The 55,131-nt window shown below is 34.6% G+C and overlaps 1 long non-coding RNA gene across 1 annotated transcript; it reads right to left on the minus strand.

The window, feature by feature from the left end:
* Positions 1–18,873: 18,873 nt before the first annotated feature.
* On the minus strand, positions 18,874–47,686 carry LOC141716882 (uncharacterized). The gene is made up of 3 exons (XR_012573404.1): positions 47,604–47,686; positions 19,868–20,217; positions 18,874–19,027 (listed from the first exon to the last, which is right to left on the minus strand). It is a non-coding gene; the product is annotated as an uncharacterized LOC141716882 (long non-coding RNA).
* Positions 47,687–55,131: the final 7,445 nt, after the last annotated feature.

Here is a 55,131-nt window from a genome sequence, read left to right on the forward strand (position 1 = left end):
ATCCTGGAGTTGATCTTGAAAAGCTTAGGCAATTGGAAGAAAAGTTCAAGAATTCTATAAGACAGAAAATGCTAATGCTGCTGTTATCTCTCAAGAACCTTATGAAGATGTTCCTTCCAACAGACCAACTAAAGGGGTAGTTATAAGGGAGGTGAGCCAAGCAGATGCTAAAAGACCTCTCAGGTCTCAAGAAATCTTATATGCTGATAGGAGTCATAAGGAGAAAAAGAAGATATGAGAGAAGTCCAAACCACCAAAGCCTAAAGCCAAAGCTGTTGCTAAGAAGAAATCAGTATCTAAGGCATCTAAATCACAAATATTGATAGATCCATTCTATAAAGTTGTTCAATCCTTTGATACTGAAGAAAGAGTTGAAGAAGAAGAAAAAGTCAGTCAAGCTCATAAAAGAAGAAAGATTCATAGAGCTGACTAGGCATAAAAACTGAAGTTAACCTCTGACACTGCTCAAGTTAATGAAGAAGCAAATACTTGTGTTCAACCAGTTACAATCTCTAATACTGCTCAAGTTGTTGATACTTCAAACCCAATTCAAGTTGAAACAATAAATCCCGATTATGAGAACTTAAATGTTGTTAAGACAGTGCTTTCTTTAGAAGAAAAGAAGAAGTTTCTACGGGGAATCAAGAAGCCTGCACCTAAAACAGATTCCTCTAAAACATTAAAGAAGATTTACAGTGGGAGTTCTCATGCTAGAAGACCTGGAATCACAAGTGGTCTTGTTAGATATATTTGAGATGTCATGTCTAATGTGTTTTATGTTTAGTTTTCAGATCTTAACAAACAGGAAATATCAGTACTTACTGAAATCAGCACTTACTGGAAGTCAGAACTTAAGGATATCAATACTTAAATTATCAGGAGATAATTATCAGAAGATGGATATCAGAACTTAAGTGCGGGAGGACGAACAATTAAGGAAAGGTTGATTGAAAGGAAAGAAGATCAAGACTAAATAAAGAAGAGATATGCATGGAGAAGATTTCTATGGAAAATAGAAGACTTGCAAAAGAAGATATCTAATTGATATATTTTAGGATACAGAATCATATTCAATATCAATTAGAGATTATCTTATAACTGTGTAGTATATAAACACAGACATAGGGTTTACACTATATGTGTTATCATAATCGAAGTTATTATTTATTGTAACCCTAGCAGCTCTTGTGATAAGTTGTTCATCACTGAGAGAGGACAGTTCCATATTGTAACATAGTTTATTGTGTTGAATAAAATTTGTTTTCTGTTGCTTGTGTTCTGATATTCGATTTGATTGTGATAAACATTGTATTCAACCCCCTTCTACAGTGTGTGTGACCTAACAAGTGGTATCAGAGCAGATCTGTTAACACACAAACAATTTAAGATCCAAAAATAATCATGTCTGAAGAAGAACAAACTCCAACCAAGCCCACTAAAACTGAAGAACCTCCAAAGACTCAAATCCACAGTCGATATGAGACTATTAGAGTTCCCATACTGAAACCATCTGAATATCCCATATGGAAGGTGAGGATGTCTCTGTTTCTGGAAGCTACTGATCCAGAATACCTTGACAGAATCAATAAAGGACCACACAAGCCAACCAAACTCTCTGTTGTAGTTGCAGGTGAACCAGCAAATTCTGTACCAAAGGAGAAGAGTGATTACACTGCTGAAGATATTTCATCAATTGCTAAGGATGTTAAGGTACGACACTTGCTGCATAGTGCCATTGATAATGTAATGTTAAACAGGGTAATTAACTGCAAGACTGCAAAGGAGATATGGGATGCCTTGGAGACAAGATGCCAAGAAACTGATTCAATTAAGAAGAACAGGAAGACTATACTCACTCAAGAGTATGAGCACTTTGACTCAAAGCCTGATGAGTCATTAACTGGTTTATATGACAGATTTGTCAAACTGTTGAATGATTTGTCACTAGTTGACAAGGACTATGATCTTGAGGATTCAAATCTTAAATTTCTGTTAGCTCTTCCTGAATGTTGGGATTTGAAGGCCACCACTATAAGAGACAACTATAATCTTGAAGAAACAACTCTTGATGAAATTTATGGGATGCTCAAGACTCATAAACTTGAGATGGAACAAAGAAGCCAGAGGAATGGAAGAAAGTCAAGGACAGTTGCTCTTAAGGCTGAAGAGGAATCCCCCAAAGCAACTGCCTCAAGGAAAGGCAAGGGAAAAGCTCTCATCATAAAGTCTGATACTGAATCATCAAGTTCTGATACTGATGATGACTCAGAAACTGAAAGCTTACCTAAGATGGATCCTGATGAAGAGATGATGAAGTTGTGTGCTCCTATGGTGAAAGGAATCACAAGGATTGCATACAGGAAATTCAGAAAGGGAAAGAAGTTTTCCAGGAAAGGTGCAAGTTCTGATAAGAAGAGTTTCAGAAAATCTGAAGGCAAAGGAGGAAAGTCTGACAGAGGAGATTACACAAATGTCAAATGCTACAACTATGGTGAGAAAGGCCACATATCTGCTGAGTGCAAGAAAGTGAGGAGTGACAAAGGCAAGGCTCTTGTCACAAAGAAGAAAAGCTGAACAGACACTTCAGTTTCTGAAAGTGAGGTGAACTATGCCTTGATGGTAAATGTTGATAGCAGTTCTAATGCTGCTGAGTTAAAGGGCAACAGGAAAAATATCCTAGTTCTGGACAGTGGATGTTCAGGACATATGACTGGAAATAAAGCCCTGCTATCAGACTTTGTGGAGAAAGCTGGCCCAAGTGTTTCTTATGGAGATGGCAACATGGGAAAAACTTTGGGATATGGAAATATCAATCTGGGGAATGTCATCATTGAAAAGGTAGATCTAGTCTCAGGACTTAAACACAATTTGCTGAGTGTTAGTCAAATCTGTGACAGAGGTTATCATGTGGATTTCTTTGAAGAACACTGTGAAGTTGTAAGAAAATCTACATGCAAAGTTGTTCTGAAAGGATACAGGCATGGTAACATTTATGAAGCCAAGCTTTCAACAAGTACTGATGGTTCTGCAATCTGTCTGTTAAGTAGAGCATTAATTAAAGAAAGCTGGAATTGGCACAAGAAACTCTCTCATTTAAATTTCAACAATATAAATGAACTAGTCAAGAAAGATCTTGTGAGAGGTTTGCCAAAATCAGTATTTGCTCCTGATGGCCTTTGTGAATCCTGTCAAAAGGCAAAATAAAGAAAATCTTCATTCAAGAGCAAGACTGAATCTTCAATTCTTGAGCCTTATCCCCTACTACATGTTGATCTATTTGGTCCAGTGAATGTCATGTCTATTGCAAAGAAGAAATATGTTATGGTCATAGTGGATGAGTTCACCAGATACACATGGGTGTATTTCTTGCACACAAAAAGTGAAACTGCATCTATTTTGATTGATCATGTCAAGCAACTGGATAAATTGGTCAAAGATTATGTGAAGATTATAAGAAGTGATAATGGCACTGAGTTCAAGAATTTGATCATGAAAGAGTTCTGCAAAAACCATGGAATAAAGCAGGAATTTTCTGCTCCTGGAACTCCATAACAAAATGGAGTTGTTGAAAGAAAGAATAGAACTCTTATTGAAGCTGCACGAACTATGCTTGATGAAGCAAAGTTGTCAACCTACTTTTGGGCTGAAGCTGTGCAAACTGCTTGTTTTACTCAGAATGCAACACTCATTAACAAGCATGGAAAAACACCATATGAGATGGTGAAGAAAAAGAAGCCAAATCTGAAGTATTTTCATGTATTTGGATGCAAGTGTTTTGTTCTTAAGACTCATCCTGAACAGCTATCCAAATTTGATCTAAAAGCTGATGAAGGAATTTTTATTGGATATCTACTTTCCACAAAAGCCTTCAGAGTCAACAATTTAAGAACAAGGGTTGTCATGGAATCTATCAATGTCTCTTTTGATGATAAGAAGATTGCAGGACTTGAAGATTTCAATGATCATGATCAGCTGAGATTTGAGAATGAAGTTTTAAATTCTGATACTGTAAATCCTGACAGTCTAAATCCTGATAGTCTAAATTCTGATACTGCAAACTCTGATGGATTAAACTCTGATGTTATTGAAACTGTGGTGACTACGCCAAAGAAAGATGCACCTGTGCAGGGGGAGCATACTGAAGATACAACCATATCTCAAGAAGCATCAGAACCTACAACAGGCTCTTCAAGTTCTGATGGGCCAAGTTCTGATAATTTTGGAAACTCAAATTTTGAAAGATCCAACTCAGAGAGCATAATTTCAGGGGGAGCATCAGAAAATATTGATGAAGACAGCATGGATCATGGGGGAGCATCCAGTTCTAGAGAAAATCTTCCATCTTCCAGGAAGTGGAATAAAGCACATACACCTGACTTAATTATTGGAAATCCTGATGCAGGTGTCAGAACTAGAACAACTACATCAAATGAATGTCTTTATCACTCTTTTCTCTCTCAGACTGAACTAAAGAAAGTGGAAGAAGCTCTTCAAGATGCTGATTGGGTGCAAGCAATGCAGGAAGAGTTAAATGAATTTGAAAGGAATAAAGTCTGGACCCTAGTGTCAAGACCAAAGAACAGATCCGTTGTTGGTACAAAGTGGGTTTTCAGAAACAAAACTGATAGTGATGGCATAATTATAAGGAATAAAGCAAGGCTGGTTGCAAAAGGATATTCTCAACAGGAGGGAATTGATTATGATGAAACGTTTGCACCAGTTGCTAGATCGGAAGCCATAAGGATATTTTTGGCTTATGCTGCTCACAAAAAGTTTACAGTCTTTCAAATGGATGTGAAAAGTGCTTTTCTTAATGGAGAATTGGAAGAGGAAGTATATGTTGAACAACCTTCAGGTTTTGTAGATGTAAAATTTCATAATCATGTCCACAGACTTGACAAAGCACTTTATGGCCTTAAGCAAGCTCCAAGAGCATGGTATGAGACACTAGCTCAGTTTCCTCTGGAAAGTGGATTTAACAGAGGGACTATTGACAAAACATTGTTTTATCTCAACCATGGAAATGACTTACTTTTGGTACAGATATATGTTGATGATATCATTTTTGGTTCTACAAATGAAAGACTTTGTAAAAGGTTTGCCAAGCTGATGTAGTCAAGATATCAAATGAGTATGATGGGAGAACTCAGCTATTTTCTGGGCCTTCAAGTCACGCAGAATGAAGAAGGAACTTTTATTTGTCAATCTAAGTACATCAGAAATTTGTTGAAGAAATTTGGAATGCAAGATTGTTCAAGTGCATCCACTCCTATGGCCACTACAACAAAATTGGATAAGGATACTGGTACATCAGTAGATATTACTGATTACAGAGGTATGATTGGTTCATTACTCTATCTAACTACAAGTAGACCTGATATCATGTATGCTACCTGTCTTTGTGCAAGATTTCAAGCAGATCCAAGAGAACCTCACTTAACAGCTGTGAAAAGAATTTTCAAGTACCTTAAGGGTACAGCTGACCTGGGATTGTGGTATCCTAGAGAATCAGACTTTAAGCTAATAGGTTACTCAGATGCAGATTTTACAGGATGCAAAATTGACAGGAAAAACATAAGAGGAAGCTGCCAATTTCTTGGAGGCAGATTAGTTTCTTGGTTTAGCAGGAAACAGAAGTCAATTTCCACATCAACTGCAGAAGCAGAATACATTGCTGCAGGAAGCTGTTGTGCACAGATTCTTTGGATGAAGAATCAGTTACTGGATTATGGGTTAACATATTCTAAAATCCCTATTTACTGTGATAATCAAAGTGCTATTGCTATGACAAGTAATCCAGTTCAACACTCAATGATAAAGCACATCAGCATTAGGTACCACTTTATAAGGGAACATGTGGATGAAGGTACAGTGGAATTGCATTTTATTTCAACAGATCAACAACTAGCAGATATCTTCACAAAACCACTATGTGATGCAACCTTTACAAGATTGGTAAATGAACTTGGAATGGTTTTAGGTTCTTTCTCTAAATCTGCTTAGTTTATGTTCTGATACATCAAACTTTATGATCAGTATTTACAGATATTACTATCTTTGTATATTTTGTGCTTAAATTAAAATTTGCTTAAGTGCTGATTGTTGTCTGATGTGAATTTCTAAACTCTGATAGTGATATGCATGTTTCTGTGGCTATTCAATCCAATGAGGATAACTGTGCTAGATGTTGACCTAGTAATCTTTAATATACTGATATCCCATGTCTGAAGTAATTGTTTATGTGGAAATCTCTTAACACAAGCAAATTCTGATATTGAGCTTAGTTAAAGTTTACTTTGTGTATCTTATTATTAAGTCAAAAACTAGAATAGTGCTTCTTATCTGTTAAGTTTTGATGTTGGTAAATCTGATGGATGTACTAAGTGCTGATAAGCCTCACTTAACAGAAGAAAAAGAAAAAAATAAAAATCAGGTACTCCTTTGAGATCTAGAGTAAAAATGTGGAAGGGAAGACCCAAGTGCATTGCTGGTATTAAGTTATATGCATTAGAAAAGCAAAATAAAATTTTCTTGGTGACTTTTCACATTCTCTAATTACTGGAAAAATACTCTGATAATAGCATAAATTCTGATAAGCAGTCGTGACTCACTTACACTGAGAAGCCACTGTAAAATGGAATTTCAAAAGATGCATAAAATGAGCACAAAACAGTTGAGGTGGACTCATGCATGAACTCATTCTATAGTAGACTTCAGAATACTGACAGATTTTGAGCAAAGTTCTTAGTTATGCCTTATTTCTAAGATGTACTGAAGTAAATCAGACTTTAATCTTTATCTGATATATAGCTTACTGCACACACATACACTCCATATGAATGATGACAATTACTGTGGTGATAAATGTTATTTTAGATGAATAGTTTCAGTGTCAGTTGCATAAATTCTGAGGACAAGTTCTGATGGAAGTTCTGATGATTAAGTTCTGGTGAAACCATATCAGTACTTGTGTGAAGAATTACAGGAATAAAACATTCACTTTTCAAGTTAAGGAGCCATGTTCTGATGACTGTTAGGTTCTGATATAAGTCTAAGTTCTGATATTAAATCCTGATTCTTTACTTGACTTATTTGTGGTTAAATCTGAAACAGGTATATTTAAAATCAGAATATGTTTGGGTGAGATATAAACAATCAAAATAATTTGGGTTAGTGGTACTCGTATATGCACAGTAATTGTTACTTGTTTCGTGTGCTCATTAACTCCTGTTTTAAGCTTCTAATGGCTATCATAATTACTCATCGGTGTAGGGAGATGAGGCTTTACTTCTTTTTGTTTCACATTTCCTGCATCCCTTGGTCTTCCCTTGTCTATATAACTGACCGATAATCCTTCAGTAAAAACAATCATATGATGAGGCACATGTTCAACCTACAGAACCTGTTGTTTCTGCAGCTGAGAAAGTCTCTTCTCAGAAAGATACAGAGACTGCGAGTTCTAGGTCCCTGAAAAGGCCTAGAATAATTAATTCCGATGATGCCGCTCCTACAGTTTTTTCAAAAGAAAAAAGATTTAAAACATTAGCAAAAAGGCCTGCAGATTCTGGTAAAGGAATGGAAGCAGCAACTAAGGAAGGGGGTCAGGAATCTCTGATCTCACAAGACCCCGTTGAAGCTCACAATTCTCCAAGTGTTGATCCAGACCTTCATGCAACTCATCACTCTCCACTTCATGAGTCAGAAACAACTCATATTCCCACACCTCCAGTATCTCCAGTACATGCTGAAAACTAGGGGCCAAGTGATGAAATTGACATTCATAACTTGGAAGTGCCTCAGGTTTTGCATCTGGAAGCTCCACCAACTACACAACTTTCTCAGCACACTCCTCCAGCCACTCCAGTGCTAAATACTGATGATCATGGAGATGGATCTCCGATTGCTTCTCATATAGTCATTTTATCAGCAGATGATGATAGTGAAGATTCTGCCACTTCTGTTGCACTGCCTGCTGCAAACTCTGATGAAGCTGATGTTAATGTAGATGCTGATGCAGCTGGTCCATCTGGATATGCTCCTCTACCACCAGCTTCTAAGGTTTCTTTTATCGAGAAGTTTGTAGAAAGGGCTCCTCCAGTTCCTTGGAGTGAGACTCAAAGAAGGCAAGGGTAGATCAAAGACTGGAATAATGTTGAATTTATCCCTAATGCAGCTGTTCTTTCTGAACATCTGACAAAAGATGGTGAGATGTTTGCCAATGATGATTTCAAGACACATCTTAGAGTTACAGCACTGAGTACAAGGCACCTTCAAGGTCAACACTTAGCAACTCACGCCCAGCTGGACAAAATTTGAAATAAATTGCAAGAGGATGCAGAGAAGATCAAAGTAGAGAAGCAGAAGTTTTTCAAGCCTAGCTTTGACCGTTTAGAAAATATTGAAAAGTGTCAAGACAAGCAATAAGCTCAAATTTCTGATCTTTTACAAAATCAAGCTGCTCAACAAGTTCAGCTAAATGAACTTCAAAATTCTGTGGAATTGCTTGTCTCCCTACTTCTTCCTGATGATGCCAAAAGGGGGAGAAAGTAATTAAGTCCAAATGCAAGTCTACTAAATCACAAAAAGAAAAAGATGATGAAAATGAAGATCAGGAAAACCCTGAAAAAGGTGGAGGTCAAAGAAAAAGTAAAGGCTCTTCATTACAGAAAGACAGAACTACAAGTCAAAGGCTAAGTTTTGATACTGGAAAGAAATCAAGTTCAGGTAAACAAGTTCTAGTCAGTCCTGAAGATCTTGATGACGAGATCTCAAAGAAGCTGTTTCTTAAAGAAAATCCAGGGATGGATCTTGAAATGCTGAAAGAAGAAGAAGCTAGACTAAAAGCTGAAATTGGTAAGTCATAATCTAGGTCTAAAGCTTCTGCAACAGCAAAGAAACCTCCACAGGCTAAAGGCATTGTGATTAAAGAAAGAACAAGTGCTGAGGCATCTAAAGCCAAATCACAAGTGGAGTATGATCCAAAGTTTAAGGGCAAAGGTAAAGTTGATGAACCTGTATAGGTTTACATGCCAACTGTGGATGAACAAATAGATGTTGATGAAGATACTGATCTGATTTTGAAGAAAAATAGAGATTCTCAAACAACCTCTTACAGAGCTCAAGTTGTTCAAAGTCAGGAGTTAGTAAATTCAGATGCTACAAGAAAGCAAGCAACCTCTAACACAACTCAAGTTAGCTTGACATCAGGAGATAATAGAATAACCTCTGACATTGCTCATGTTAAACCTTCAACTACTCTACCAGGATTCACCCAAGTTAAACAATCTGCTCAAACTCTGAAGAGTACATCAAGAGGTTTTCAGAGTAGATTGCTTCTAGGAAAGGAGGCATGAGATAAAACTGGTTTGGGAAATGCTGATGAAAGAAGAGTAAGCAACACAACTCTAGTTCCTACATCTCTGTCTGAACCAGGAATAGGCACAACTTCTGAAAGATTGGATCAATTGGAGTCTGTACAGATGGTTTATCACTATGCACTGAAAGAATAGGTTATGTTGTATTTCATGACAGATGGGAGGCTATTCCAAATTAGGCAGGATGCTATTAACTTGAAGTACTATGAAGAATTGGAACATGTGCTATATTTGCTTCAAGTGAAGAATAAGTCTACAGATGATGCTGCCAAATTCTTAAGGTCTAATATTGAGAGACAGAAGAAACTTTACAGGATAAAGTCTGACAGCTCATACTATCCTAAGTACAGAGCTCATGATGGAAAAATTGTTGAAATGAAGCCTAACACTGCAAAGATTGTTATCACCTTTCTGGGTTATAGGGCTGTTGAATTCAACATAGAATCAGACAAAGCCTATTATATCAGACTTAATAAGGATATAAGAAAGGCAAAGATCAATGATCTCAGAGCTGCTATCTTTCAAATAAGTGAAGATACAACTGAGCTCAAAGAAGCCAAAAGGAGGATGTTGAATGAACTTGCATATTCTGAGAGATGTCTTTTGAAGAATTATCTCAGAACAACTCCTGATATTAAAGAGATCATATAATAAAGCCAATTCAGAGACTGCAACTGCTAAATTCTGAAGAACATACAGGCTAAAGCTGATATCAGACTTTAAGGATGGTAAAAAGCTACAAGTACTGTAAGTTGTAGTTTCTTAGTTAAATTCTCATGTGCATTTGTACTTAATGTTTTTGACATCATCAAATATATATTGAACTTGTATATTATGCTAATTTACAAGTTGGGGGAGATTGTTAGATATATTTGAGATGTCATGTCTAATGTGTTTCATGTTTAGTTTTTAGATCTTAACAAACATGAAATATCAGTACTTACTGAAATCAGCACTTACTAGAAGTTAGAACTTAAGGGTATTAGTACTTAAATTATCAGGAGATAATTATCAGAAGATGGATATCAGAACTTAAGTGCGGGAGGACGAACAGTTAAGGAAAGGCTGATTCAAAGGAAAAAAGATCAAGACTAAATAAAGAAGAGATATACATGGAGAAGATTTCTATGGAAAATAGAAGACTTGGAAAAGAAGATATCTAATTGATATATTTTAGGATACAAAATCATATTCAATATCAATTAGAGATTATCTTGTAACTGTATAGTATATAAACACAGACATAGGGTTTACACTATATGTGTTATTATAATCGAAGTTATTATTTATTGTACCCCTAGCAGCTCTCGTGATAAGTTGTTCATCACTGAGAGAGGACAGTTCCATATCGTAACAGAGTTTATTGTGTTGAATAAAATCTATTTTCTATTGCTTGTGTTTTTATATTCGATTTGATTGTGATAAACACTGTATTCAACCCCCTTCTACAGTGTGTGTGACCTAACAGGTCTGGGTAGGTTAAATGCTGATCCATTTGTGGGTGAAGCTTTGATTCTTAGAAAGCATGGAAATTTGACAGAAATTAGAGATAATGAGAAGGTTGAAGACTTACAGAAGATCATTTTAGTATAAATTGTTATTGATCATGTTGGAGAGAAATTGATTTACTTTCTGGATTCTGGGAAGAGGTTGAGGATAACACAAGAGCAGATGAAAGACAAACCTAGGTAGGTATTGGAATTTGTTGCTACAATTCTTAAGGTAAAAACTCTGTAACTACCAGATGGTCTACATTTTTGAAGAACCTAATACAGTTGAAGCAGAAAGGAATGACTTACAAGTCAAACTACATTCCAAAGTACATTGATGAAACTGAATATGCTGTTGATATGCCTATTGGAGGAGTCAAGATGATTATGTCTCTAGGAAGAGAAGTTCTTACTTTTAATCCTAATGGAAAGGTAATTGGATTTCTGGAACTGGATGATGTATCACTTGAAAATTCAAAGCTACATGACCTCAGAGCATCTATCTATCAGAATGATGAATTCACAGATGAGCTGAAGGATATCAAGTAGAGAATGCAATGGTATTTGGATGTTATGGAAGAAAATCTTTTGAAGAAGTTCCTTGGAAAAGCTGAAGACTGTGTTAGAGTTCAAGAATGAAGAATAAATTCTGATCATTACTGTATGTAAGATTGTATATATTTTATTTGATTTCTGTATTTAGATGGTTTTGACATCATCAGTTAGAACTTGTACATTATTTGATAATAGAAAAGTTGGGGGAGATTGTTAGATGTAATTGATGATATCAGGATATAAACATGACTTAATATCAGTATCTACTGAAGGTGACGTCATCAGTACTTTTCTATCAGTACTTGATGATCAACAATTGATTTCATAAGAATTTAGTCACTTCAGTAGATATTTAAGAAGGAAAAGGATTGAAGAATTCAAGGAGGTGAAGAACTTTAATTCAGAAGCAATCATACATGGATATGTATTAGGTTTCCTTATTGTAATAGAATATGATTCCTTATTGATTGTGTAACTGTGCACTATATAAGCACAAATTGGGTTTACACTATAAATGTTGCGTTAACGAATTGTTATATCTTTCAGATAACCTAGCAGCTCTCAAGGATAATTGTTCATCCTTTGAGAGAGTACTCGTGTAACAGTTTTTATCAGATTAATATAAAAAAGTTGATTCTGTTAACTGTTATCGATTTGTTTGTATAAACTGTATTCACCCCCTCTCTACACTTGTATTACGGACCTAACACATCTTCCTCAACGTAGGCTCGTTTCTCCTTTCGGGCACTTCTTGCCCCTTCAGTCTCTTCCAGGGATGCTCTTAGCGCATTCTCTTCCAATTCCAATTCTTCATGGCGTAGCTTTTTAGCTTGAAGCTTTAGCACATCGGCCTCTCACGTTTTGGCCTTTTCCTGCTCAGCCTAATCATTTTTTTGATTGTTCCTTCTCTTTGACGATCTTTTCAGCCCTTAATGTCTTCAACATCGCCTGCTCTTCCGGATTTAGGACTATATCGGTTTTCTCATCAAAATCCGTTTTCAGATTTCGAGGGGTAATTAAAGGTTGTTTTGTAGGATTAGTTTTTGGATCAGTGAACCGCAAAGAGCCTTGCTCATCATTGCTATTTTTCATTGTCTCAGATCTCAGAACTTAATCTCGTATTCCCAAAGAGGGCGCCAAATGTGGGAACTAGCTTTCTACCTTTCCTATTCTTCGTCCCAATAAATTAACTTTGGCCTACAAGGAGAACAATACGCGGGAGGTTCCCCTCGATTCACCTTCGGTGTGAGAATAAGTTAATTGGTTTCAGGTTAGTAATTATAATACTAAATAGTCTGAGTGAAATTGTGTGTGTCATCCGATGAATAACATCATGTATATAACCTGAATGACGTTAACGTTCTCCCCCGGAGTCTTCGGGTTGTTCCGCTAAAAATGAGAATGTGGACGTTATGGTTGGGTAACCACGTCTTCGTCCTTCCTGGGATGATTTACTGTCTCCTCAAATGGGTTGGCCTCTTTTTGGTCGGCCCAACTCCCGTTGACATCGGCCCAAATAATATTATGGGCCAAATGAATGTGTGCCTCTAACCGTTAGATAGTTATCTTAAGTGATAATGTTTGTTTGTATTTCTTTTTAACTGGGTAAACAAGTTTATCTCCAAAATAAACTCATCTTAATAAACAATCATGATCCATTCAAAACTTATCTTTTTTAAGGTTTATCTTTTACAACTGACTAAAGGGTAGTTATACAAAGACTTATTCAAATATTTTTAAACAAACAGATTATCCAATCTTATCTCTTATTTGTTTTGAAAATCAAAACTCGTTAAACTTGTGTGTATATATACACATCTTGTTTTTCAGATTCAAACAAGAATGTTCATTCCACGTTCTATATTCATTCTCTGAAAAACTCTTCTTATTTCATCCTCTTGAATATCCTATCAAATAAAAAGATGCATCTCATGTTTTTAGAAAACAATTAATGTTTACACGCTATATCCTTATACATTCTGAAAACCTCTCTTATTTTCTATCTTGAATATGTGATCAAACAATAATCTAGTTTAAGTTGTAAATCTTTATACTTCATTGCATGTATTCATATTAACTTGTGCCGGGTTGAGCAAGGATTTGATTTCAAAGGATTAGCCAAGATAGCCAGTGGGATAGGTGCTAGAAGTAGTGCTAGGTGACAGTAGTGTCAAAAAAAGTATTTTTTCGTGGCTATCCGTTCGTAATCAAGAAAGATTGTTAGTTTTTTTATTTAACTTGATATAATATATTCTCTATGCTAGCTGGCATGGGGACTTGGATGTAGGTCATAGATTAGGAGTAGGGGCCGAATCAAGTGAAAACATCTTAATGTACTGCATTATTTAATTTCTTTATTACTGCATTTACATTTCAGTAATTTATATTCTGCAGTTCAATTGAATCCGTCTCATTCGTGAAAGAGTCTGTCTCATTTACAAAAGAGACTATCACATTCGTCTTAACAGTTAGATTATCGAACATATAGATTATGCTGCTCCATTTCATATGTATCTTCAATATATATTTACTAGTTGATAATCCGTGCGAAGCATAGATTAAAATTAAAAATTTAAATTATTATTTGTATAAAATTAAAACTTATAACCCTCTAATCCCGTGTGAAACACGGACTGAAATTAAAACTATGACTTATAAAATATTTAATTAGTACTCAGTAAAAAATTGAACGTGCTAAGAATTTATAATACATAAATGCTATTAAATTCCAAGTCTTTTTATAAAATTTCACCACATAAATATAGTTCAACACCCATAACTTTTTTACTTGTTATAAAACTCTAGAAAGGTAACTTAATTACTAATATTATTCTTTTCTGAAATAAATTGTATAATTATCATGTGAACCAAACATTTTTGTTATTCAGGATGATTTAATATTACTTGATATTTATTGATAAAATTTGTTTTAATGAAAAAGTAAATAGATATTATTTTAATTCAACTCAATTAAATTTAAATACAATTCATTAATTATCTTTGAAAAATAATTCAATTTAAAAGTAAATAGATGTCTTTTAATTTAGAAGTATAAAAATATTAGTATTTCAGTTGACATTAACTAAAAGTAGTCGATGGAGAATATAAACATTTTCGCTATATTATATAATATAATATTACTTATATTAATTGATAATTATCAATAATCAATAAGATTTGTTTTTTAATTTAAAATTAAATAGATGTTATTCTAATTATACTTAATTAAATTTAAATATAATTCATAATTATCATCAAAAAAATCATTTTAAAAATAAATAAATGTCTTTCAATTTCAAGGCATATACAGATGTAAGCGGAGAGTAACTAAACCAAGTTAAAGTTATGGAGCTGATTGGTAAAATTTAATAATTAATATAACTTAGAAATAACTATAAATGAATCAAAATAATAATTATATAGTGAATACCAAAATGTGATAATTTAATACTTTTAGCATCAAAAAAAATGTTGTTCTACTTAATTGAATTTAAATAAAATTCATAAATTATCTTTAAAAAAGTTCAATTTAAAAGTAAATATATGTCTTTCAATTTAGAAGTATAGATGTTAGTGTTTCGGAGGACATTAACGAAAAGAAAATGAAGTTTATGGAGAATATTGATTGGTAAGATTTAGTTAATTAATAATATAATTTAAAAATAACTATATATGAAACAAAATGGTAATTATATAATGTGACCAAAATTTGGTATTTTGGTATTTTGGTACTTTTAATGTCAAATATATTTAATTTAGTTTATTTAATAAATAATAAATTGTATAAATTGAAATATAAACAATTAGGAGGAGATAAATGTAATGCTAATCAATACTTTCTGACTTAAAATAGGAGTCGATTTTTTATATTTTACTAGCTTAAAACCCCTACGATGCACGGATGTACAATTTTTTTTAATATTATATAGTTTTTTAAACAAAATATTTTGAATTGAATTTTTTAAATTTGTTCATTAAATTTTTTTATTTCTAACCTTTTAAATTATATGACTTCATGATAATTATATTAATACACGTATATGTTCATGGGTTTTAAAAATATTATAGCGATTTTATAGTTTTTTTAGAATAAAAATACAATGTTTCAATTATTTTGGAACTTTAATAAAATTATTTTTTTGAGAGTTTGTTACTTAATCGATAAACTATTAGAGTTATTTGAAAAAGATAATAGTACTGATGAACGATATAATTTATTGATCATTTTATGTTTGTTTTAAAAATAATAATTATTATATTTAGTTAAAAGTTAATTTTTGGTTCATATGAATAAGATACGAATTATGTTTAATCTGATATTAATTCGATTTTTCCCGTATTAGTGGTTTCCTTTATTTTATTTTAGTCCGAAACCCATTATTACGACCAAATTCAACTAATTAAATTTAGTTTATTTTTAATTTTTTATGTCTCGATCAATAAGGTAATTTTCTTTTAGCCCGAATAATTAATATATATGATTTTATTTTAGTTGGTTAAATTATATTTTAATTTTCTTGGATGACTAATATGTGTTATTTTGTTTATCCAGTTCAATAGTATAACTTTTTAGACGGACCAGTAGTATTTATTATTTTTTCTTAACCCGATGCACATTATATCAACTAAATTTAACTAATTATATTTAGTATGCTTAAATTTATTTTAGTCCGAAATATCAATTAAAACAATATATAACTAAATATGAATTATAATTTAAAATTGGTAGAAGAAGTTGACTTTAATAACAATTAATAATAATATAGAGTTAGATATGAAATAGAATTTAAATTGATATAGGAAGTTGACTCTAATATCAATAAGAATTGGAATTGACCAATCGACTAACTGACCAATTAGATATAGAATAATTGATTAAGGATAATTAAGTAAATTCTCAAGTACCGACTGACCGACTACCAAACTTTTAATTTTTCGTCTATAATAGTATATAGTATAGATGTAAAGTGTGACTTAAAATATTGTTGGGCTTGTTTTAAAACAGCTAACCCTGCATAAGTTAAAGTCAGACGTTTAGCCCATTTAAATTGGACTTGAAGGGCTTGACAACAAAAAAAGCAAAAAAAAAAAAAATTGGACTCAAGGGTCAACAATTCGGATAACCGGTTCGGTTTCGGATCCGATCAATTCCGGATCAGATCTACTTTCGGATTATGATATATTTGAAAATCATTCGGATCGGATCAGATCAGATATGATTCGGTTCGGGTCTAATTCAGATTAAATTCGGATTAAGATCAGACAAAATTCTGTTCGGATTAAATTCGGTTCGGATATTTTCGGATCATAACTTATTTATTTTTTCAATTTTTGAGATTTAAAAAATATCTTTTTTATTTAATTTAGTATTTTAATGTAATATAATGTACTTTTACAAAAGAATATGATTAAATAAGTATGTTATCATAAACATAAAATTGTTTAAAGTATAAATCTTGCTTATTTCGGGTAATATTCGGTTCGGTTAATATATTATTCGGTTTTAATTGGTTTCAAGTTATAATCGGATCTTGCATTTCGTATTATTTTCGGTTAAATTTTTGATTCGGATATTTTCCGGATCGGTCTAAATCGGTTTCCGGATAATTATCGGATTGTATAATTCGGATCTCGGATCGAATCTCGCTTTCATGAATTTCGGTTCGGTTGTTCGGATCCAGACCCATTTTGCCGGGTCTAATTGTAGTTAATCAGCAGTAGTTGTAGTTGTAGCACTCAGCAGCAGGGCTAATTACGACTACGTTGATAGTACATCTCTTCCGTTTTATCATTTACCTCTAAACAATTATAAGCAACACATATCTGCTCCAAACTAAACTAACTTAATTTAGTCAAAGCATAATAATTCCTAATAAACTAAAAACTTCAGATAAAATTATTTTCGTGATGAATTAACTGTCAGTAGCAATGTCACTAACTGTCTATAGCATCCCTCTTACCCCTACCTAACCGCTGGCCAGATATCTAAAAGAATAGTTTGCATACAATGGTAATATTCATATTGGCTACTTATGACTTGCAGGGCAAGAGGTAATAATATGTCAAACGGGCACTGCCTGAGGAAAACAACAAGGTTTCTAACCGTTACCTTAATCTATGGCATGATAAACACATTACTCAAATATACTTAAAGATCATTTGTCCCATAAAAATATAACTCATAGCAGTTCTTTCACATTCAAACGTCATATAACTAAAAAAACAATGCAAACACTCATCAGTTTACCAATGTCCGGCCACTGACCACTGATTAATATAATTTAAAAATACAGCGACATCCACATCACGCTTAACAAAATGATAACAAAACAGATGCTTCGCCAAGTCCACCATGCACTTCAAGTTGAACATGAACCACCTGGGCCCTCACAGTCTGCATGTGTTATAGATACAATCATTAGGAATTGCAATATTTTCTTGCAATATATAGATCAGGTTTGATAAAATGTAATCAGTTATTTAGCAAAAAAAATAAATAAAAATGTAATCAGTTATAAAACAATACTTGCTTGCAATAGATTTTGATTAAATTGAAAGACATCCACCCGAGTCCACAGGAAATTATGAATGTGAATAATTTAAAGGAGAGATGCTACATAATAATAGATTATGAGGAGTTGAGCATTAAAATTAACTAATGTAGTTCAGGATAGAGATATGGAGAAAACTAAACAGTTAGCATGTATGCTCTGTACATAGACCGTGTTATCACTTGTGCTCGGCATCAGTAAGCAGCAAACTTCACATAAGGATTTTTACGGAAGTTACCAAGGGTACATCAGGGAAAAAGTCGTTTACCAATGTGGCAAAGTAAAAGTTCTTAAAAAAAAGTAATTCTTCAACCTCCCGAACTTCAGATATATAGGAAGTTGAAGGCAAGCTAAGAGAGTCATGATAGGGAACTAACATAATATGGTCCAAATGACACGTGGCATCTAATTCATAACACAAGATCTATATACATTATAATTTCAGTTTTCACATAAGCACCAAGGCATTCATGTTATCTGTTGCATCTTTTAGACACATTTAATTAGTGTCGAACCCAATTCAGTCTGGGACATGCTCTTTTGTCTTACTGGATGTCGACTTATGATATGCCCAAATTTAATATCATATGAAGCATGTAATTTATAATGAAAAATAAGGGAGGTTGCGATGGTAAGGGCAAGCGGAGGGAGTAACTTTCAACAGCGCAACACAGAGATTGTTACAGCTCTAATGTTGCCTAATGTTTAAATATTTTTCTTGTCAGACTATGTATTTGCACTTCCGTACAGTAATACAGACTACTACTCTAAATACAACATATCCACATTAACAATAAACGGCAGTCCGGTTAATTCTTTTTGACAATTATCTTTAAAGGTAATAGGAAATATAAATAAGCTCAAGTGTAACAACTGGATGATGCCTTACCAACCATGGGACGTTTTTCACAAGCCCTCGATATGGCTTTAAGAAGCCTAATTAACTTGTCTGCAGTGTATTGTGCAGCAATTAGCTCCCGCGTTGCAGCTTCACACCTTTCAAAGGCTTCCTTTACAGCTTCCCCTGGAGTTTGAGGACTCCCCATCTTCTCTAACTCTGCTTCAAATTCCCATGTAAAATGAGAGAGAGGTTATAATGTTAAAGATAAAAGCAAGTGCAAAAGAAACTTTCAATACGGCAAGAAAGGAAAATCTTTTATGTATCCCGCATATGCCAGAATTTCAAAATCTTTCTACCCTTCTAAACAATCTATTAACAGTATATCAGAAACGGTCTTTCTAATGTGTGCCCAAGGGCACACATTAGTCACTAACTCCGATAAAAATGCGCTCTTCTTATTGGTGGAATTGATGTGAATGCAGGAGGCCATTAACATTTATTATTCAACCACTAATAAGAGGAGTCCATTTTTATGGGAGTTAGTGACTATTATGTGCCCTTGGGCACAGCATATAAAATTATGTTTGACTATCCTTCCAAACTTCACTTTCATGAAAAGTTTCTCCTAGAAAACTGCTTATTTGCATAACATACCCACATATAATCTTCTCACCTTTTCTACTGACACTTTAATTATAAAAATTCAAAAAGTTGTTTTTTTTTCAAGTTGTAAGAACGCTAATATTTTAAATCATCATCTTGTACATACATGTATTTAAAAAATGGTTAGAATTATTTGAACTATTAAGAAATAACATCATTGCATTTTATATCTACACAAAAAGATCTATATTAAAGTGATAGGTTACATATAATATCCACTAATAACATTATTTAAACTAAGAGGGCCTTCTCGGCAAAAAAAAAAAACTAAGACGTTATTTGTTCCATGAACTTAATAACCTGCAGTCAATGTAACATTTGTTTTCAGCCATTTTCAGAAATGACAGTAAACATAATAAAAAGCTCAAGCACTATAACTGAAAGATGATTTACCAGTTCTGGAATACTTTTTAACAGACTCAAGCATGGCTCGAACATGGCTAACTACGTTTTCAACCTTAAAAGTTGCATCATATGCCTCCGACATTGCCACACGAGCTTTTTACGTATGCTTCAGATTTAGCTGCATCAGCTTCCTGGGGGGTCATGTTTCTAACTTTATCTAGCTCTGCTGCAATGTAGTCATCATCGGCAAGAGCTTCAGTATCACTCTCGCTTCTCCTTGGAGATTCCTTCATCTCATCAGGTGAAAGAACTTCATTTTGACTCATCAATGCAGGAAAATTATCTGTGTCCATATCAACTGATTGTGAACTTCCTGCAATCCCGTCGCAATCCTTTACCTGGAAAAACAGAAAGTATCTAGTAACCTAAAGCCTAAGACTTGATTTGTTATCCAATACAGTGTTTTTCGTGTCCTACTTATGTTTTACCCACGTTATCCACCTTATTCAGACCATGTTCTTCAGTCAGTAATATGAAGTTACCTACTAAAATAAACCACATATAGGGTAAAATATGGTTGAAAGCCGATTCAAAATACAAAGACACACTCCTTTAATTACTTTGCAACTTTACTCTTACATTGTATGGTTGAAAGCCGATTCAAAATACAAAGACACACTCCTTTAATTACTTTGCAACTTTACTCTTACATTGTTACCCTATGAAAAACATTAATTGTGATCCATGACCACAATGAAGACATCAAAATCCATATACTATCCATTACTGCTTATCTGTGTTAAGAACATGTGTGCAAGGTGCATACAGAAATGGGTACAGAATGTTCTGCAACTGCTATACAATAATCAAAATATTGAACAAAGATATTACAAGGCCTTGGGTTTTAATATAAGAAGAGACACATGTTCAGTTGTTAGAAACTTTGCTCTTACACCAGTTTACGATAGGATAAAGAGATGCAAAATATAGGTAAAAAAAGTGCATTTAACTAAACCAATGGGATGCATTTTGGAAATAACTCTTAAACCAATGGTATGTGCGTGTAATGATTTTTTTGATAGTCTTTTTGATATTAAACATTCGAATTAAGGCACTAAATTGACAAACAATCGTCCGAGTCACCAGATAATACTACTATAAATACAAATTAATCGACCGGATCTTTGAGATGCTAGTCTCTCAAACCCTCTACCGATATACAAGATAATTCGATGCCCCAAATCCTTTCCTCCTACAGCTTTCATAATACATTTTTCATTTTATTATTGACTCTTTTGTCCTTGGGCTTACGTCATGTCCTCAAGGTGGAAGGAGGGAAAACATTGATTAGTAAGTTTAATATCTTCCCAGGTGGCTTCAAAGACCGGCAGCCCTTTCCACTGAATTAAAGCTTTCTCCCGAGTTGAATGAGTAGAATTTCCTAGCTGCTTTCATGCCTAGTGTGAGTTGTTCCAGAATCTGGGATGAAAGAGGGGCTGTTCCAATAGATCTCTTGAGTTGAGAAACATGAAATGCCTAGTGAATTCTACTCGACAATGGAATCCAACTTGTAAGTTATTTTGCCTATGGACCTAGTGATAGAAAAAGGTCCATAAAAACGGCAGCTAGCTTTTCATATGGACGTTGAGCTACTGAGCTTTGACAGTATGGCTGTAGGCGTAGATACACTTGTTGGCATCAGCTAACACTTTCATACGTTGCTGAGCTTTAATAAAGTGGAAGTGCAAGTCATCCATAACCGCATCTATGTCCTGAAGCATTTCATCGAAGCTGGCCACTTGTGTGTATCCCTCTGCAACATCCCTCTACAACACGTGCGAGTTGTGGTGGATCACAACCGTGCACCACCTTGAAGGGACTGCTTTTTGTTGAACTGTGAATGGACATATTTTAGGAGAACTTAGCCCACGACAACCATCGAGCCCAAGATTTTGGTTTCTCGCCTATAAAATACCTCAGATATGTTTCTACGCATTTGTTTACAATTTCAGTTTGGCTGTCAGCTTGGGGGTGATATGTTGTGCTCCGTTCAAAGCCGCACCTTGTATCCGAAATAACTGTTGGTACCGGATTTTCACCCGTCAGTACATGAAGATTACTAAACATGACGACTACATTACTGACTTGAAATGTTGCCGCTGACACGAAGGAAGTGGACGTGAAGACTCGACGTGAACTTGAGTCGACATGATGGAAGTGGAGCTCAAAGACATGAACGTAACAGCTTCAAGACTTGGTCATAAACCGTCCTAAAAAATAGGATGTGATAATCATCTTATCTCTAAAAGATAGGATCATGGAGAATATAACTCCTACAATTAAGGCACGTGCTTATAAAAGTTAGGGGAGTAATATATTATCAAATTATAAACTAATTATTCATTCTCCACATGATATATCTAAGCTCTACACAAATCTGATGCTCGACGTCTTGGTTAAGACATGACGTTAAGGTACTCGACGGGAACGGAACTGCATGAAGAATTAGTCTTAAAATGTTCCTAAAAGCTAGGAGGGGGTTATTCCTTATCCCTAAACTATATGAATGAGTGAAGAACGTGGGAGAACAATCCAAAAACGTACATAAGTGGTAGAGAGGAGAAAAAACACAATGAATTCATTATCTACAATTTCACTACACACTTCTACTTGGACCACAATTCTACAACTTCATCTTTTATCATTATTCTCTTCATTACTCATCTAACCACGGTACTTCTTATATTATCCAGCATTATTCAGATATCTGATACAACGATACACAATCCTACATCATCTACACAAGCTACAACACCACTAATACTTAATCTCTACAACTATACACAAGAACTTGGCGTCGGGAACCTATTTTTCATAATTCTTGTATTGCATCTTCTTGTAATCTCTTGTAATCATCTTCACATCATTATAGTGGAATTATTTCGGTTGGGTCGTCCCACCTCCGGGTTTTTACCCTTTTACGGGGGTTTTCCGCGTCACCATTTGCTTGTGTCGATTACTTTTATCGTTCTTATTCTTACTTTCTTGCTTTAATTACTTAAACACTAAATCGTATTAGACTTAGCTTTTAACCCGTAAATTTTGGTAAAAACAATTGGCGCCGTCTGTGGGAAATTAGCTAAGAGTTTATATGATTTTTAACATGGATGATACTTCTACACATAGACAAATCAACGTGATGACGTGGATATGAATTGAGACATGGTTTCATATATTGAATTGATTCAATATGACATGTAATTTATTTATTTAAAAAATGAGGCACTCAAGATGAAGGTTGGATCCATGAAATCATAAAAAATGAAAAGGTTGATAATACAAAGTGTGGTATGACGACTAGACGTTGACGACATCTACTATGTCGAAAAAACAAACCATAAGGAGGACACTTTTATCATCTACCTTGAGGTTCCTATGTTACAAAAAATGAGATTACAAAAAAGGAATTACAACAGTGAAAAGATATGCAAGCCATTTTTATTGTACAAATTTGATTTAAAGAAGACGGACATGAAGATTCTGAAAATTACTATCATTTTAGTAAGAAGTCGACGAAACATAAGTCGAAAGGTTGTTGTCTTTCGTGAGTATGGGTATGAGGCTACTTTGGCGATAAACGATAAGAGGAAAAAGTCAATTTTATACGGAGACATACATATTTTTATGACATGTCCATATACCAACATAATGTACACCCGATAATGGTGTCCGACTTCATCAGCTTGACAGAATTACATATTGGCATGAAGATCAATATGACATATTGGCATGAAGATCAATATGACGACAGTGTATAAGTTGGTGACATTTCTGGAGATGTCCAACGGCTCTAACCTGAGTTGAATTTAAACTTTACACACAAAAAAATACGACGACAAGAGTCAAAACACCCACTGGTCATGACGACAATTCTAGAAAACTTGTTGAAATTCAGCTTGATGATAGGGGACATGAATGTCGTTATTGGATAAGACGTGACACCACAGATAAAGTTCAACTTGATTGATTTTATGACGAAAATAATGGACGCCTTTGCTTGGGAACATGACGACATGAAGGGTACCAATCCTGACGTGATCACACACAAGTTTAATGACAAGTCAAATGATGTACATGTCAAATAGGAACTAAACATAGATTAATTAGTAAATGAAACTATAAATCACACATATTTGACATTATCATCAATGTGACAGTTGGACATGAGATCTTGACATGATGATCGACATGACGGGTAGACACAAACTCTTGACATGATAATCGACATGACGGCTGGATACAAACTCTTAACATTTCTGGAGGCATAAATGGTCATAACTAGATTCAAGTCCATCCTCTAAATAGAGAGAATATGACTTTTATAACGGATAGGGGCATCTATTGCTACTTGACCTTGCTATTTGGTCTAACAAGTTTCGATGCGAGATTTTAACGTCTTGTCGACAAGATGTTTAAAACTCAAATAGGACATACAATGGAACAACTCCTAGAGATTTAGAAATTGGACACATTCAAGAAAACTATGGTGTGTTACTCATTTTGATCGATGATGTTACTGGATGGGAAACCTACAAGTTGTCCAAACTTGACAACATAGATTCCGAAGAGTTGGATTGTTCTCCATTTGAAAGCGTACTTCAAGTAATCTCTTTTCATGCTTCTCTGTCATTCCTTTGTTATTCCACTTACTTTCAAATAAATCATTAAAACATTATGCTAACTGTCTTCACTTTCCTGAACGTACTTTCAAATGTTATTTTTTACGCTGAATTAAATAAAATAGGTTTGATACCTATAATATCATCATGTTGTTATATTGATGAATTTCATTAGATGTTTGATTGATGTTTGCCATGATACATTAATTTATATTTCACTGGTGTAAAGTGGGGAACTCATTACTCTCTCTTGGCATGATATCATTCACGTACTTATTAATTATATGTAGATCTTTCATTTATGCATGTGATTTACATATCATGATGCCATGTTAATTCTTGTTATTTTTCATTCAAACTTCACAAGCATGTATTAAACTCTTAGATTTAGCATGACATAATGAGACGTAAATATGTATATCTAATATGAATCAATTTCACCTTAGATTCACAAGTAGTTGTTATACTGTCATGACTTCGTGACATGATCATAATTTCTTGTCATCACGTCCTAACTATTGAATGTTGTCGTATTAATCAATCAATACCTTGTGGCCAAACATAAATTAGTTTGTGCGTGACAAATCAAAATAATTTCTGATTGAACATATTTCGTATCCGGATGTTATTTTTATTCTTATTTTCTTTATCTTTGTTATTTTATATCGAAATGTATTGATTTTACGATCAATGAATGATACTTTTGTCATGCGTAATATGCTTCTAAACATAAATTATTTTATAATGAATTCATCATGATATCTTCGTACATAATTATTGCATCAACAATATCGACTAGTTAAATAAAATACATGTGAGAAGGTATGAGTCAGATGTGTGTGATGTCACCTAAAAGTGATAACCCATGAGCCTATGCAAAATTAGAAATATAATATTACCTTCAAGATTACTATGAAGACAAGACACATGAATGCACAATATTGAGGAGGGAAATTCAAGTACTCTTCAAGAAAGGCTACATGACAGAGAACATGTCGAGATGTGAGAACGAGTACGATAAGAGGGAGACGACACCTCCGAAATGACAACCCCCACCTTCACGGAACTCTAGAAATATGGTTGATCATGTCAAACACTTGACTAAATCTTTGGAGTTGACATCTCCAACATTATTTAAAGACGTGTAAATATTAACATGATGACTAACTTCTTGAAAAAAATCATTTCATATTCATTAGGTAAGTGCAAAATGTTCCACAACATATTACAACAGAACAAAAGATTATATTTGATGGAGCAACATGAATAAGCCTTCACACAATTAAAGGTGTACTTGACAACTATGATCTCACAACCCTGATGATTTTGTGGCTGATTTCAATCCAAGTCTTTTGACACAACTAAATGGAAAAGTGAAATAAGGCATGACAGCCGTAAATGTCAATGGATATGATTGGGACTTGTCTTGAAATCGCCATAAGGGGACACCAAAGCATACTACATATGTCGTGATATTAAGGAGACGAACAACAAGAACATGCACGACAGATTAAAAATCGGCTTAAGAACCGCAAGAAAACAGAAAGTTGACTATATACGGTCAAAATCTCTCACTGAATATGAATCATTTCAAAAAATGTGAAGAACAAAAGTCGGGAAGAAGCTAGCTTAATTAAAATTTTCAATTTTGTAATAACCCCAATTTTTGGAAATTTCTGAAACCCTTATGAATAGTGTTTTTGCTGAATGAGAAAACTGTTCATGCCACGCTATGTAGGGGTTCTGTTATTGATCTTATGGGATATTATTAGTACTCTATGTAGTATATAAGTGTATGTAAAGATCGTCAGAATCCAATTCCGAACACTTTGGTTTTTCCCGGAAATCCACAAGATACGGAGAGAATTGAGTATAAGGTAACAGGATAAAAAGGATTTAAATTAAAGGATTATAATAGAGGATCATAAAAAGGAATATAATGTATTGAGAAAGGTTAAGGGAACCTAAGTAATAAGATCCCGGGTATGATCCTTCAAACGATAAACGAGAACGAAAGTTAAGCAAACCGTATAACAGATCAGCGGTCATTAGGCAAACGATTAGGAAGTTAATCAAAGGGATTAGGGGGAATGATGTCATCCAACCAATAGAAAGAGGACAAGGAAGGGAGGATGACATCATGAGGATGACATAAGCATGACATGGGAAGGAAGGAGGTGTGGTGGCTTTGTAACCACACAAATCCAAGGGCAAGAAGGTAATTGACTAAAGCAAGCACAAAAACCAATCAACCAAGCCAAGTAAAATCATTTTCATCAAAAATCAAAAGCAACCAAGGCTTTGTTCTTCATTGCTCACGGCTTTTCACTATTCAAAAGGCAAGAGAAATTCAAAATCCAAGATCCAAGCTTCCTAAATTGGTAAGATAATTCCCTAATCATCTTCATGCTTAGTTAGGACTATATCATGAGTTTAAGCCATTAATTCCTTCTCAATCTTCTTCATTTAATCAAAGAAGAAGACAATGAATAGTGTTTTCAAGTTTTTAACTTGAACTTTTTCTTGTTTTTCTTGAAGATCCAAGCATTCTTAAGACTTCTCAAAGCTTCTTAAGGCTTCCTAGCTCCACCCACCACTTCAAGGAAGGTATACCATCTCCAAACCCTAGATTCCTATATATTATAAGATGATTTTGATTAGTGGGTTGATATTGTAGTTTGTTGTTATGATTTAGAGTTTGGGATTTGGAATGGTAGTGAAATGGAATGGTAATTGTTGTGGTTTTGATTTAAAGGAACTTAAGTATGATTAAAGTTAAGTTTAGGCATAAGTATGAATGATTAAATTGAATTGGTTGGGGTTGTTATGATGTGATAAGGATGGATGTTGGTTGTATGTTGGATTTGAGGTTGGTTTGTGGTTGGTTTTGTATGGTTTAAAATTGGGAAATCGCGTAAACATAGCCGTCGTAACGTCCGATTTTCTTTGGACTGTTTTTGTGCATAGCATTATGACCCGAGAACCCCCTGCTAGATTATGACCACTGCCATGTTTAGATAGCTCATGTTACGAGCTTCGTTTTGATATGTAGTTCGTTCGATTCCGATGCACGGTTTAGGAGAAACGACCGTTTCAAGTAACGGCGTTTCGCGAACGAAACTTTTTCCCTCGCCTTACTTTGAAACATAGGTTAGAGACCAAAAAGGGTTAATTAATGTATGAAACATTTATGGTAAGTGTGTTAGGCAGTTGGTAAGACACTCGCGAAGGAATCGCTTTAAAACTCGTAAAGGTTAAATTATTAAAAATGGTGGAGCCGAGGGTACCCGAGTGACTTAAGCAAATCAGTGAGCGCAAAACAAGCGTTAGAGTCTAAGTTAGTTAAAGTATAGATTTACAAGTGATTTTGGTTTAATTCCAACTTACTTGTTGTTTATAGGTTATCAGACTCGTCCCGAGCCTTTCTCACCCCCAAGTCGCTCAGGCAAGTATTCTATCCGTTATACTGTTGTTGTGATGTATACATTTGTATATGCATGATCTTGCGATAAATGCATATTGGTTATTTAGCAAATTCTTGCGATATATTGTAGCATGTGATATGGTATATATGCATGCCTATTTCATATTCTTGAAATATATATCTGTTGGTTCAGTTGATAATACCTATGCTAGAGGATAGCGGTAATTTGCATATACCCTTAGTATAGGGACCCAAAGGTGAAAACATTTTCTAAAACCGGGAGTCGAGGATCCCGAGTAGATTTTATATATATATATTTATATATATATATGGTTATAGTTTTCAAAACTATTAATCGAATAAGGTTTATTCGATAACTTTATATTATTTAATGAATATTATTTCGAATATTCATTCGAGGGCTTATGATTCAGCTTATTTATTTATTGAATATTATTTCGAATATTCATTCGAGGGCTTATGACTCAGCTTATTTATTTATTGAATATTATTTTGAATATTCATTCGAAGGCTTATGACTCAGTTTATATTATTTAATGAATATTATTTGAATATTCATTTGAGGATCTATGACTCCGATTATTTGTCGAGGTATATTCTTTATTTTATTAAAGAATAAGGTGTCAATAATCAAACTTATTTTCGATTATTCAAATAAAGATAGTACTTTCATATAAGTATATCTTTGGTTATTTAATACTCGTTTTAAGTATAAGTTTTAATACTTCTACTTCAATTATTTTTATAAAGATTATTCTTTAATGGGATTATTATTTAAATATTAATATTCAGTCATTTTTTAAATATTCTGGGGACTGATTTACTTCATTAAATCAGTTTTACTCCAAACACTCTTTAAAGTGTTTTCGAGTCTTTAAAATGATTTTCAAAAGATAGAGCGGATCCCAAAACTATTTTTATATTTAAGATCTTCCTTTTAAAAAGGGGATTTAAATACTCGCTCAAAACATGGGGGATCCGGCTCGGTGGTGTGTTTTATATTCGCAACAAGGTTGCTGTCTTGGTAAAAGAGTTTTTGATTACTTACCCAATATTCGGGAAGTAAAATTCTTGGAACAAGTTAATCCATTAACAGGCATCGCCTGGGAAATATCGGTGAGTTTTCCTTTCCAACTAGATACGACTTCTTGGTGGAGCCGTATCAACAAGTTTCTACTTGGGGAAAGGGGGAAACGAGCTTTACGTTTCAGAGTCATGGATTTCATCTGAACTAGGAGTGGCGTAAGTGGTCGAGTAGCGCCGGCCTAGCCTTATTATATTGTCCCAAATGGCCTGGAAGTTCCGCTAAGGCGGTCCATTCCTTAGGAGTTCAGTGTTCGGTTGACAAGTAAATCCGACAGGTTCTCCTCTACATGTAGAAAATGGTGGGGTTGTACTACTACGACTGATCATCGTAAGTGGTCTTCCTGGCGCGGTAAACTCCCGTAATGAGTTCATCATCCATTTGGATAATTCTGCAACACTACCCGTAGCATTTCGATCGAAAGGCTACTAATGGGTGGTTGCCGAAGCATTGACAGGGTCAAACATTTTTATTGGTGTATCCATTGAATGAAGTATCTCGTAACTTCATCTCTTTTCAAAATATTTCAAAGATCAAATATTTTCAAGTTTTATTTGTGGTCTCATCTACGGGATGACCTCGTGAATTTTATTATACTTTGAACAGTGGTAGTTCAAGTAGCTTTATAAATGATATAAGTATAGTGAAGTATTTGGTAACTTCATCCCTTGTTTTAAAACTTATATCCAGTAAGTAATTACCTTACTCACGATAAAGATTCTAGTAAGTATCCATTTAGATACTTATATTATTGTTATCACTATGTATTATCTTGCGAGCTGTAAGGCTCACTCTTGCTTTATTTCTTCATCACACAACAACAGTTAGGAAGGATGGCCAGACTCCAGCAGACCCAGCGCAAGCGCGTGGGAAGCGTCCCTCGTCTTCCCGATGATGTCGTAGCTGCTATAGCTGCAGAGGTAGATCTATTGTAGATCAGACCATCTACTTTTGAGAATCAATTATGTATAATTATAACTTGTGGCAAATAATGGCAATTAACTGTAAATTTATCAAGTAATCATTTTGGGTTGTAATAACTTTTAAATTGTGGATTCAAAGACTTGTACTTATTTGAATTTCATCTCTGAGACTATAACGGGTTGTGGTGTGTGTTAGTGTGGGGTCACAGCATAAGGTTGTTTATTATTAATTAAGTGAAGTGTTATTGTGGAAAGAAAGACCGTGACGACCCGGATCCCCGACCCCGGATCTGGGGGTGTTACAAATTTTCTACAAGTTGAATTTCATGTATTCGATATACGATGATTTCCAAGAGAGTCCTACATACAATTTAACGACTAAGCTGGAATAGGAGAAACATTTGGACGTCTCAAAATATTCAATTTTTTGATCATAGATGTCTCCAAACCACCAGTTGAGAGAGATGACACCTTAGAAGAAATTAGGAAAGTTACAACCTGACACTAACACGACAGCTTGAATACAACAACTACTGACATCCAACCTATCAACAAAGATGAAACAAGTGTGCTAAGAATAAAATCAACTACGGAATTCCTACAAAGATGTTTAAAAATTAAATAAGCTTAATATTATGACCCATTGACAGAAGATGATAGTAGTAAAGTAAAACTAGTCCATGGCTTGGACACAATTGACAAATGCTGCGACATAGAGCTTACTGCCTTATAATAATGGACGGGAACCAAACTCTGGGAAGATGAAATGTGATCCAGTTGAAGGCATATCATGTTTAATATCGTTGTGAGACCATCTTTTCAATTACTCTAACATGGTACGTTCCTCTTTAAACTATTTTCATCTATGTTTTAAGTTCAACAAGTATGCGACGTGATTGTATTTTTGTGAATACTATATGATGTCCTCTTTACAAGTAAATTTATGGTTTTCATGACTTATGTGAAAGTATGCTTGATTATGTGTGTTTGTTATAATACATGTCCGATAAGCTTATCTACAACACCTTTATACTTATGCTACACTCACGGTTTCTCCTTTACATGTCGCATTTCGTTAATTCATATGCATTGCATATTATTATAGTATGTATAGTACTCTATACATACAATGAATATGACGCATATGACTACACCCCATACAATAAATGAAGGTCATCGTATCTTCACTCTACGATTATAAAGGACTGATTATCCTACTACGATATATCGACAGGGGCAAACCCTTACCTACATGAAATAGAATAAGGGATATAACATCCTGTTTTATTTATTTTTAACATAGAAACTACGAATAATAGGTGAGCTTCAAGAGGGAAAGGCCTCTTAGCCACTATACGAGTGCATGCACCAACGTAAGACAACGAAACGCCAATGAAAAATATCGAAATATTAACGAAAGACAATGAAATATTAATGAAAAATAATGAAATATTAATGAAAGACAATGAAATATTAATGAAAGACAGCGAAATGTCAACGAAAGACAATGATATTAACGAAAAACAACGAAATAATTACGTAAGACATCGGAATATCAACATAAGATGACAAAGTAATAACGAAAGATGACTAAATAATGACGTATTCTACGAGAAGTCCAAACCTTTTACTTTGCTAAAAATGAACATATGGATACACATTGTATGACGTTCAAAGCATTTAGAGAACATCAGCAACAACATATCATTTTTTGGAACAATATGAATTCATTAGCTAAGGTGTTATACTTAAGGAATTGCAAGCAAAGTATGTTGCAAGCGAAAGCAACTTAATGTTACCACAAAAGTTCGAATTGAAGAAAATAAAAGACAAGATCCCCCGCTTGAAAGCGAAATAGGGACTAAAGTATCACAAAAACCACGACGAGGAACTAAGTTCGAAATTTAGACATCAAATGAGTCTGGAATACTTAAGTAAAAAGATACGATAAGAAGACTAAATCACTTGTCTTCAGGAGCATCATCTCGTGGAGACTTTTCTTTATCACCATCACCGTTACCACCAAATTCATCCATACTAAAAGCATCATCAGGGAAAGACTCGTTATAGATCTTCACTGTTTCAGCAATATCCCAGGATCTCCATTCCCCTATATATCTTCAAAATTGAAGCAACCTACTTTGGTATTACACGAATCTTTTCATCACAGTTGGCTTCTTTAGGTTGCAACAACAGTGACATCAGGTTAGATTCTTCTCTAACTTTTGCACTTTCATATCAAGTACGCTTCATGTTGGACTGTTGTTATATGTTTTGCACATTCTCCACACCTTAAGAGGAACGATTTCCTTCAAAGAGATTAATGAACATGGAGAGCAAGTAAAGTATCTTGAACAACATACACATATCAGACACAAACGAGTACAATTAATCAACAACATCATGAAAAGTACAAAAGTGAGGCAACAAGTAAAATGCCCAACAATTTGTGATAAACGAGAATCGAAGAGTACACACAGATGCTGATTTTACAAATATCGCAATATGAAAATAACTTGGATGCAAATTTTCGTAACTCCAAACAACCGAGAATGTTCACATCATCGAGAGACATGTACAATGGCTGGACAATTTGTCTATGATAAACTAGATTACAACAAGCAGATCTACCTGCAAGCCTACTCGACAAGATTTGATTACTTCATCAGAAAAAAAGTCAATACGAAGGTACATACTTATCAAGACAGTAACTGCACGACCTAAGAAGATCAAGACATTACAACGATAGATCAAGAAAACGCACATACAACTTGAGCCATAAGCCGAACAGATGAAATATTAGATCAGAACTTCAAGAGAAAACTACTGAAAAAAAGATAATATATCACTCATGTACACATCAACATGTTTAGAAGTTGCACGCGTCAACCTGACAGTTGAAAGGAATATGTCCTAAGTCCAATCATGTACTAGGATTTAGGAATAACTTCCTGTGTAATCTGTTTTGATTTCATTAATATTAATAAAAGACTTGTTTTGTTTTTATTACGGGCTCTATCTATTTAAGTGTTTAAATAAGATATACCATAGTTTAGAGTAAAGCTTTTTATGGATTATGATGAGATCACAATAGTGAGACCTAAAAGATGATAACTCTAAACTTAAATAGTTCCTGATCATAGGATTACTAACTAATAATTAATAATCCGCAAAGATCGGTACATACTATGCTTGCTTCATTATGAAGGATGTCTGTTCTCATAGACATTTGTGTGGTGACACTATAACTAGTATGTAGGTGCTTATTATAGAAAAGTTCACTGAACATGAGTCGCACAGCTGAACAACTGATGGAGTTCACTCACGTGTCAGCAGTTATTCACATAGTGATAGTTGTACAAGTATCCTTAGACTTGAGGTCATCATAGTCATCTTGTGTACACTGAACTATGCTTTGGTTTAGTTCTTAGTCTCTAGGGACAATTATTAGGGCTCTACTGGGTATAGGAATTTGTACACGAAGATAGTGTGATCAATATGAAAGGAATATGTCCTAAGTCCAATCATGAATTAGGATTTAGGAATAACTTCCCGTGTAATCTGTTTTGATTTCATTGATATTAATAAAAGACTTATTTTGTTTTTATTACGGGCTCTATCTATTTAAGTGTTTAAATAAGATATACCATAGTTTAGAGTAAAGCTTTTTATGGATTATGATGAGATCATAATAGTGAGACCTAAAAGATGATAACTCTAAACTTAAATAGTTCCTGGTCGTAGGATTACTAACTGGTAGTTAATAATCCGCAGAGATCGGTACATACTATGATTGCTTCATTACGAAGGATGTCTGTTCTTATAGACATTTGTGTGGTGACACTATAGCTAGTATGTAGGTGCTTATTATGGAATAAGTTCACTGAACATGACTCGCACAGCTGAACAACTGATGGAGTTCACTCACGTGTCAGCAGTTGTTCACATAGTGATAGTTGTACAAGTATCCTTAGACTTGAGGTCATCATAGTCATCTTGTGTACACTGAACTATGCTTTGGTTTAGTTCTTAGTCTCCAGGGACAATTATTAGGGCTCTTCTGGGTATAGGAATTTGTACACGAAGATAGTGTATGATCAATAAAGGATCTACCCCTTCCAGTGAAGGAAGCGAATGTTCAAGGCTGATCCACTTATGCTAGTTCAGGAATCTCCGGCCAGAGTGAATGAAATTAGAAAGGAGTTTCTAATTTGCATAGAACTACGCATAGTAAATGGTAAGCAAGTGATTAAATTAGATAGGCTTGACACAAGATCCATGCCTTGTATTTAATCGGGACATTGTAGGGTAGAAGGAGTTTATTGTACGGTAACTATTCACTGAATAGGTTCTTGGTATTCTAAGCAGTGAATTCATATTATCCGGATAGTCGCGATATGCTGAGAAGTATCCCTCACGATGTAGAATAAATGTGATTAATTAATTAATCATATTTAATAAATTAGAGAATTTATATAAATAATGATAAAATATTTTTATTATTATTTATTTCTACTACCGGCTTAATATTGAACCTACAGGGTCACACCATAAAAAGAGAATGATTTAATGGTGGAGGAATTAATTAATAATGGCTAATAATTATTTATTTGTGAAATAAATAATTAATTGGAAAATTTAATAATTGATTAAATGAGATTTAATTGATTATAAATTAATTAAGAAAAGTTCTTAATATTATTAATTAAGGATTTAATTTTTGGAAATTAAATCAAGAGAGATAATTATTTCTAAAGTGTTTAGAAAAAGGATTAATAATTAAAAGGTGTTTTAATTATTAATGAGAATAATAAATGGGATAATAATAATAATATTTATGGGAAAATTTCAGCTGAAAATTTTGCCTATAAATACACTATTATAGACCCTATTTTTATTGGAACCCCAAAACCCAAAAAGTTTGGAAAACCCAATTCTCTCCACCTCCTTCCTCCTCCTTAACATCGTTTTCTTGGTGGATACCGGTGGAGTGCTTCACACTTGAGGAGCAACTGCTAAGGATCTCTGATCGTTGTCTCCGAATTATTTTAAAGGTTAGATTCGATCCCTCGAATTTTTATTCATGATCTGTATGCTTTTATTTGGATTTTATGTGTGTAAAAGTGTTTTTCCATGCCCCCGATGCGATTAAAATCCAACAATGGTATCAGAGCATAGGTTGTATGCATATAGATCTGTGGTAAAAGTTTCAGAATTTTATGTGCTTGTATGAATTAATTATGATTTTTACAAGTTATATCATGGATTAATTTTGTCTGATGAGAAATCGTTTCTCAGAATTATTTTGAATGTTGATCTGGGTTCTACAAGTGTTGTAGATCGTCTGGGTATTTTTTCATAATTTTATGATGTATAGATTTTTTATTATGATTTTTTGAAGTTCTTGTAATTAAATTCGTAATTAAATAAGTATAAATATATGTATATATAGTATATATATATGTTTGTATTATGCATCTGCCTTTGCTGTTTGTCTGCTCCTTGTCTGTCTGTACGGAGATCGAGAATGTCAGGCGCACGGAATTCCGTGCGGGAAAAAGACGGCGGCTGCTGCAGAGAAAAAAAAATAGAGGTGTCACGCATTCCGGGAATGCGTTACACACCTGTGGCGCATTCACGGAATGCGTTACACCTTTTAATGGCTTAAAAGGGTTGTAACGCATCACCGGAATGCGTTACAGGGCTTGTAACGCGTTCCTGTAATGCGTTACAGCCCGACTGTTTACATTAAAATTGATTTTTTGGGAGTTTCGTAACTCCGTTTTAGGCGTGCAATATACCGTTGGATTCGTTTTTCCGAGACGGATCTAATGGAGTGATCAATTTTAGTTTATATAAAAGTTTTGAACTGTTTATATTTCCGAAAGTGTTTTTAAGCTATTTTTGACTGTTTGAATTGCTTTTAAATGCTTCATGTGATACATAGAGATGTATATTGCTTAGACTAATGTGCTAGATGATGTAACATGCCTACCTTGATGTTTATTCATTTTTATATATGTGATATATGCTTAGTTTATCATGCGATGATAGATTTAGGTGAACTTAAATGAACATAAGGCGTTTGTTAGACAACCTAGTATAGTGAAATTGTTTCATAACCTTAATAATAATATTATGAATACAATCATGAGATTCTTGTGTTTATGAAACACGTAATTGAATATGAATTTTCGATATGAGAGAAAGGATGATTCTGTCAACAACAGATTTCTATCTGTAAGAAAGGGTTATTAAGTGACACCTCTTGACAATGCTCCACCCGATCTGGGAATCATCTGATTATTGATTATTGATTTGAAATATTTAATTTAAAAGGAAGAATCTCTTTATAATATGATTATTATTGTAACGTAATATAATCCCTCTAAAATTAAATAATATCAAGTAGTAATTGGCCAATGACACAACGGGCTTGTGTCGATCATAGCCTTCCAACATGATAGAAAGTAGTTCTTATTTTTAAATCATTGTCGTTTTGTGCCACAGCCGAGGGCTTTGATTTCCAAATAAGAAATACTTGTCTATTACGTAGAGATGTGTACATTGAATAAGAATCTAAAGGTCGTTACGTGCCACAGCCGTGGGCCTTTGGGGACTGATTCAACTGTACGGAATGTTGGGTTAGACTTGACTTAGAATATTGAGTTTGTCGTGCCACAGCCGTGACTCAATTATTCAAGAGGCTAAAGTTTTATTAGGGAATAACATTAGATGTAATTGACAAGAGTTGTCTGCCTATTGAACATTACATGGCGTTTCGTGCCACAGCCGGGGTTGTGTAATGGAATGTAGGATCCCTATTCCCACTAGCATTATGAATGCTTAATTTTTCACGTAGGGGGTTGAATAAATTAGGTAAACTAGTGGGAGCCACTTATGAATAAAGACCCGATTCATATAGTGTTTTAAAATGAAATCGAATATTTGCTAAGTGTTGTTATGTGTTTATCATTTACAGATTTACTTTGTACGTCATGTCTTCTGCACTATCACTCAGGAGCATACTAGATGCTCACAAGTTGACTGGTCCTAATTATGCTGACTGGCTTCGAAACTTGAGAATTGTTCTCAGGATTGAGAAGCTGGAATACGTGATTGACTCATCTAAGCCTACTGAACATGCTAGTGATGCACATAATGATGATCATGTTGTGTATCGTAGGTGGATAGATGATGCAAATGTTGCTCAATACATCATGCTAGCTTCCATGAACATTGAGCTACAGAAGCAACATGAGCATATGGATGCACACACTATCCTCATGCATCTACAAGAGTTGTATGATGTGGCAGGGAGGACAGCTCGATATCGAAGGAGCTGTTCGGTTGTAGGATGTCTGAGGGATCATCTGTGAATGACCATGTACTTAAGATGATCAATTTGATTGAACGTCTTGGACAACTTGGTTTTGCCATGGATGGGGAGCTGAGCCAAGACTTGGTCTTGCAATCGCTTCCGAGTTCGTTCTCGTAGTTTGTTGTGAACTTTCACATGAATAAGTTGGATGTCAGCCTTCCTGAACTCCACAACATGTTGAAGACTGCGGAATCGAATTTTCCCCTAAGAAGAGTTCTGTTCTTCTAATTGGTGAAGGTTCCAATCCTAAGAAAAGGAAGAGGAACCCTTCCAAGAAGAAGAAAGTAGGTGAGAAAACGCCCGTTCCACCAAAAGCTGAAGACCCCAAGAGCAAAGTTGTCTGCTTTCACTGTAACAAGGTGGGGCACTGGAAGAGGAACTGCAAGGTTTACCTTGCAGAATTGAAGAAGAAGAAGGGTAGTAAGACTACCGCTTCTGATTCAGGTATGTTCATGATAGAAGTGAATATGTCATTAAATCAAATTTCTACTTGGGTATTAGATACCGCCTGTGGTTCTCATATCTGCAATTTGTTGCAGGGACCAAGGAGAAGTAGGACTCTTGAGGAAGAGGAGGTGATTCTACTGATGGGAAATGGAGCAAGAGTTGCTGCTGAAGATGTAGAATCATTTCATTTACATATGCCTACGGGCAAGACTATTGTTTTAAATAATTGTTATTTTGTTCCCTCGATTGTGAGGAATATTATTCCCATATTAGACTTGGCTGGATTTTCATTTATTATTGAGAATAATGAATGTTCTATTCTTAGAGATAATATTCTTTATGGACGTGGTACTTTAAATAATGGTCTGTATAAATGTGACATAATTTACTTCAGATTGAACAAACTCATAAAAGAAAAGGGATGATGAAAATCTCACTTCATTGTGGCACTGCAGTCTCCATTTAGTAGACATGGAGAGAGGGCTGCAAATTTGCTAGGAATGGTACACACAGATGTATGTGGACCAATGTCTACGCAAGCCATGGGTGGATTTTCATACTTCATTACTTTCATAGATGATAGATCTAGATTCGGATATGTGTTTGATGAAACACAAGTCTGAAGCCTTTGAAAAGTTCAAAGAGTATAAGTATGAAGTGGAGAAACAAACCAAACATAGTATTATAATTCTTCGATTAGATCGAGGTGGTGAATACTTGAATGGAGTGTTTCTAGATTATCTCTAAGGAAATGGTATAGTCTCCCACTGGACTCCTCCAGATTGGTATCTGAAAGGAGAAATCGAACTTTGTTAGACATAGTTCCGTCCATGATGAGCTATGCAAATCTTCCAGTATTCCTATGGGGTGATGCATTGGAAACCTCAGCATATTTACTGAATAAGGTGCCTTCCAAATCTGTTCCTCAAACTCCGTATGAGATATGGAAAGAAAGGAAACCGAGTCTTAAACACGTTAAGATTTGGGGATGTCCAGCTTAAGTCAAGTAAGTTGACCCAGATAAGCTGGAATATCGATCCGTAAAATGTAGTTTTGTGGGATATCCTAAAGAGACTTTAGGGTATTACTTTTACATCGATCATCGGGTGTTTGTCTCCAGACATGCTACGTTCTTGGAAAAGGAGTTTATCCTTGAAGGAAACAGTGGGAGCAAATTGAACTTGATGAAGTTCAAGAAGCACAAACTACTACGGATCAAGTGGAAACACCTGTTCTGACTGAACAACCTTCTGTAAAACAGCCCATTCGTAGGTCAGGGAGAGTGTCTCGCCAACCTGAGAGGTAATATGGTCTTGTCATTGAGAATGAAAATGAGTTGTCGATCATTGATGATGACGACCCTGTGACCTATAATGAGGCTATGAGTAGTGTTGACTCAGAGAAATGGCATAGTGCCATGAAATCCGGAATGAAATCTATGTATACGGTATACAAAAGATAGATTATAGCAAATGGCCAGGTGGAGACCTTTAAGGCCAGGCTTGTGGAAAAAGGATTCAAACAAAGGCAATGGATTGATTTTGATGAAACGTTTTACCTGTAGCCCTGTTAAAATGAGTTCGGATTTTGCTTGCGATTGCGGCTTACTACAACTATGATATCTGGCAAATGGCCAGATGGTTTTCTTTCCAAGAGAAATGAAAACCTAGTGTGTAAGCTGCTGCGAACCATATGTGGTTTAAAGCAGGCCTCTCGAAAGATGGAACATTCGTTTTGATGAGACAATCAAAGAGTTTGGTTTTATCAAAAACGTAGATGAACCATGCGTCTACAAAAGGGTTAGTGGGAGCACGGTAACATTTCTTATATTGTATTGAATTAGAGTTGACATACATAACAACATAGCAGACCCACTCACAAAGCTACTTTATGAAAGTCACTTTGATCGTCATAAAGATAAGATGGGTATTAGATACCAGAGTGATTGGCTTTAGTACAAGTGGGAGATTGAAAAGAATATATCCTAAGTCCAATCATGAATTAGGATTTAGGAATAACTTCCTGTGTAATCTGTTTTGATTTCATTGATATTAATAAAAGACTTGTTTTGTTTTTATTACGGGCTCTATCTATTTAAGTGTTTAAATAAGATATACAATAGTTTAGAGTAAAGCTTTTTATGGATTATGATGAGATCATAATAGTGAGACCTAAAAGATGATAACTCTAAACTTAAATAGTTCCTGGTCGTAGGATTACTAACTGGTAATTAATAATCCGCAGAGATCGGTACATACTATGCTTGCTTCATTATGAAGGATGTCTATTCTCATAGACATTTATGTGGTGACACTATAGCTAGTATGTAGGTGCTTATTATGGAATAAGTTCACTGAACATAACTCGCACAGCTGAACAACTGATGGAGTTCACTCACGTGTCAGCAGTTGTTCACATAGTGATAGTTGTACAAGTATCCTTAGACTTGAGGTCATCATAGTCATCTTGTGTACACTGAACTATGCTTTGGTTTAGTTCTTAGTCTCCAGGGACAATTATTAGGGCTCTTCTGGGTATAGGAATTTGTACACGAAGATAGTGTATGATCAATAAAGGATCTACCCCTTCCAGTGAAGGAAGCGAATGTTCAAGGCTGATCCACTTATGCTAGTTCAGGAATCTCTGGCTAGAGTGAATGAAATTATAAAGGAGTTTCTAATTTGCATAGAACTACGCATAGTAAATGGTAAGCAAGTGATTAAATTAGATAGGCTTGACACAAGATCCATGCCTTGTATTTAATCGGGACATTGTAGGGTAGAAGGAGTTTATTGTACGGTAACTATTCACTGAATAGGTTCTTGGTATTCTAAGCAGTGAATTCATATTATCCGGATAGTCGCAATATGCTGAGAAGTATCCCTCACGATGTAGAATAAATGTGATTAATTAATTAATCATATTTAATAAATTAGAGAATTTATATAAATAATGATAAAATAGTTTTATTATTATTTATTTCTACTACCGGCTTAATATTGAACCTACAGGGTCACACCATAAAAAGAGAATGATTTAATGGTGGAGGAATTAATTAATAATGGCTAATAATTATTTATTTGTGAAATAAATAATTAATTGGCAAATTTAATAATTGATTAAATGAGATTTAATTGATTATAAATTAATTAAGAAAAGTTCTTAATATTATTAATTAAGGATTTAATTTTTGGAAATTAAATCAAGAGAGAGAATTATTTCTAAAGTGTTTAGAAAAAGGATTAATAATTAAAAGGTGTTTTAATTATTAATGAGAATAATAAATGGGATAATAATAATAATATTTATGGGAAAAATTTCAGCTGAAAATTTTGCCTATAAATATACTATTATAAACCCAATTTTTATTCTAACCCCAAATTTTTATAAAACCTAATTCTCTCCACCTCCTCCTCCTCCTTAACGTCGTTTTCTTGGTGGATACCGGTGGAGTGCTTCACGTTTGAGGAGCAGCTGCTAAGGATCTCCGATCATTGCTTTTGGATCGCATATTAAAGGTTAGTAATCGATCCCTACATTTTTACCACGATTTATATGCTTTTATTTGGATTTTGTATGTGTAAAAGTGTTTTACCATGCCTCCGCTGCGATTAAAATCCAACAACAGTTACTTGACATGCGATATTTCGAGTCCTGGTTAAACAAGAAATAAATCTACAATCAAATAGACTGAAGTGCGTATGAGAGCAAATTATTCTTTGAAGACAGTGACACTAAAATCAGAATTGACATGAACATGGATTGAAGATAATTTCATTGGGTGTTGAAAACTCCCAATAAAATTAGGGGCAAATGTTGGTACCGTATTTTCACCCGTCAGGACATGAAGATTACTAAACATGACGACTACATTACTGACTTGAAATGTTGCCGCTGACACGAAGGAAGTGGACGTGAAGACTCGACGTGAACTTGAGTCGACATGATGGAAGTGGAGCTCAAAGACATGAACATAACAGCTTCAAGACTTGGTCATAAACCGTCCTAAAAAATAGGATGTGATAACCATCCTATCCCTAAAAGATAGGATCATGGAGAATATAACTCCTACAATTAAGGCACGTGCTTATGAAAGTTAGGGGAGTAATATATCATCAAATTACAAACTAATTAATCATTCTCCACATGATATATTTAAGCTCTACACAAATTTGATGCTCGACGCCTTGGTTAAGACATGACGTGAAGGTACTCGATGAGAATGGAACTGTATGAAGAATTAGTCTTAAAATGTTCCTAAAAGCTAGGAGGGGGTTATTCCTTATCCCTAAACTATAGGAATGAGTGAAGAACGTGGGAGAACAATCTAAAAATGTACATAATTGGTAGAGAGGAGAAAAAAACAATGAATTCATTATCTACAATTTCACTACACACTTCTACTTGGACTACAATTCTACAACTTCATCTTTTATCATTATTCTCTTCATTACTCTTCTAGCCACAGTACTTCTTATATTATCCAGCATTATTCATATATCTGATACAACGATACACAATCCTACATCATCTACACAAGCTACAACACCACTAATACTTAATCTCTACAACTATACACAAGAACTAGGCGTCGGGAACATACTTTTCATAATTCTTGTATTGCATCTTTTTATAATCTCTTGTAATCATCTTCACATCATTATAGTGGAATTATTTCGGTTGGGTATCGTCCCACCCGCGGTTTTTTACCCTTTTACGGGGGTTTTCCGCGTCACCATTTGCTTGTGTCGATTACTTTTATCGTTCTTATTCTTACTTTCTTGCTTTAATCACTTAAACACTAAATCGTATTAGACTTAGCTTTTAACCCGCAAATTTTGGTAAAAACAACAACTCTTTTCAAAAAGTGCTCAAGAATATTCGATCCCCATAAAAAACAATTGATGATGTAAAATCCTGTAACCTTACTATTTCTTTGATTAATGTTTCCGCCATTGTCACTGCGGTGTAACGATGTTTGAGTCCGATGAAATGTGCGTATTTGGACGATCTATCCACTAATACCAGTATACAATTATATCCCAAGACAAGGGCAGTCCGTCCGTGAAATCCATGCAAATGTCATGTCAAATTGTTGTGGCAATGTGTAATGACTGCAACAACCCAGCAGGGGACTGTTATGAAGATTTTTGTTGCTCACAAGTTACACACTATTGCACATGGAGAGTCACATCGCGACGCCATCCCGCCCAATACCAGTCTCCTGCCTTCCTAAAATAAGTTCATGATACTCTCTCCATAAAAATGGATGGATATTTGAAGTTTTGGGAATTACCATACGTCATTTGTAGACTAGCTTATTCTCCGATAGATATAACCCCCGACTGCAATCCTTGGAAAATAAATTGTAAAGTAGCATCCTTAACTCATCCCCATTTAACAGTTGTAGTGGTCACCTTAGCCTCCAAATAAACCGCCTCCACTATTTTTTCGCGACAATGTATCTGCTGCTTTGTTAGTAATACCGGGCTTATATTGTACCTCAAAGTCGAACCCTAATAACTTCCTGACCCATTTTTGATATTCCAGATTAATTTCATGCTACAACATCAAATGCTTTGAACTCTGCTGATATGTTCTTACAATGAAATGCCTTCCTAGCAGAAAATGTTTCCATTTCTGGATGGCCAAACATATGGCCATCAATTCCTTTTCATAGATGGATTATGTTTGTGCCTGGGAGCCCAATAATTTACTAAAGAAAGCTAATGGCTGTGATCTTGCATTAGTACAACACCAAATCCATATCCGGAAGCATCGGCTTCCGCCATAAAAATCTTCTCAAAATCCAACATTGCCAAAACAAGTGGGTAAATTATTTCCATTTTCAAACTGTCAAATGGACGAGTGACCTCCGTTGTCTTGAGATAAACCAATATATCACAACACAAAAACTGACTTTGGTAAGAAGGGTGAAAATATATCATTCAATAAAGACTAAAAGTTGCAGTGTACGTTTGTGAGTCCAAACAGCATAACAATGAACTCGTAGTGTCCAGTCGGGAAGGCTATTTATGGGTATCTTCTGGTCTAACTGTTGGGTTTCAACCCACTAGGTAGTCTGGGCTTGGTGATACAATACATAATTGGATTGGGTAATAATTGTGTGCATAACAACTATTATCATAATAGGATTGGGTAATAATTATATAGGGAAACAATTACTGTTATTATCGGATTAGGTATGTCTTGTCGGTTAAGTTTTGTGATGACTATATATACATAGTCATAGTGTGTTTAATAGGAATGAGAGTTGTGGCCAAGATGTAGACTTAAGTATCACACGTGAGCGAATGCTTAAGTATTGTTAGACTTAGGCATCCATGTTTGATTGTATGCTTGAGCATTATTTGGCTTAAGTATTGGGTTGGAACACCATAAAGGTGTTATGTATTGATTATATTATTGATAATTGTTTAAATTAATAAGACAAGTTGAAACGTGGCTTTTCCACGTCATATATTTTATGTGTGTACTCCGCATTGGTAGATTGAGTCTCGTATTTGTCTGTGTATTCCTCCTAACACTAACGAGTATTTGATGATAGCCCTCCTTAATATCAAACTTTAAAAAATTCCTTGTCCATGTAGTTCGCCCAAAAGCTCATCAATTACAGGTTTTGGATATTTATCAGGTACGGTCTCATTGTTAAAGCACAATAATTAACACAAAACCTCCATAGCGGGTCTTTTTTCTTTACCAATAGCATTGGGCTGGAACAAGGGCTTTTTAGAAGGTTTAATAAGTCATTTTGCTAGATTTTCTTGTATTAATTTCTCAATTTCGTCTTTTTGACTTTGGGGATAATGATACGATTTAACCCTAACTGGGTTACTCCCTTATTTCAAAGTAATAGCATGTCCATGCCCTCCTTTTCGGAGGTAAACCCAGAGGATTATCAAACACACCCCCAAATTGACTAATAGTAGGAGATAAATACGTGGAAACCTTAAGCATTCATTCCTCTAGAGTCTCACTACTAGTTGTTGAGGATTCCAACTAATTCCACTCAATCCAGTACCCTCCACCTACTTTCCACAAACTCAAACGCATCGCCTTTGAGAAGATTTTGGAATGTACAAAGGCAAGATTCACAATTATCGTAACTGGCCTGCCCTCCACTTTAAAACTCATCTCCTGGGTTTTCCAATTTGACATCACCAACCCCAATGTTTTTACCCATTGCACTTCTAATACCACATATAAATTACCCACTCTCAGAGAATAAAAATCAGCATGTACTTCGACTATCCCTTCTAGACGGACTACCACATTTTTACAGATATCATTTCCCTTAATCGCTTCACCATTACCCGATGATACCTCAAATTGTCCCGACTCACTCACCGACATATGCAATTTCTCCATCATGGCCAGTGGCAATTTTTTTTTGATTGGCACGAGGATCCACCATAACTACCAGTCGACCACCTCCGCATCCTAGTCAATACCAACATTTTCATTATTTTTTGATTTAAAATGATATTACATAGTTTAAGGATATCTCCAGAGTAAGTTAAGAAAATACCCCCAATCTATTTGGGAGAAAAATGTCGCAAATGTCATTTTCCTGAAAATATGGCTCTGAATGTCACTCCAAAACACAAGCTGAAATCACATTTTGGTTAAGTTAGAAAATGGAACCTCATGTGATGTTTTGAACAAGTTTTATTTTTATTAATTTATTACAAAACTTTAAGTCACATTTTGAGACCCGTAAACAACACTTAATGCTTCCTCACCCTGGTCACTGAATGTTTCCCTTGGACCCCTCCTTCCAGTTCCATGATCTAGTCTAGGCTAACTGAATTCAACAGCCTGACCTCCACCTTCATATCGTCTTTTCAACACGTTGATAAACTGGCCCGACAGAATATATTCAAACACACGATCCAATGATGTCAATGTCGTCTCTACGAATTTATGACGGTGTTCCTGAACTATAGCAAGCCATTGCTCATGCAACGACCTCCATTTTCTAGAAAAAATTGACGGAGTATAAAATCTTTCAAATTAACCAATAACCGAATGAGTGGCCTCATTTGCTCCTACTGGTACCAACAAAGGTCATTCCCTTCCAATGAAACCACCACTGCTTCCAGCATTTCATCCTTGGATAAAAAATAAAATGTGAAATATTGTTCAACTGGTAAGCTCCAACCATCGGGTTAAATCGAAGATCGATTTGCTCATTTTTGTGTATCTCCAATTCCCAGGCCCTCCACCAACTCCTCCACCAAAACCCCCATACCCACCTCTCTCCATGGTGTTAACTCCCAACCTCATACCCATTTCCCCCACCACTACCATAAGACACTCGAGGTGGTCCCAGAGATATAAAACCGACATGATTTATGCTTCCTTTGCTTTTCTCTCTCCTAGTAATATGAAATGTTTGTAACCCAGTCATTGTGCATTGTATTTCAGAGTGGAATTTCAGCATTTTCAGCATGTCATTGTGAATCATATTAATCATATGTTCTTGAACTTCACGAGAACGATATATATGACCCTCCAATTGGATCGAAAGGGCATCTAACTCCTTTATTTATTTATCGGTTTTCTCCGCTAGTCCGTCCATTATCCATTATTAGCTTTGTAAGCAAGTGACACATAGAGTTAAGCGTCGTTTTAACATCTTTAGCCACAATGTCAACCATGGATTCTTCGATATGGTTAGCTTTCTTTTCCATTTGATCAATTCGTTGAGCACCAGTTGAAGGGACCATATATAAAGGGCTCTGATACCACTTGTAATGGGTTTTTTTGATATAGAACAAATCACCAGTTCGAATTAGGACACTAAGAGCAATATATTACTAAGTAAAATAAGAACAATCGTTTGAGTCACCTAGAAAATACTACTGCAATTACTAATTAATCCACTATACGTTCTAGATGCCAGCCTTTTCCAAACCCTCTACTAATGTACAAGATAATTTGATACCCTTAACCCTTTCATCCCACTGCTTTCATAACACATTTCTCATATCATTGTAGACTCTTTTGCCCTGGGGCTTACATCCTGTATACTCTTTAGCTGTTGGGCCTGTATATCACTGTGTGGTTTCAGGCAATAGATTAATCAACTTCCGGAACTCAAATTCTATCTAAGTTGCTTAGTTATTCTTCCCCTCCTTTTTTGTAATCTAATTTTAATTAATTAATTAACGTATAAATTTAATTTATTTGTCAAAAGATACATTTTCTCTTATACTTATCTCTAATGATTAACTAAGCGAAGAATAACGAAACGTAGACTTATCCATACACAACTAAAGATTCAAAAACAGTTATATGTAGTTATACAAATATTACAATAAAAAGCTAAAACTCTCGTCGGACTCCAGCTGTGCAATTAGAGGGAATGGTGTTGATCCATATATTAGCTGCTGATTAACCAAATATGACAGCTCTCATAAACAAACAAAAAAAAATTATTTTGGGAAATTAGGAAGCTATATGGGAAAACAAATGAAGAGAATTAATGGGTAAAGAAACCAAGAATCAAAAAAATGTTAAAGGATAATCATGAAAACAAAGATTAGATGGCTCTGGAACCTCTCGAATTAGTACCCACTACTCAATTTGACCGATCGTAACACATGATTCATGTATAATTAACCATTTCAGCATGACTACAGTTTAATCAACTTGTCGAATATCAAGTTACCAAATATAATTCCACAAAAGATTTAAAGTTAATGCAAGCGATACCCAAAACATATCACCAGACAAAATAAAAAGGCCGCTAAAATGTTTATTTACAATCAATTCAAAAAGAGAGCTTTAATAAAGGCTAACCTCATAAGAAATTAAGACCGTCGAATGAAAGATCGACCGAGAACAACAGAAAACCTGAATCCTATTCAGTGATGTTCCTCGAACAGTTTAGTTTTGTGCGGCGGCTGTGTAAACTTTATGTCTTAATGCAATACAAAACCTAAACGAATTTTAAGAATCAAGGATATGGGTGCGTATTGCGGGGATACATAAGTTCGGCAAATAAAATAATCTAGGGATTCGGGTGCGTGGGACATAAAACATATATTAATATTATAATTATATCCTAAACTATCTCTAATTTTATTTTATATTTGAAGTATTGTATTAAATTTAAAATGTATAAACTAACATATACAAATTAAAAAAAATAAATTATAAAGGATAATCATAAAAAACAAAGTTTTAATGTCTATGGACCCTAGACCTCCAAATTAGTACTCAGTATGACCTCCGTGCAAGAGAAAATCTCTATAAAATTAACAATTTTAGGATATACCTAGTCTCATCAACTTCCTATTCATTTTTTGTTCTAGTTAAACACACTCACACACCTGCCCTTATCCTTGACAAGTTTCGAACCCTAGACCTCCCGTAAAGAGAGGGAGTAAGATACCACTACACCAAGAGGTGTTGGGTAGTCTCATCAACTTGTCATATATTGAATTACCAAATATCATTCCAGAAAAGATTAGAAATGTGGGTGCAAGCAATATACAAAACATAGTGCCAAAAAGTATAAGTATGGTGGTATAATATTTATTAACCACCAGAGTCAGGACAGAGAGCATTATAGAGTGGATAACCTCATTCAAAACTGATTCCATCTCTTAAAGTTGGAGAGCAACTCGATTCATAATTTTATTCAATATTGTCCCTAAAACAATTAGGCTGGTAGTTAGCCGATAGTGTGAATTTTTTCCTGAAATAAGTAAATACAGAACCTATCCTTAATTTTGTATTACATTAATATCTTAGTATTAAATTTTATAATCAATAGACAATTGATACTTTACTATACATTAATTGATACTTTACTATACATTTTAACGCTTATTCCGAAAACCTGTACATTGAAAACTAAACTGAAAATATCGGGTAATGCATTTTGATATTATATTAATATGTCATTTTTTAACTCTTGAGAAAAAGAACGCGCCATCGAGAAGGAAATACAAATTCAAGTGATATAATCAGGTTTAGTATTATTCTCACAAAAAAAGAGAGCAAATAATATATGAAGGACTCCATAAATATTTATAGTCTGCTCAAGACTCAAGAGTATCTTCTTAGAAATACCTACAACCCCAAGAGGCCCCTTTCATATTGCTTGAGGCCTTGAATCACAAATATATTTCATAAGATAATATAATTGTATAATGTAACTATTGGTACTAATGGCAACTTTGAAAATTAAAAATTTTGTATCAAGAAGAAAATAATTAAAATGGCGTAATAAAATCAATTAAATCCTTACTTGTGATTCAAAAGAAGTTTCATGATAAGAAGGTCTACCAAAAAAGGCTACCAAGTAAAGAAATAGGGGAGTCTAAGAACTTGTCTGAAACTACCATTTTGCAAGAATATTTGCAGTAGTAATTTAGCATAGTACCTCAACGCTTCTTTATGTTGTCTAAAGTTTTAAATAAAATAAACATACAATCTAATTCATGTTCACGAGTATTTTATTTTTTTTGTACAAAAAATATAGTAATCACTGTGCGACCTGTTGCAAGAATATTTGTATTTGCAACTTAGCAAAGTATCTCAATGCTTCTTTATGTTGTCTAAAGTTTTCAATAAAATAAACATACAATCTAACTCATGTTCATGAGTATTTTAATTTATTTTTTTTACAAAAAACATAGTAATCACTGTGCCACCTGTTAACTGTTAATTTAGATTACATATACATAGTTTATCATTCAGGTTCAAATTAGCAGAGATCAATAATCATTACCAACTAATTTAAACTAAAAGCAAACTTTGAGCATCTAGAGGGCTGGATGAATGAAAATTGTGATTCATGCAATGTCTAGACTGAATGAATAATCATTAGGTGTTGTTCTAATTCACGGCGACTCGTACTCGTATGCTACTTACAATTCATTTTCTCACTTAATTTACCCTTATTATTCCTTTAAGTACTTATTCACGTCACGTTCGCTTCCTTTTTCGAAGTTCCTTATGTCCTTTTACATATTCATCGTCGGCTCCGCTTATGAGTTCTAACGATCTTAGCTCCGATATTTTTATAAAATTAAAAATCATTATTTTTACTTGAAATTTTTATAGCAGTTAAGGAACTCTATTTACTACTCTCTGTAAAAATTTCATGATTTATGAACATTTTTAAGTCGATCATTTTTATTTCCAAAGTTCGTAATTCGTAGCAGTTTTTGTCGCGTAAATCACTTTTAGTAAAATGATCATAATTTTTGATCCATAAATCGGAATCAAGCGATTCAAGCGCCTAAATGATCCTTATAACATTTTCTATCATAATCAAGTGTTATTTTTCAAGAAACTACAGTTTATATATTCGGCACTTTCTGCAGAAACTTAACATTATATTTTGCTCATTTTAGCGAGATTACGGTTACGGTCCGAGTTTCATTTACACCTTAAATCTCTATATTACCACCAACAATCATCAAATCATCACCACCACACTAACTCCTCTCAAGATCAACATTTTGTTGAGGCAACAATCATCAACCTTAAATCTACTTAACTAAACATCAATATTACAACAATACATTCACCAAAACTAGGTTTACAACTATGTTCCAAAAGATTCTTGAACTTAAACCTTAATTAAAGATGGGTCAAAGATTTATATCTTTCTTGAAAGCTTGAGATGTGTTCTTGATGATGGTGAAGTCTTGGGAGTGCTTGGTAGGATTTTTGAAGCCTAAATCAACCATTAAAATGAAGAAACCAAAGAAGAGTTACTATTCACACTAATCACTATCATCTTTCTTGAATTTATTTCACCCATCAAACCTTGATAAAATGAGCTTACAAATTTATCTTACCTTAGTTTAGGATGTATGAAGCTTGAGAATTAATGGGGGAATTTTTCCATGACTAGAGCTTGAAGTTTTGAAAATAATTTCTCCTCTTTTTTTGTTAGGGCCGAATGGAAGGTGTTCGGAGGGAGAGGGAGAGAGAGAGGGAGAGAGAGAGAGAGAGAGAGAGAGAGAGAGAGATTTTGTGTTGCTTGCTTGGGTGCTTCTTGGAGAAGTGATTGTATTTGATTGTATATTCTCTAGTATATAACCTAAAGTAGGATTATCTTGGCATATCTTGTAACAAATTTTGCTAGCATTCCTAGGTTACAAGCTAAACTAGTTGATTTAGATTTTAGCTTACTATTCTTTAGCCTTAGGTTATCATTCCTATAATCTTAGCTTACTATTTGATAAAGTAACCATGGTTACTTTTCTACCATGGTTGGTTAGCGTGATACGTTAATTTATTCATTTACGCGTTTGTTCGGTCGCTTAATCGTTTTCGTAATGATTTCTCGTAAACGGTTCGCGGCGTAAATCCCTTCGTATTTATTCTTAATATTTTAAAGTATCGTTCTTGGATATAAATCCGTAGGGTTTTAAATTCATAATTATATTGTGATTCCCGTAATCCTTGATGGTTCGTAAATACGGTCATTTTTCAAAGTTCGTTTTCTTCGAAAACTAATAGCGTTTAAATACACTCATTTGGTACGTATAATCATGATATCAACTCCGAAACTCATTTTCTCATGCACAACATAGTGTGGGATAAAAAGTTTTCCCCGTCTATCAGGGTTACTATTCATTAAATATTTTTACAAAGTCTCAAAAATTTGAGTTATTACAGATCCACAGAACCAACATCATATATGGCCGAATAAGACATTAACTAAACTAAATAACTTAATTTAGTCAAAACATAATAATTCCTAATAAACTAAAAACTTCAGATAAAATCATTTTCGTGATGAATTCCAATCTCGTAAGCAATCCAAATACCAATGTCACTAACTGTCTATAGCATCCCTCTTACCCCTACCTAAACGCTGGCTAGTTATCTAAAAGAATAGGTTGCATAAAATGGTAATATTCATATTGGCTACTTATGACTTGCAGGGCAAGAGGTAATAATATATGTCAAACGGGCACTTCCTGAGGAAAACAACAAGTTCTCTAACAGTTACCTTAATCTATGGCATGATAAACACATTACTCAAATATAGACTAAAGATCATTTGTCCCACAAAAATATATCTCATAGCAGTTCTTTCGCGTTCAAACATCATATATCTAAAAGACGATGCAAACACTCATCAGTTTACCAGTGTCCGGCCACTGGTTAACATAATTTAGAAATACAGCCACATCCACATCACGCTTAACAAAATGATAACAAAACAATACTTGCTTGCAATAGAGTTTGATTAAATTAAAATACATTCACCCGAGTCCACAGAAAATTATGAATGTGAATAATTTAAAGGAGAGATGCTACATAATAATAGATTATGACGAGTTGAGCATTAAGATTAACTAATGTACTTCAGGATAGAGATATGGAGAAAAATAAACATTTAGCATGTATGCTCTGTACATAGACCGTGTTATCACTTGTGCTCGGCATCAGTAAGCAGCAAGATTAAACTTCACATAAGGATTTTTACTGAAGTTACCAAGGGTACATCAGGGAAAAAGTCATTTAACAATGTGGCAAAGTAAAAGTTCTTAAAAAAAAGTAATTCTTCAACCTCCCGAACTTCAGATATATAGGAAGTTGAAGGCAAGCTAAGAGAGTCATGATAGGGAACTAACATAATATGGTCCAAATGACACGTGGCATCTAATTCATAACACAAGATCTATATACATTATAATTTCAGTTTTCACATAAGCACCAAGGCATTCATGTTATCTGTTGCATCTTTTAGACACATTTAATTAGTGTCGAACCCAATTCAGTCTGGGACATGCTCTTTTGTCTTACTGGATGTCGACTTATGATATGCCCAAATTTAATATCATATGAAGCATGTAATTTATAATGAAAAATAAGGGAGGTTGCGATGGTAAGGGCAAGCGGAGGGAGTAACTTTCAACAGCGCAACACAGAGATTGTTACAGCTCTATGCATAGCTCTGAGACTCTACTTACTTTTTTAATGCCTATTGTTTCAAATGTTTCTCTAGATAACAGTACTCATATTCATTCTTCATGTAATACTGTTAAAACTTCTACTGTTTCTCAATTATGGCATGCTCATTTAGGGCACCCATCTGTTTCTTAAATGAAGTTTTTACCATCTACAATATATAATCATTCTGTGAGTTTTAATGAATGTGACACATGTAATTTGGCAACAGAAACCAGATTATCTTTCTCTGATAGTGCTACTTCGCGCTCTAGTCTGTTTGAATTAATTCATGTCGATGTTTGGGGACCCTACAAATATAAAACTCATGGAAATTGTAGTTATTTCTTAACCATAGTTGAAGACCTGTCTCGAGCCACATGGGTGTTCTTATCTGTTGATAAAAGTCAAGTTGGTGTTCTTATCTGTTGATAAAAGTCAAGTTGCTACTCTACTCAGCAATTTTATTTCATACGTTCTTAAACAGTTCTCGTGCCATATTAAAACAATACGAACAAATAATGGCACAGAGTTTTTGAACTCATCTTTTCAGTCACATTTAGCCTCTCTTGGTATTATTCATCAAAAGATTTGTACTATACTCCACAACAAAACGGTGTTGCGGAGAAAAAACATAAAACTCTTCTCAATACAGCTCGCGCTTTGTGTTTACAAGCTTCTCTTCTTATTTCTTTCTGGGGAGATTGCATCTTAACAGCAGCATATTTGCTCAACAGAACTCCCATTGTCACTCTTAGTGGCTTGACCCCTTACCATATTTTATCCTCCAAGGCTCCCAACTATGATCATGTTCGTGTTTCTGGTACCTTGTGTTATGCCACTAACACCTTACCACATAAAGATAAATTTGAGAATCGAGCACTTAAATGCATATTTTTAGGCTATCTATTTGCACAAAAAGCTTATAAAGTCATGGATTTAGCTACTCGAAAGGTGTTTGTTCTGAGAGATGTTGTTTTTCATGAACATCTATATCCATTTGCTTCTATTCTTATTTCTTCCACTCCTTCTCATTTGTTTAATACAGAAATTTCATTCCCAGAGGATCCATTCTATACCAGTAGTTCTCATTTTAATACCAATTTGGATAATCAATCCAATACTCCTGTATCAGATCATATAGAGTCTCCTTGTGATCCACTAGTTACTGATACTATTGATCTTGTACCTCATGTGCCACCTAATGTTCCTGTTCCTAGACAGAGTACCAGAATCAAATCTCTGCCTAACAAATTTCAAGATTTTGTTGGTCTTCCTGCTAATATGACTTCCAAGGCCAATGATGTCACAGTTCTTCCTCCCCTATCTGTATTTACTCCTTAGTATCAGGAATTTGTGGCTAATATTTCACATATCCCTGAACCTCAATCCTACAAAATAGCCTGTCAGCATATAGTTTGGTGTGAAGTTGTGGCAACAGAGCTTGTTATTCTTGAAGCTAATAAAACATGGAAGATTATGCCTCTTCCACCTGGTAAACGAGTTGTGAGCTGTAAATGGCTGTAAAAAGTGAAGTTTAATCAGGATGGTACTGTGGAAAGGTATAAAGCTCGTCTTGTTTCTCGTGGGTTTACTCAAATAGAGGGCCTGGATTATTTCGAAATGTTTGCACCAGTTGCAAACATGACCACAGTCCGGGTGTTACTGTCATTGACAACTATTTATAATTGGTATGTTACTCAGCTCGATGTAACCAATGCTTTCCTCTATGGAGATCTTCAGGAGGAGGTTTATATGTGTATACCTCAAGGCTACAGCTTACCACAGGAGTTTGCTACTTATTCATCTAAGGTTCCCATGGTCTGTAGGTTGATTAAATCACTCTATGGTTTAAAGCAGTCACCACGTGAATGGTTTAGTAAATTCCGTTCAGTTGGTCTTGCTTATGGTTTTACTCAAGCCAATTCTGATCACATATTTATCCTTGGTAATAATACTGGTTTTATGGTTGTTCTGGTGTATGTTGACGATATCTTGGTTGTTGGTAATAATTCAAGTTCTATTGTTCATTTGAAAGCTCACTTGGATGGGCATTTTAAGATTAAAGATTTAGGGCCAATCAAGTATTTTTTGGAAGCTACTAGATTAGATAAAGGCATTTATCTCAATCAACACAAGTACACATTCGATATCATCAAAGATATTGGATTTGAGCAAGCTCGTGCAGCCAGTGTTCCTATGGAAAAAAAATCATAATTTACTCCACAATATAACTTCTCCTTTCCTGTTCAATCCAGCTCCTTATAGACGGTTAGTGGGTCGTCTGATTTACTTGACTATAACACGCCCTGATATATCCTATGTTGTGCACATTTTGTCTCAGTTTCTTTCTTCTCCCTGTTAGTGTCATCTTGATGTTGGTTATCGAGTTGTTCGTTACCTT

The sequence above is a fragment of the Apium graveolens genome, chromosome 4 (assembly GCF_009905375.1).
Source record: "Apium graveolens cultivar Ventura chromosome 4, ASM990537v1, whole genome shotgun sequence".
Lineage (NCBI taxonomy): Eukaryota > Viridiplantae > Streptophyta > Magnoliopsida > Apiales > Apiaceae > Apium > Apium graveolens.